The sequence below is a fragment of the Artemia franciscana genome, chromosome 1, assembly GCF_032884065.1.
Source record: "Artemia franciscana chromosome 1, ASM3288406v1, whole genome shotgun sequence".
Taxonomy (NCBI): domain Eukaryota; kingdom Metazoa; phylum Arthropoda; class Branchiopoda; order Anostraca; family Artemiidae; genus Artemia; species Artemia franciscana.
The window spans coordinates 41,419,942-41,489,409 of record NC_088863.1 but is presented as its reverse complement, the minus strand read 5'-3'; the positions used below and the strand labels follow the sequence as shown (position 1 = coordinate 41,489,409).

At 35.3% G+C, this 69,468-nt stretch overlaps 1 protein-coding gene across 2 annotated transcripts; it reads right to left on the bottom strand.

Annotated features, from left to right (window-relative positions):
• Positions 1–24,280: 24,280 nt before the first annotated feature.
• Positions 24,281–68,644, bottom strand: LOC136029730 (alpha-taxilin-like). 2 transcript variants are annotated; one of them, XM_065708238.1, is made up of 7 exons: positions 68,493–68,644; positions 61,651–61,797; positions 48,359–48,505; positions 46,783–46,977; positions 37,230–37,358; positions 33,638–33,796; positions 24,281–25,136 (listed from the first exon to the last, which is right to left on the bottom strand). In XM_065708238.1, the coding sequence occupies exons 1-7, from the start codon at positions 68,547–68,549 to the stop codon at positions 24,690–24,692; spliced, it is 1,281 nt and encodes a 426-aa protein (XP_065564310.1). In that variant the 5' UTR covers positions 68,550–68,644; the 3' UTR covers positions 24,281–24,689. The 2 variants fall into 2 exon arrangements, with proteins under 2 accessions (XP_065564310.1, XP_065564316.1); XM_065708244.1 differs by lacking the exon at positions 68,493–68,644 and adding an exon at positions 68,164–68,211 and having other exon boundaries at positions 24,582–25,136.
• Positions 68,645–69,468: the final 824 nt, after the last annotated feature.

Sequence of the window (69,468 nt, the reverse complement as noted above, 5' to 3'; positions counted from 1 at the left end):
ACAGAGACAGAGACAGAGACAGAGAGACAGAGAGAGACAGAGAGAGAGAGAGAGAGAGAGAGAGAGAGAGAGAGAGAGAGAGAGAGAGTAAGGGGGTGAGAGACGGAGAAAGGGAGTGAGAGGGGAAGAGAGAGAGAATGTTCCAATTTATTAATAAAACATTCAGTTAATAATTATTTAACAGTTATCTAATATATTGCGTCATAAACAGGTTAAAGAGGGGTAAAATAAAATATAAACAAGAAAGAGGTCTGCCATCCTGAGGTCACATTTAAAGGCCTATGCTAAAATAGAAAAGTTTCCAGAATGTACGATAAAAAGTCAAATTTTCGTAGTTTAGACCCAAGCATGGGAAACTTTTCGATTCTTGCACATGGCTCTACCCTCTCTTCCCTCTGTTTAGAACGAATGAGAATGAGCAAAAATACAGTCAAATAATCTTCCAAGCGTAAAATTACCACAAATCACTATAAAAAAAAAATGAAACTCAAAACGAACAGAAATTACATTAAATAGAAACTACATTAAACTCAAAAATACTTAAATAGAAATTACATTAAACTCAAAAAGAGCAAAAATTAACTTGGGTAGGGCTGACAATCCCTATGCCTTTTCAAGACAAGAACACAATTTATACTTTACTGAAAAGCAAACAAACAAATGACCATGGATCGTCAGTTAAATTGACATATGCTGACATTTCTTTGTTAAGTTTTTGATAATGTTTCATTTATGAAAGAAATAAAGGTGAAAACATTTCAAATGTATATTTTTTTATTAACTGCAAGTTGTGTTCTGGTTTTGAGAAGGCCTTACTGATGTCAATTTTTGCTCGTTTGGAGTTTGACTCGAATATTTACCGCAATTTCTATTTATTTTGACCTTCATATATTTATCGATAGTGATTTGTGGTAGTTTCACGCTTGGAAGATTATTTGACTTCATTTTTGCTCATTCTTGGCTTAATGGAGCTCTTTACTTTTCTTTGAAAAACTTGTCTTGTGGAAGAAGTTTTTGAAATTAATTTCTGGTTTTTCTTCTATTGACACGGTCTTTTTCATAGAAAAAAAAGTATTGTATATCTTTTTATTTTTCTTCTACAAGAATCCGTGGTATAGGTTGCTATTTTCATGTAGGAGAAACTTTTTCAACAATTTTTAATCCTGACACAAACATTGTTTTTTAATTTAATTTTTTTAGCTTCTGAAGTTGATCTGAAAAATAATGCTTAATATCATTCGCAAAAGATTCTATCTATGCTTTTTGACAACCCGGATACACTTCGGCTCTTTTTATTTATTTAATCTGTAAGAGCAGAAATAGTAATAGTAGTATCCCCAGAAGTTTCAACTTAATACCCCCAGTCGTTCTTGATATATTGTTGAGGTGTCTTATTGGCAACCATTTAATACAATGCCTTTTGATTTATTTTAAAGCAACATTTAATTTGAAGGCATAATGGGCCTAATCCATGCTTGTGGGGGGTTGAGATGCCTAATATCCCTAAAGACGTAGTTGCTGGACTGTTCTACTATGCTGAACAAGATGGCTTACTCAAAATTTTTACTGGATGCGTTTGGAAAATGAATGGGCTTGAGAGAAAGGCTGCTTGCCCTCCAATCTCTTGTTACTCTTAAAAAGGGAAGCCGATACTCATGTTGTAATTGGAGTGCAAGGGAGAAGACTTCCTCCTTCATGTATCTAGTAAAATCAATTAAAAAAAGTAAATAAAAAATGAAAACATTTTAAATCTATTTTGTTTTCAGTAAAGTACAAATTAAGTTCTGGTCTTGATAACGCATGGGAGTTGTCAGCCCTACTTATGGTAATTTTTGCTCGTCTTGACTTTGACTCGGTTATTTAGTTGTTGATTCAAATAAACAAAATAAATGTTTTAACTTTTTTAACTTTGTAAATTAAAAACTATATAACTCTAAGGAATATATATCAGTCTATGTATACTAAACTGACAATCTACAGTCATTTTATTTCAGTAAAGTGCAAATTATGTTCCGGTCTTTAGAAAGGTATGGGAGTTGTGAAAACATAATTTCCAGACCTTTATACTGCACTGAGCAAAATGGTTATCTCAAAATTTTTATTAGATATGTTTTGGAAAATGATGGACGTGGGGGTTTGTTGCCCTCTGTTCATTTTTGACTATTCAAAGGGGCACTAGCCCCTTCAATTTCCGATTGAATGAGCCTTTTGAAGATTCTATGACAACAACCGGCCATCTAAAAATTTCTATCAGATACAATACGGAAAAATACGAGGTTTGGGGAGGGGTTGCTATCCACCCTCCGATCACTCTGAGTCTTAAAAAGGACACTAGGACTTCTGATTACCAATACGACGAGTCCCTCCGAACAATATACGATCACCCTTTCTATATATACCTTATGTGCCCCCAGGGCACAACTTACCTTGCCCTGAGGGCTCTGGGGGTGTCAACCTCAAAGACATAATTTCCGGTCGTTTCAATTACGATGAAAAAATTGGCTATCTCAAAATTTTGATTGTATTTGTTTGGGGAAATGGTGGGCGAGGGAATGGGCTTAGTTATCCACTAATCACTTTCGACTATTAAAAACGGCACAGGTCCTTTCAATTTCCAATCGAATGAGCTGTTGTAGAAGTTTCTAAGACAAAAAATGGCCATAACAAAATTTCTATTAGATGCATTTCGGGGAAATGCTAGTTGTGGGGGGATATTATATATATATACTTAGCTATATATATATATATATATATATATATATATATATATATATATATATATATATATATATATATATATATATATATATATATCTTATATTCCCCCAGGGCGTAACTTACAACTTTTTCCCTGAGGGATGAGGAGGGATTGCCATTCCAAAGGACAAAATTTCCTAGCCTTTCAATTACTTTGAACAAAATGGCTCTTCTCAAAATTTTTATTGGATGCATTTGGGGAAATGGTGGGTATGGGAGAGGGGGGCTAGTTGTCCTCCAATCACTTTGACTATTGAAAACGGCATTGGCCCTTTCAATCAAATGAGCTGTTTTCGAAGTTTCTAAAACAACAAATGGCCTTCTCAAAATAAAAGAATCAGAAGCATTTCGGGAAAATACGAGGCATTGAGGGGGGGGGGTTGTCCACACTCCGATAATTCTGAATCTAAAAAAAAACACTCGAATTTTCGATTAGCAATCCAATGTGACCCTCCGAAGTTTATATGATCACCCTTTCTATACAAACCTTATATGCCCCTAGGGCATTACTTACAACCCTTATCGTGAAGGTTGTAGGGGTTGTCATCCTCAAAGACATTATTTCCAGACCTTTCAATTAAGTTGAGCAAAATGGTTATCCCCAAATTTTTATTGGATTTATTTCGGGAATTTGTGGGCGTCGGAGAGGGTTTAGTTGCACTTCAGTCACTTTTGACTATTAAAAAAGCCACTGGCTCTGTCAATTTCCAATCAGATGAGCTGTTTTCGAAGTTTCTTCGATAACAAATGACTAATGCAAAATTTCTATCAGGTGCAATTGGAAAATAAGAGGTTTGGGAGGGGATATCCCTTGAATCTTAAAAGAGCTCTATAACTTCTGATTAGCAATCCAATGAGCCACCTCCGAAGTTTATATGACAACGTTTTCTATAAAAACCTTACATACCCCCAGGGCATAACTTACAACCCATGCCCTGAGGGCTGGGGGGGATGTGTTATCCTCAAAGACATAATTTCTTGACCTTTCAATTACGTTGAACAATATGGCTATCTAAAAATTTTGATTGGATCGGCTTTGGGAAATGGTGGGCGTTGGATGGGGGTTAGTTGCCCTCCAATCACTTTTGACTATTAAAAAGGGTACTAGCCCTTTTAATTTTTAATCGAGTGAGCTCTTTTAGGATCTTCTACGACAACAAATGACCATCTCAATATTTCTAGCAAATGCATTTCGGGAAAATGTGAGATGTTTGTTTGTGGGGAGGGGGAGAGATCCATCCTCCGGTCACTCTGATTCTCAAAAAGGGCAAGAAAACTTTTTATTATCAATCCAATGAGCCCCTCTCGAAGTTTATACGATCACCCTTTATATAATACCCTTAAATACCTCTGGCTGCGGGGGGGGGGGGGTCATCCTCGAACATGTAATTTCTGGATCTTACAGATGTGTTGAATAAAACAGCTATCTCAAAATGTTGATTGAGTGCGCTAGCCCTTTCAATTTCAAATTGAATGAGCCTTTTTTGAAGTTTTTACGACAACTCCTTCGATACGAAGTGCCCTGGTCTAAACAAAAAACAATACTAATAATAATATATTGCGCCCAAACCGTTTTTTACTTAAACAGTTCTATGAACTGCCTTAGACACCTTATTTGTCCCAGAGTGTAACTTAAAACTGTTGCCCTGAGGGCTTTGTCATCCTCAAATCCGTGATTTCTGGACATTTCAACTTACTTAACTTAAATAGTTAATAGTTAAATAGTTAAATAGTTAAATAGTTAATCTTTACTTAAATAGTTCTATTGCACTGCCTTAGACACCTTATTTGCCCCAGAGTGTAACTTAAAACCGTTGCCCTGAGAGCTGCAAGGGCTTTGTCGTCTTCAAATCCGTGATTTCCGGACCTTTCAACTACGTTGTACAAAATGGCTATCTAAAAAATTTTATTGGATGTTTTTGGGGAAATGGTGGGCGTGGGAGGGGGTTAGTTGCCCTCCAATCCCTTTCGACTATTAAAAATGGCACTAGTCCTTTCAATTTTCAATCGAATGAGCCTTTTTAGAAATTTCTACGACAACAAATGGCTGTTTCAAAATTTTCTTTCAGATTCACTTCAGGAAAATACGAAGTGTGATCACTTTTAATCTTATATAGAGTACTACAACTTCTGAATACCAATCCAATGAGCCACCTCTAAAGTTTTTACGACAACCTTTCTATACAAACTTTTTATGCCCCTAGGGCACAACTCACAACCCTAGCCCTGATTGCTATGGGGGGTCGTCATCCTCAAATACATATTTTTGGCACCTTTTAACTACGCTGAACAAAATGGCTGTCTCAAAATTTTTATTGGATGTGTTTGGTTTCAAAAATGGTGGGCATAAGAGGGGGTTGTTTGCCCTCTAATCACTTTCGACTATTAACCCCTTCGGTTTTCAATCTAATAAGCCCTCTTAGAAGTTTCTACAACACCAAATGGCAATCTTAAAATTTCTATCACATACATTTTGGAAAAATACGAGGTTTAGGGGGGGATATCCACCATATGATCATTCTGAATCTTAAATAGGGCACTAGAAATCTTGATTACCAGTCTAATCAAACCCCTTCAAGGTTTATACGATCACCCTTTCTCTATGAACCTTAAATGCCACCCAGGGTATAATTTACAACCCCTCCCTGAGGGCTGGGGGGGAGGGGTCGTCATCCTCAAAGAAATAATGTCTGGGTCTTTTAACTTTGTTGAACAAAATGGCTATATCAAATAAATATCCTCTCCTTCTTTGTGTAAATCACCTTTTTTCTCTTCTTTTTTAAACCATTTAATTACCATAAAAGTTCAGTCTGACAGTTCCTAAGAGTGAGTCACTCACTCCTAGATCTTATAAGTTATTTTGGTTGAAATAGGGAGCGCGCCTTCTGGTTAAGCCAGCTGAATTAAGTGACCAAATAAGTGGTCATGCAAACGTCAAGACACCAATCACAGATTGTCGAGCAGTTAAGAAACTTTTTGATTGACTGCCCTTCTTTTAAACCCACCTCTTCTTGAGCCTAAAACAGAGGCTCTGTTTATATCAATTTTGGGGCAGTTTATATTATTTACTTTTTTCACTAGTTCTGTATATACATGGCAAAAATAATAAAAATCAAAGAATTCGTGGGGATAGATCGCACAGTTCATGGTAATAAACTGTAAGTAAGGAGGGGCTCGACCCAATAGTAACCAACTTTCAAAAACATAATTTTGATAACAATAGATACATCAAAAGATTTGGTTTTTGTTGCTTATTCCAAATATATAAAATTAATTAAGTTAAACTTTACCCGTCAAAAGCTACAAGCTGAAGAAAAATTGCCTGATTTCCGAAAAAGGAGGAACTTCCTTCAAAAAGTGAAGCGACCTTAATGAGAATCGCAACGTCAACTTATAGTTGAGTTTTAGTTATAGTTGTAGTTGTCCTATAGTTGAGTTATAGTTGTCCTATCCACAAAAATACGGATTTTTTTCCAGAAGAAAGATCACGGTTGTATGTTTATTTGCTATGGGTGTTTTCCCCAGGGGTAATGGTATCGAGCCAATGGTCCTAAAAGACCGTGATAAGGCGAATTTTAACAAAAATCAAAAGAACTTGTCCCTTTTTTAAAGTTAAAAACAGATTAGAGGACAACCAGCCCCTCTTCCCCACCCCTTTTTCCCCAAACACATCCGAAATTTTTTTTTAGATAGGCATTTGGGTCAACATAGCTGAAAGGCCCAATAACTATGCCTTTGGGGATGACATGACCCCATTCCACCCTTAGTCCCTAGAATAAGGGCTGAAATTTGCACACTTTGCCTTGAATTGGAATGAGAAGTGTTTTTAATGGACTTTAAGACTTCAGCGTAAAGAGCAAGGGTTGAGGAAAAGACAGCCCCCCTCAGGTATGGAACAAGTTCTGTTTGTTTTAAATTCTGATGTTACTCCTTGCTTCCAGATGGAAAACTGTTTTATTTACTTTTAAGCAAAGAGCAATCCCTGTCAATAGGGACCACAAATCCAAGAAACAGTTTTAATTACAACACCTTGAGGAATAAAACTTATTATTTAGGCTGATTTTATATATAGTAAACGCATTAGTTTTAATGTTATCCATCATTGCTATTAGTAAAGTACAATTTTTATAGTTTTAAAACAGGAATTAAATTCCCCCAAAAAGGTATGCAATCTTGATGGGCATTATGCAATGAAACTACCGGAGGGATGTGCTGCATTCGAGTATTTTGACCCAAAAAGGGTCAACGGATCAATAAGGAAAAATTTTGAGAACAATTGAAACGGTATTTGTATAGTGTATCAATTCCATAGGCCATATTGGCATGTAAAATACCATTCGTTTGTTTCGAAACATACACAATTTTGTCCTCAATTACTAGTGCTAAAAAGGCCTGCCCTCTGTCATCACTCTTCTGGCTCTACCTCTACCCCAGGTTCTTCAAACGGGTCTGGAAGTCTGTCAATATCTTCCTAACTCCATAATCACTTTGCAATTCAACCTATTTTGGCTCATATAAGTCAAAAAGTTTTCTCTCTTGCATTGGTGAGGTCCGTGAGCGTATTTCAAATAAAACTCTTTAGACAGACCACGAGTTAGATAACAATATTAGCGATAGGCAGCACTGATACTGCCAAAAATGCTTAGCACTTGACCATCTAAATGCCCAATATCAGGAGTGAGTTGAGCTTCTCGGCCAAGGGTACAATATTAAGCATACGTCGTTTTATGTCATAAAAACCTTCGATATAATCTGGTATAAGAACAAGTTTAAAAAGATTAAAAGTGAATAAAATTTGCGGTCGTCTGCGTAAGGTCCTTGGGATGGGTGTCATCCAAATAATAAAATTCAAAAGCTTGGAAAATCAAACACTTACCTCTTGGATATACCTGCACAATTAATTAAAGCCTTCTGAGACAAAATCTCTGAAGGTTTAGCAAATTTTTCAACCAAATTAAAAGATTTGGTAAATCCCCAAGTTGCTGGAAGCATAGTTTTATAATAACTGTTGCAAAGGTCCTCCTAATCTCAGTTTTATCAAAGTGCGCCCGATTACACATACTCCAGCTTTTTTAGACTTTATGAAGGTCTCATTTGCAACTGACTCAAGGTTAAAACTAGACCTACGTTGCCTGAGCAACGTGAAGTGTTGTGGCAACCTTTGTCCGGCTTCGCCGAATAAAGTGTTGCGAGAGCAACACTTTGGTTTTGTTTCTTTGCTATCGGTTAAACGCTGAAGTTGTCAGCCTTTCGAAGCTTTTAAAACGTTATGTTAAAAGCCGAACACGATCAGTAATCACATGATCAAAGGCTATTCCTCAGCGTTGAAAAAAACAACAATAACAAAAGAATATCGAAAGAAGGGACTAAATTGACTTTGCAGCCAGTTGAACTTTATCCTTTTCAATCGTAGACATCGTGACGGATCAAGACTCGGAACAATATCTTATATAATCTAGTTGGTATTATAAAGCTATCCGTAACTTTTCAGGATCAAAATACCATAGATGGACACTCTATTAATTATTACGAAACTGCCTCGTTGTTTTACGTTATCGTTTGTACCCATTGTGTAAACACTTAATTTTAGGTTACAGTGAGTATGGGTAGGCTACACCAACAAGCAAAAGTTACAAACCTTTCTTCACTAAAGGTGATTGTAGCCTAACAGACGATTATGACTTACAAGTCCCCTACATGTCTTACCACTGGAACCAACTCGGTCTTATCATCAAATACACGTGAAACAAATAATAGGTACACAAAATAGCATAATTTGCAAACGCCTCACTACCGAAAATGATTATGAGCTAACAGCCGACCTTTCCTTACAAGTCCCCTACATGTCTCACAATTGGTATCGGCTTATTTTTTGTTTCGGTGTGTACCCTACTGCTGAAGTTGTCAACCCCTTTAAGCTTTCAAACTAGTATATCCCATAAAGGAATTTTTGTATCGAAAAATGGATGACATATACTTTGATCAGCTCATCAAGAGCTATCGATTGTCGTCGAAAAGAAAATTCTATCTGTCTTAGTTTAAAAAATGATTTTTTTTTTTGCCGTAGGCCAACTTTCTGACGTCACCACTTAGAAAGGAGCAAAGGATAAGCTCCAATTTCTTTAGCAATGACAGAACTTTTAAAGTCTAAGAGTTACATCTGATAATATTTCTCTACCTCAATCCCAAGTCCGAAAAAACAAATGATAAACCCAGCCAAAATCACGGCAGCAATTTCGAACCCGTCGGAAAAATTCCGCTTTTTTGCTTCTGTAAATTTTTCTATTTATCACTCAAAGAAGATATATTGGCTGTGGGGCCGGGTAACTGCCGCATATATTTAACAATTATAGATTTGAATCCATCTTCAATTTGAAAGTGGTGCCTGCCTGCTTGCCTGCTAGAACGGAGCTTTCCACTCAAAAGCAGAGACATGGTTTGATGAAACGAAAGCTTGGCTGCATAACTTCAGATACTCCTCTCTGACATAGGCTACATAACTCCACTTTACTTCGCACACCATAGGCTCTGGCTCGTGGACAAGCAAAAACCACCCTTTTTGGCCCCAGGCAAGAGTTCTGCGGAGCTTTCCAAAATATAATGCCATATTCATCAATCCGGCCTGAGGTCCACACTTTCCGTAAAAACCGCACAGGTTAGACCCTTACCAATTTCTAGGAATAAACATCGGCGGCATAGGAAAAAAAACGGGACAAAACCAAAGTGTTGCTCTTGCAACACAATTATTCCACGCTTTGACGTCCGACAATTTGGCGATTTAAGGAAACTTCCACCACCCATTATCCAGTGCACTTGGCACAGATTACCAAAAATTATATAAAAAAAACTAAACGTTTGGCTAAACCTTGTCTTAGTCAACCTCCGACAAGTTTTTGAATCATTTACCACAATATGCTGATCCACTTATAAGTGGATAACTTTGGAATTCACCGTCTCTTAGTAAATACTGTAATATCGTTCATATCGTTCAAGTGGTAAAATACAAAATTATATTCTCTGATCCTCTCCCTATCTGGTAAAGTTCCCTCAAAGATGAAAATACGTGGATTACTAGTCGATCCTTGAAGTATGCGTTAGGAACATTAAGTGACTCCCTGGAAGAGTGAAATCCCAAATTACTAACTCCTTAAAGCTGCACGCTTTACCACCCTAAAAGAAAGAAGGGATAGTATTTTCTTGCGTTTTGCTAAGTTGGTCATTTCCAATTCCCACACAAAAACTTCTTGCTTGGTTTTCACAACCCCGCCTTCCCCGCTTAGTCCCAGCTTATTCACCTATCAAGGCTGTTACCGAGAGGCTTCGAAAGGGTTTCATCCCTTTTATCACGGAGCACCTTAACAATTCTTGACATCTGTCCTGAACTAAATAGGGATCCTTGGTCTCTTCTTTTTTTACTTGTTCGGGTATTATCATCATCATTACTGCCTTTTTGTATTACCGTATTTTTTATCCTTTTTTTTTCCTTTTACGATGCAGTCTGACCCCCATTTATTTTTCCATTTCAAGTTCGTGTTATACTTCTTATTTTCTGACGCAAGCTTTTTTTTATCAATTGTCTCTTTACTGATTTTTGGCTTGCTTTATGCTTATAATTTGCTTTGATCCTTCTGAAAAAATATTATCATCTAAAATCTTTGAAATAAAACTTTCTGATAGCACTTGCCCCCCCTCCCCCGAAGAAACTTATTAGCGAGGCTCATGATGCCCCGCCTCACCTCTTCCACCTTTGGGCTTCTAGATTTGAAGATACTTTATTCTATATAGAAAAAGATTCTCATGATGGCAGGGGCACTATTACATCCCCCCTAAGCACCAATAATAAAGGTGCAGACCGTAAATACTCCCAGGGAATCAGCCGATATAATACACACACGTTTTAGTCGTTCACTTGCCTGCAAGTCATAATAGATATGGTCGGTCATAAATTTACGAATAATTTGTTGGTCTCCAAATGTCTCCAAATGGCTCACAGAAGTAATAGATTATCTGAATTACCCTTACTGTATGACTATCCGCCTTAGTTCCACCCTAGGATGCTAGACTATCATCAAGAAGTGAAAATTATAATTTTGATGCAACTCTGAAAAAGTTATGCCAGCTTTTTCTCTCACAGAGACTATCTGTCTTGGTTTTACACTAAATAGGCTCGCTAGTCTTTCATAATTTTGACAAAGATCAACTCTATCAATAAATAGATATGCTTCGGCAATAAGAAGAGAGGTATCACGCCGCAGCGCCCTTACTTAGACTTAGTCTAAATTAGAGGTTCCCAAACTTTTTTTTCTCATAGACCAATGTCAAAATTTTACTGGTTCTGGATGACGCCTGCAGCTAAATTGATTGGTTAATTCATAAATTAATTGTTGCGTGAGAGGATGTAAAAAAAGTAAAGCTGCTCAGTCAAAAAAGGAATCCCATCCAATTTTACTTTTTTGACATCTACTCATAGCACAAGAAATCAATCAATTCTCACTGAATTTACTTAGAAAACTCCCGCTTGAAGAGGTAAAAATAAACTGAAAATAGCATAATTTCTTGTGTCGTATTTATTCAAATTCTAAATTATCACACTATTTGTTATTATTATTATTATTTTCATATAACATTGTAATAAGATGACAGTCGTAATATTGAAATTAAAATTAAAGTAAAATTGAAGTTAAACATCAATAAAGGAACGTAACTTTTACAATAATAATAAAAAATAGTCATAATTTTAATGGAAGGGGTCTGCTTGATGGATTGATACCAAATTATCAATATTTGGCTTCGGTTTTGTTAGGAATAACCAAAAATCTCCCCATTCTATGATATTCAATCTGCGTCTTTTTTGTTAAATTAATTAAAAAAAACTTCCGAAAAAGAAGTTTTTGAAAGAAAAAAATAAAGGCCATATTAAACTTAAGATCGGAAGAAAAAGAAACCTGCAATTTCTCAAACTCAAAGCGACCAGATAATACTATTAAAGAATAAATGAACTCAAAACGAACAGAAATTATATAAACAATCATAGTAAAAACACATACAACAGTAATAATACAAATGAATAAATATATCTTAAAACAAGTAAAGCTTAAATTTAATATGCAACTGAAGCCTAAAACCAACAAAACTATTTTGCTATTGAAGTATAAATGAAACCCAAAAGGAACAGAAATTAAATGAACAATCATAGCAAACAAATATACAATAGGTACTAATATAAAATAGTAAATAAATCTTAAATTGAATATGCAAATCCAGCTTGAAAAAAACAAATTCCCTACAAACAAGAGTTTAGGCTTTGCATCCTTCTCTCCCTGTAAAAGTTAAAGCCTACTGCGTCATTGGCACTTTACTGATAACTATATGTGTTTTGAACACTCTTGGAAAGTACAAATAAAGTCAAACTGAATGCTTTATATACAATGCTATTAATTGTTGAAGGATCATCAGTTCAAGATTTTATTTCAGTGTAATTTTTTTTTCAATTTCAATGATGCAATAACTGGAAAAAGAAAACATTTGTAATATATGATAAATTAGATAAGCTAAGATATTTAATTTCAAAAAATGTCTATCACAAGACCCGAAGAACCGAGTTCGAATTTTGGAGTCATAAAACCATTACAATAAAAAAATAAAAATCATAAAAATAGCACAACAACTAAAAATTGGCTAAACAATGCCAAAGAGAACAAAATCAGAACGGCAAAGCTATTCATTAGCCAAAAAAGCAGAAAAAAAAATCAAGCGGCAAAATGTCAGAAAGTTAAAAAGGTAAAAACTAAAACAAGCTAAAAAGAGTGAGATAAAATTAGCGTTGACAAGGTTTAAAAGAGAACATATAAACAAAGGGGAGGGAACATAAGAATCAAACAAACATAAAACTTGGGTATCATCAGTGCCAAAGAAAAAAAAAAGAAAACTAGCGGTTTATTTTATCAGTAAGGAAGAGATAAAGGTTTCTTAATACCTGGAGGTTAACCTACGGATGGGGGACAAGATAGGAACGGTTTCAGAAACTGTACTTGGCAGGCGGTGTCTGGACAGGAGTGTCTTTTGGGGAATATGTTTTACCGTGCTCTTGTACTCAAGCTCTTACTTGCTCTTACAAGCTCTTACTCTTGCACTTGCGCTCTTGTTCCTCTCTTGTACTCAAGAGTTTCCAGCTTGGCCTTTTCTTGGAAGGAGCGAGTATGGTACCTTAGCTTCTCTAAGATAATTTGGTTTCAGTGAAGTACCAATGACCAGTAGGTTTTAGAATTTTACAGTTAAGGAAGGGGGAGGCATCCAAACTCTTGTTTATAATGAAGTTATATTTGTCTTGAACAGTCTTGGGCAGAACTAACAAAATAAAAATGAATATTTCATAGAAAGAAATATTAATTGGTAAAAGCTCATCAGTTCGAAATTTAACTTTACTGCAATTTTTATGATTTTTTCAATATTGCAATTATTACAAAAGAAAGTGAGTGAAGGAGGCAAAACCCAAACTCTTGCTTGCAGAGATTTTTGCTTGCAGAGATTTTTGCATATTCAATTTAAGCTGTGCTCATTTTAAGATTTATTTATTCATTCATATTAGTACCAGTTCTATGTTTTTCTTATGATTGTTTATATAATATCTGTTCGTTTTGGGTTTCATTTATTCTTTAATAGTAATATCTGGTCGTTTTGAGTTTGAGTTATTGTAGGTTTCTATTTCTTCCGATCTTAGGTTTAATATAGTCTTTGCTTTCCTTTAAAAAACTTCTTTTTCGGAAAGTTTTATTTTTTAATTTATTTATGTTCGTTTTCATTGCTAAAAATTAAAGTTTTCAAAATATATAATGATATTAATTTCTGAAAGCTCACCAGCTCAAGATTTTGTTTCACTCAGAGCCAGATTTAAAGCTTTGACAATTCTTGGCCCAAGTGTTTTGCCGCTCCGTTTTTGTAAGATTTTCAGGGAATTCCCAAAGCTTCAGGAATAGTGAAAGTCGCAGGGCCTAGTGGGTGTATTGGTAAATCCTGGTCTGGTTTCACTGCAATTTTGATTGTATTTTCGGTGTTGTAATAAGTACAAAATAAAACAGTTGTAATAATTCGTTTCAGTAAAGCGCCAAATACGCAGTAGGCCTTATGCTTTAATCGTTAGGGAAACGGGTAGTAGCCAAACTCTTGTTTGTGGTGAAAAATATAGGTGCCTTGAACAGTTTTGAAAAGGAATTAAACTGAATTCCAATGATGTTTTGAAAAAAATATCGTCAAAAAGTTTTTTTTTGTTCAAGCCCTGGAGGGAGGGCAAGGGGTCAGCTCTAATGATTTTTGGAATAAAATAAACGTCGATTAGTTTTTCGCAGGGGGAGGGTTCAGACCATGTAGGGAGGGCCAGGGGCTCCCATGATTTATCATTTATAATTTTTTTCGGAGAAGGGAGGAGAATTAGGCCATGGAGGACCAGGAGTCAGCTCCCATAAGTTTTGAAATAGAATATTATTAATAAGTTGTTGTTTTGTTTTTTTTTCTTGGAGGGGTTGGGCCATGGAGGGCCAGGGGTGAGTTGCCGTAGTTTTTAGAATAAAATGTTGTTAACAAGGGAAGTCGCGGCATGATGAGGAGGCAAGGGGTCAGCTCCCGTAAGTCTTGGAATTATATATTGTTAATAAGTTTTTGAGTGGGGGAGGGGCTTAGGCTATCTGATCTTGAAACTAATTTTCAAAACCATGATACTAACTATATAACATGATATCAAAACTATAACCTTCAATTTCTAGTCATTTGAGTCCCCTTCGAAGCTTACCTTTCCCATAGATACTTTATATACCCCTGGGCATAAGTTAAAACCCACCCGAGGGCTCTGGGGGGGGGAATGTTGACCCCGAAGGATTTTCTATCTGATCGTTGAATTATTTTGAGTAAAATGGCTATCTCAGAATTTTGATTGAATACATTCGGGGGAAAAAAGGTGTGTGTGTGGAGAGTGGGTTGGTGGATACCCTCCTATCACCTTTAACTCTTAAAAAAGTAACACGACCTTTCAAGTTCCAATCAAGTAAGCCATTTCTAAAGTTTGTACGAATATCCCTTACATAAAAACCTTACATGCCCCGGTGCATAACTTACAACAGTTGACTCCGGACTCTGGGGGTTGTGTCAAACCCCCCCCAGCTTTGTTATTTTATCTATAATCTATTTTTAACAAAATGACTATTTTGAAATTTTGATCGGATGTATTTCGGAAAAAGGGCTCTGAGGGGGGGGGGCTATTTGCCCTCTGATCACTTCTGACTCTCAAAAAGAGTAACAGAATTTGAAATTTACAATCGAAGAGACCCTCCGAAGTTTATACTAACATCCCTTCCATAGCCTGGGGCATAATTTATAACATTTGCCCTTGGTTATTGAGGGCTGTGTTCTCCCTCGAAATTGGTTATATGATTTTTGGTCTATTTTGGACAAAATGGCTATATAAAAAATTTGATCGGGTACATCTGGGAAAAAAAAGTTGGCGGGGGAGCAGGGGCTAGTTGCCATCGAATCACCACTGACTCTTAAAAAGGAAACTAGAACTTTGAATATCTTGTCATTTGAGTTCCTTCCAAAGTTTATACGACCACCTTTTCCACAAAAACCTTATATGCCCTCAGAGTACAACTTAAGACCCTTAGATCCCTGGGCTCTAGGGGAGTGAGTAAGTTGAGCCCGAAGTTTTTGTTATATGATCTTTGGGTTATTTCAAAGAAAATGGCTATCTCAAAAACATCGGGCGGATTTAAGGATCAGAGAATGTGGGGAGCGGGGGGGTATATGCCCTCCGTTCATTTTTGACTCTTAAAAATGTAACTGGAACTTCCGATTTCCAGTCAAATGAGCTACTTCTGAAGTTCGTACGACCACCCCTTGAGAAGAACCTTATATGCCCCCCGATGCATAACTAAAAACACTTGCCACTGTGCTCTCGGAGGTTGTTTCGACCCCGGAGTTTTGTTATCAGATGTTTGAACTATTTCCAATAAAATGACCATATCAAAATTTTGTATTGGATGGGTTTGGGGGAAAAGGGCATGGGAGGAGGGGGCTGGTTGACCTCCGATCTCTTTCGACTCTTCAAAGAGAGCTAGAATTTTCAATTTCCAATCAAATGAATCCCCTCTGAAGTTTATACGACCGTCCTGAAGCTTGTAAGAACCATATATGCCCGGGCATAACTTACAACACCTGCCCCTGGGCCCTTAGGGGTTTTGTCGACCAAAAGAGACTTTGTTATCTGATTTCTGGGCTATTTTAATATTGTTGTCAGAGACATTTGGGGGAAAAGGCACGGGGGGCTATTTGCCCTCCGATTATTCTTGACTTTCGAAAAGGGCACTATAACTTCCGAGTTCCTACAAAGCTTAAACGACCATCCCTCCCATACAAAATGCCTCTTGGAAAATAAAATAAGAAATTCGAGTGTTATGGACTTAGGGTTGGTGGGGGGAGGCTAGTTGCCATCGTATCATTTATGACTCTTAAAAAGGGAACTGAAACTTTCAATTTATAATCATTTGAGCCACCTCCGACGTTTTTACTACTAACTCTTCCATAAAAACCTTATATGTTCCCGGGGCATATATTAAAACCCTTCCCCTGGGTTTCGGGGGGGGGGGGGTGTGGACCCTGAAGTTTCTGTCATCTGATCGTTGGAATATTTCATACAAAATTGCAACTCAAAATTTTGATCGGGTGCATTTGGGGAAAAAAGGGTGTGTGGGGGGGAGGGAGTACATTCCTGCCGGTCACTTTTGATGACTCTTAAAAAGGTAATTAGAACTTTCAATTTCCAATCAAACGAGCCAACTCTGATGTTTATACGACAAGGGGGATCTATATCAAAATCTTGGAGGGGGCAATCTGACAAGGGCGCCAGTGAGAAAAATCTTGGGGGCAAATATGACAAAGATGCCAATAACTAACCAAGCTGACAAATTTATTCTGAAAAAAAAGTGAAAAAAGAGAAAAAAACAGGGAAAGAGGGCACCAGAAAAAAAATTTGTGGAACCCCATTCCCCTTGATCTGCCAGTGCATAAAAGCTTATCTGCCCTCAGGATATCACTTACTATACTTCCCCCGGCCTCTGGGGATGTGTTGACCCACGAGTTCTTGTTATTTGATCTTTAAACTATTTTGAACAAAAGGGCTATCACAAAATTTGATTGGATGCATTTGGGGAAAAGGGCCTTGGGGGGGGGTGCTATCTTCCCACCAATCTCTTTTTACTCTTAAAAAGAACACTAGAAATTCTGATTTACGGAAAAATAAGCAAGAAAAAACGGGTTTTAGTTTCAACAAAGCAGTGAACAAGTCTGAGAGGACGCGGGTTCGAATCCCAGTGTACCCAATTCTTCAGTTTGGGACGGGGGTCAGTGGCGTGACTCTGTAAGCTTAGCCAGAGTCGACCCAGCTCTAAATGGGTACCTGGAGAAATCTGGGGAAGGTAAACAGGAAGGGTGTGCGAAAGCACAGGATGGCTGGCCCCCAACCCCCCATTGCACTTCCTGGCTGAAGGGCCAAGAAACGGAGATCAGCACCGCCGGTACGGACTGTAAAGTCTAACGCCGTATCCTTTACACTTTAATTAAAAAATATTTCGGCCCTAAGTCCGGGAGCCTTTCTCAACTGAAAAAAAACGAAAAGAACAAAAACAGAACAAAGAGAATGTTAAAAAAGAAAAGAAGAAACACACACTCAAAAACACAACAACTAAACACACAAAGCAGAAAAAATAAAAAATAAATAAGAACATCCCATATTATAAACAGACTTCCAGCATTCATGTAAAAACATAAGAAAAAAAACCGAAGCGAATGTCTATAGTGAAAGCATGGATCTATCTTCTCTCAAAATTCAGTGTTTAAATGGGAATCTATTAAAACTGAAGATTATATTTACTTGAACAAACAAAAAAGGTCACCAAACGCTAGGTCCATCACCCTTAACTAAATCTCACAGTTTAATCAACAAATTCATGAATTATAAATTAAATGGATTTTTCTGTTCGCTAGTTTAGCTCCAGCCCATTGACTTTTCCCAGCTTTGACCTCATTCTGACTTCTGTTTGCATGGTTATCACTTTTTCCAGGACAATTATGTAAATCGCTATTGGATGAAGATTTTACCTGCTCCTTCATTAAACTATTATAAATTTAGTTTATCCTAAAATCTCCTTCATCTCTATTAGTAATAATACCCCATAGATAATCTTTTTCAATTTCTATAATTTTGCTGAAACTTTGCAAAAATCCTACAGACGTATCTACAATTTCTGTCTGATCAAATAAAATATAGCGATGAGGAAAATTAAATACGTGTTCTGCTACAGCTGATTCAAACGTTTCCGGTTTTCGATTATGTTTTAGCGAGCAATCTATGGCATTCTTGGGTTGCTGTAGCCTATTTTCTAAATTCTGCTGTGTTCTTCCTACATAAAATTTACCACAAGAGCATGGAATTTTATATTCTCGCTTTTATATGTTTCTTGGAAACTTGTCAATTCCATTATTTCGCAAAGAGCTTATAGATTGTCCTGATTTAAATGCTGTTTTTATATTATGTTTTTTTTTTTAATTCCCTTCTTAATTTCTGTGACAAAATTGGGATAAAAGGCAAAGTTATGTAATTTTTTTTTGAGTTGACCCATCTTCTTCTAACAATACAAGTTATCCTTTAGAATTGTTTCTATTTTGCTATCACAGTTATCTTTTTCTAGGATTACTACCGTATTGTTTTGATCAGCTTTCGTTATTATTAGAGAATCATCTTTTTTTTAAATCTTTCAAAATTTTAATATCTGTGTTCTTAAGGTCTTCTTGAAAATCATCAAAATTTTCCAAAATATTCACGACCCCCGGTCTTAAATCATCTACATTATTAACGTCTTTTGAAAAATTATGAATCCCTGTCTCAATCTTCGAAATTATTTCTTCTATCGGCAAATTTTTAGGATTTAGCCCGAATTTTATACCTTTTTCATCGATTTCCTTTTGTTCTTTAGTTACATCCCTTTTGCTTAAATTAATCACGCCAGGGCCTGGGAAGTGTTTTTCGGTTTATACATTGATATTTTTTGTTGCAAGTTTATGTAGCAATGGGAGGGCCGGACTAACAACAACCGTTACTCGTCTATCGCATCAAATCACCCAATCCAAGTAAAAAGGGATGAAATTATTTCTTTAGTTGATAGAGTATTAATATTAACATCACCAGAATACATGAGTAGTGAACTATTTTTTATTAAGGATATTCTAGTAGCTAATTGATATCCCAAAAATATGATTTCTCAAATAACTGAAAAAAGGAAAAAAAAATAATGGAACCTGTAATATTAGAAGAAAATGGGTCAACTAAAAAAAAAAAAAAAAAAATTACATAACTTCGCCTTATATCTCAACGTTGTCACAGAAATTAAGAAGAGAATTAAAAAACATAATATAAAAACAGCATTCAAATCAGGACAAACTAAAAGCTCTTTGCTAAATAATGGAAAAGACGAGGTTGAAAGAAAGACACAAAAGGGAGTAATCCATGCTCTTGTGGTAAATTTTATGTAGGATGAACACGGCAGAATTTAGAAAATAGGCTACAGCAATACATCATTAAGGAGCAGGTAAAATCTTCAACCAGTAGTGATTTACATAATTGTCATCGAACAAGTGATAACCTTGCGAACAAAAATCAGAATGAGGTCAAAGCTGGGAAATGTCAACGGACTGCCGCTAAACTAGCAAACAAAATCCATTTAATTTATAATTCATGAATTTGTTGATTAACCTGTGTTTAGTTAGGGGTGACGGACCTAGGCTTTGGTGGCCTTTTTTTGTTCAAGTTAATATAGTCTTCACTTTAAATAGATTCCCATTTACACAGTGTTGAGAGGAGAGTGACCCATGGTTTCACTATAAACATTCGCTTTGTTTTTTTTTCTTATGTTATAACATCAGTGCTGGAAGTTTTTTTATAATGTGAGTTGTTCTTATTTATTTTTTTTTCTTTTTCGTGTGTTTAGTTGTCGAGTATTTTTTGTGTGTGTTATTTTTTAAAAACATTTTTTTTTCTCGTTGAGAAAGGCTCCAGGACATGGGGCCGAAATATTTTTTAATTAAAGTGTTATTTTGTTTTTGTTTCTTGTTCACTGCTTTGTTGAAACTAAAAGCCGTTTTTTCTTGCTTAATTTTTCGTAGATGGAAAAGCAGTGTAGAAAGAAATTGATTCTGATTTACAATTGTATGAGCCCCCTCCGAAGTTTACACGATCATCCCTTCCATCTAAAAATTTATATACCCCTGGGACATAATTTTCAACATTTGTCCCCAGGTTCTGGGAAGCTGTGTTGTCCCTAGAATTTTTGTTATATGATCTATGGTCTATTTTGAACAAAATGTCAATATAAAATTTTTTATCGAGCATATTTGGCGAATAGAGGGTTAAGGGGGGGGGGGCTAGTTGCCATCAGAAAGCTTTTGACTGTTAAAAAGGGATTTAAAACTTTCAAGTTCTAATCATTTGAGTCCTCGTCAAGGTTTATGCGACCACTTCTTCCTCCATAAAAACCTTATATTCCCCAAGGCATAAGTTGCAACCCTTCCCCCGGGCTGAGTAAGGGGGGACTCCGAAGTTTCTCTTATCTGATCGTTGGACAATTTCAAACAAACTGGCAATTTAAAAATTTTGATAGAATGCATTTGGGGATAAGATGGTGTTTGTGTGTGTGGAGGGTGGGAGGACGTCTTATCTTTTTGACTCATAAAAAGCAAACTACAATTTTAAATTTTCAATCAAATGAGCCACCTCTGAAGTTTATACGACCACCCCTTACACAAAAGCCTTACAAGCCTCCAGGTCATAAAAAAAGCCCCTGTGTTGATCCCGCATTTTTTTTTATTTGATATTTGCACTATTTTCAACAAAATGACTATCTTAAAATTATTATCGGATGGGTTTGGGGAAAAAAGGCGCGGGGTTAGGGGGCTAGATACCCTCCGATCTTTTTTGACTCTTAAAAAGTGAACTAAAACTTTCAATGTCCAATCAAACGAACCCTCTCTGAAGTTTATACGAGCATCTCTTCTATAAGAACCATATATGCCCCAAGGTCATAACTTACAACGCCTGCCCCCGGGCCCGGGGGGTTGTGTCGACTCCGGAGCTTTGTTATATGATCTTTGAACTATTTTGAACAAAATAACTATCTCAAAAATTTTATCGGGTGCGTTCGGAGAAAAAAGGGAATGGGGGGGGGGGTTGTTGCACTGCGACCAATTTTGAGTCTTAAAAGGGCACTAAAATTTCGATTTCCAATCGAATGAGCTCTGGAGCTTATAGGACCACCCCTTCCATATGAAGTGCCTCTGGAAAAAATAATAATAAAACATCGGAGCCGCTTTGCCTTTACTATAGGCAACGCTATAGCGTTGTATCTGAAAAGGTTTGTAACGAAACCAAAACTTTTTCGACAAGGTATGACGGTGGAAGTGCTACCAAGAGCTTTATCGCAATTCCTTACAGTCAAGAATATTTTTGGGGTATTTTTACCGGCAGCCAAACTTTGATACTCTTTTTTTACATTTCACCTTTAGCTCCTCATTAGTACTAAGCCCGAGTGGCTCCTCTTGCAGTATCAAATTCTCCATTTCTGCTTCATCAAATGAATTTATGGTCCATGGTGGTATTCCACCGACAAAATATCTTTAAATCTGAATTTGAAGTCATCATGCAGGGCAATTAAATGTTGAACGTGTGTCTGAATATCCTCATCAAGACGTTCTTCCTGTGACAAGTTTGAAAATCGAGAAAATTTGCACTGACTAATACTTGTTTCATAAACTCCAAATTTCGGAAAAAACTGGAATCGCACCCTTTGTTGTTTCAATTTTTCAAACTGAGGCTGCCCCCTTGTAAATGCAAGTTAATGTCTATAAATTTTTTGAACAAATTTGTTGAATACTCAATGTCTGCTTGTGAACTGATCAGTTTTTCTTAAAACTTAAATCTTTACTTTCCAGAATCACTAAAACTGATTAGAAAACTGAGCAAAAATTTTAAATATACACCTTACGATAACCAGCGTACTTCAGTATGTAAAGGTAATCCTTGGAAGTTTTCATCATTTTCGTCGCAAAAATAAACACATATTCAAGGTATTGCTTCTTATTTGGCTAACTGCACTAATCATAAATTGAAACAATTGGTACAATTTATCACCCAAATTTTTTGCTAATAGGTTTTGTTGTTGGAAGACACGGTGAAATCACTCAGGTCCTTGATTATCTGCCTATATTGATAGCTGAAGTCAAGCCAACATTTTAGTTCTTCACTATCCAAACCTGATAAAATTTCCATGGGCTTCCGTCAAGTGTCCTTTAGACTCCTGGTGGTCGACCTGGACTACTTTGGGGATCCCTGGTATGAATAAGGGGAGATAGAAATAAATTCCTAACCCTCCTCCCATATCTCTTTCAATGTTCATCTGAATCTTACAGAGAGTTAGACAATTTGGACATTCAAATTCGCTTCTTAAGGCATGTGCCCCCTACCTACACAATGATCCACCGTCTCTACTTCATAGTAACTGATTCACAATTATACCTCACTAAATAAAATTTAATAAAAAATCAAGTGAATCAGCTTAGTAAGTCAAGCGTGAAGATAAATGCCCATATTAACCATTTATCTCAATGGACTACGTCACTTTTCACGAACGAAAGCGCCACCATGGGCATCACTTACTCTGAAACTGGAAAGCTCAATGTACGACTTTTTCATAATTTTGAATTGATACGGTATCTCACATTACTCAGTTTTAAGAATTTTTTGAACTTCAGCAATAAAAATCCTAGGCGACGATAGCGTGATTCTTTGATAACGACCGTGCGAGGGCTGATGATTCGAGTGGCCAACCTTAGTAAGCAAAACAAGGGTGAGGTGAGGAAGGGGGTATTAAAAACCAACAAATTAGAACTTTCCATTTACATACTAGGAAAATAAATGAAAGATGCTATGCACAAAATTAGGATTTTTCGCAAATAAGGAATTTAGCTTGACGGTCAGACATCAGAGCACACTCACACTATAATTGATGATTTTGTAATTTTAGCTTGTCTTGCTCATTTGATTTCACCGTCAGTCTTTGCTGCTTTTCTATAAATTCCTGCTTTTTCCTTTTCATTAATTTTCTGATCAACAACCTTTTGCTATGATTAAAAAAAAATGAGTTTCTCAATTAAACCAGACTATGTTTACCTGGTTGTTACAAATGAAATGTCGCTACATAGAGTATTTTTGTCTTTTCCAGATTTTACTTTTGTGTCCTGTTTCTCAGTGCTCAAAAACCACACAGAAAACTCTAAAATTACCAGAATTTCTGAATTGAATAGAATTACTTCGAGTTTCAAATGTTTTCAGGAAAAAATTATTGCCCAACCGCCTCTTACAATAAAAAAAATTAAGATTACGTCACTAAATATACTTCAAAATATTACAGCTACATATACTGGTAAATATACTGGCAAGTAAGTTTCTGTGTTATTGAAAATTACGTCTTAGCCTAGTCTTTCCCTGTGTGTATTTAAGACATTACTAGCTGAAATGAAAATACTGTTCACAGCCATATCTATACGCAAGGGGGGAGTGGTGTTATTTGAAGCAACAGGGATTTTAAATAGAACTATCTAATGATCCACACATTCAAGATACATTATGATCTTGTTCTGTCAATAATAGAATAACTTTTTGCGTGAACAATACAAAAACTTTTTACTCCAATAATTCAACCATTTCTAAGAGATGGGTGGCTATTGTATTAAGGAGTGAAGTTAACTCTCTTTCTGGATGTTTCTGTGTTTAGTTAAAGGTGAGGAACAGCTTTTATGCTTCGACCTCAAAAGCATAACCAATTTCCCCTTAGATATAATTCGAGCCCTCTGACCTAATTCCTCAGTGTTCAGCTAGGTTTTGAAAGAAAACGGTAAATTTTACGGGGCGAAAATGACTAAGCGACGCAGCTTTATTAATTATATCTGACTGAAAGCGATATTCTTCCAAGTCTTCTAAGAAATTATATTTATCTATAAATAATTTACATACTACGTTTTATTTCAGATACCAATTTGAAGAAAAAAAAATCGCCACCAATGTATTTTTACTAGTGCACACACATGAAGGTTTTATTTATCTGAGTAATAAAATTTACCGGACGGAGAGAGGCTGCCAATGTGTAAATGGACTTTTTTGAGACCTTATCCTTAAAGTCCCATTTCGCTTGAAAACGATACAAAGCTATAAAAAAATAATTATAAGTAGCTGAAGTAGATTGCTCAACAACATTGTCAATACCAACACTTGAGTTCTTTTACGCACAATTTAGGCTTAAAAAGACACTGCAGCTTTAGACAAATAACACGATCAGCTTAGTTAAGTCTATAGAAAGTATTTTCGACGAATATGCCGTATAAGCCCAATAAAAGTGCAAAAGATTTAAATTATCATTTTACAAGAATAAGGTTTTTGATTTAGCTTTTAATAAAAACAATCCGCATTCACAGATAAGGCATATTTGCCTAGAAAACACAAATAGGAAAATCGACAAGCCTATGAATTTAAAAAAGCTGGACTGCAATAGCTCACTTCCAACATGCAACCTGACCAAATAAGGGAGAGAGACTTCGGGTTGAAATAGGGCGAGTCTTATGCTAATCGTAATAACGGGTTAATAAGCCAGGCACAGAGAGGAGGGATATTTGACAGTCGTCACAGACTAAGCATCAAAAAGGCTCCAACTGTCAGGCCTTTACATGTTACAAAATTCTTTTTATTAGATCAAGCGGGTAATTTATTCTATAAGGAGTGCAGACCATAGACTGGTCACAGGTCAAAATTTATCTGCAGCACAAATCATAAGGGCTAACATTCACTATTCAGAACCATTAAGTTGTGCACTACAATTTGTTTCATCTCTGTCATGGTTGACAGTCCCGTTCTCCACAATATTTTCTTCTTCCTTAATGTCGGATTGTGTACCACTAGGATTATTATCTTTAAAATTGTTAGGCGTTTGAGCAGGTTTAATATCAGGATTGTTAACTGATTCATCCAAATTAGTATGTTGAATACCATTTGATAATTTATCAAGCTCAGTAGGAGCTGAAGCTAATTTCAGACGATTGAGCAAATCCGTTCTTTCTGTTTGTAGCACACGACATAATTTTTCGAGTTGCACTGTTTTCTTAAGTGTGTTAGCGAGTTCGGCTTCTCTGCTTTCTTTTTCAGCAGCAAGCTTAACAAGTGCTTGATTACTTGCTTCCCATTTCTTCCTCCACTCAAACGTTTCTTTCTCTAGAGATTTTAGCTTCTTCGTCATCTAAAAAATAAATTTGGCAATTATAAGAAAAAGTTATAAATAATCACTGCATTCTGCTTTTCGGGGTTTTGTTTTTGCATTGACTCTCACCAAAGCGTTTTCTAATCCGTGAAAGCCATCCGAAAAATCCTCCCCTACGAAAGTCTTAAATAAATCTATGAAGTTACCAGGATGATGCAAAATGGATGCTTAAATAAAAGGGGACTCCTGTGACAATACTAGCAAAAGAGACACAAAAATGACTCAAATAGTTTATTCAATGGACAGTAAGAATATAAAAACACTCGAAGGAATCGGTGAAAAAATACTTCATTACTACTCAACAAGCCAACAGACTTAACTATAAATCCGATGTTTAGACCTTCTTTTTTTCAGAGAAAATACACAGCAATAGCTAATACAGTTTGATAGGTGAACAACCAATTTAAAAGTCACAATTAATTCCTATACTGAGGCTGCAACCTAATGGTCGTGCGAACTAGAGTTTAACATAGCTTAACATTGGGGAATGGGAGAGGGGGTATGATATTTTAAATACGAATACTCTATGCAATAAGATATATTTTAGATACATAGAGTAATTTTTGCTGTTTTTATTTTATAAGTTTCCTGTCGCAGTTCCTAAATCTAATTTTTGCTCCTCTATGAAATTACAAAAATTTCAAACAGGTTCAATGGCTCTTCGAACGACTATACACAAATTTAAGAAATTCCAACTTAAGTTGAAGACAGTTTTAAATTTAAGGATGGATTAACACAGAACAGAACTCCCCTCATCTTATCTTTCTATCCTAATAGTCACCTTAAATTCAAATGTTAGTCTATTGCCTTCAGATCTTAATTGAAAATAAAAGAAAATCGCAAAATTTTATTCAGACAAGCAGAACATGGTCTCCTGTTAAACCTGCCCTTTCTTGGTTAATCATTTTCTGTTCAATTCTGTCCATTTCTTTATAGAGAACTGATAATTTGATAAACGAAAATAGAGAGTTACACCCACTTTTAGTTTTGGAAGCCACTCGGATTGAGCATACAACCATTTTCCGAATTCATTTCCACAAATAATCGGGTTATGATCATCATTAATAATTAATTAGGCGACAAAAAAGATTTAATCTGCAAAATTATTAGCCTTCAGCGATTGAGTTAAACCCACAGAAACGGACTTTAAGTTATGTGAAAAAATTGCAATATGTGAAAAGTGAACACTGCAATGTGAACAAATGTAAAAAAAATTCTTTTTTAGAAGAATGGTAACGGATATGCATGCATTTATATATTTTTCTTCCCATGGGTAATCATATCGAAGAGCGGTCGTAGAATATACTACTACTACAGACAAATTATTGCAGCACCAAGCCACCTGAGGCTAACAGCGCTACACATGCCCAAAAACTTAATAGCTTTAATGTTTTTGCTTTGCCAAAATCGCGGCTCCTATGCAGCCCAATTTCATTAGCATTTGCCTTAATTCAGTTGGCTTCCCAAAGGGCCAACTTTTAAAGCAAACTTTCAACTGAGACAGTTCTTCACTACTTCTCGATGTGCCTCAGGTAGTTAATTTCACTAAATTTTTCAGTCTCAACATTTGACACAAATACTTTAGGAACTAGCCTTCGAATGAACACATTTCATTAGAGCAATTCATTTCTTTACTTTGTATTCCTAATTGTTTACTTTGGTACAAGTATCGAAGCTTGTCTCCCATTCGCAAGTATGCAGTGTCCGAATATTCGGTTCATTTTTGGTTAAAATCACACTTTCTAGTAGCTTATCTCTAAATTAAAAAAGTAGACTAGGGAAGAATTTGTTGCTTGAAAGAAGAATTTCAAAGTAGGATAAAGTGAGACATTTATTTCAATTTTTTTTATCACAAGCCCCAAAGGGCCGAATTGTAATTTCGGGGTCATAAAGAACAAAACAAGTGAAAGAAGACAATAAAACTAAAAAATTTGCAAACAATGCCAAAACAAAATAACGGAATGAAAAATCATTTAGTCAAAAAGATTAAAATGCAAAGTACCAGATTAAATTAAAAAGATAAACTGGTAAAACTAAAAAAAGTTACAAACATTTACAAAAACAAGAGCTAAGAGCTCATATGGCACTTATGACGAGGCCAGAAGAGCTAAGAGCCAAGAGCTCATTTGGTATGAGCTCTAACAAAATTCTAAGAATCAATAGATTGATTTAAAAGGAAAATCTGACGCTTAATGCTGGTCAGGATTTATAATAAGAGCTCTGAATCACGATGTCCTTCTAAATATCAAAATTCCCATCACCCACTCGTATGTTATAAATACCTCATTTTTTCTAATTTTTTCTCTTCTTTTAGCCCCCCAGATGGTCAAATCTGGGAAAACGACTTTATCAAGTCAATTTTTGCAGCTCCCTGACATGCCTACCAATTTTCATCGTCCTAGCACGTCCAGAAGCACCAAACTCGCCAAAGCACTGAACCCCTCCCCCCAACTCCCCCAAAGAAAGCGAATCCAGTACGGTTACATAAATCACGTATCCATGACATTCGCTTATCCTATCCACCAAGCTTCATCCCGATTCCTCCACTCTAAGCGTTTTCCGAGATTTCCAATTTCCCCCTCCAACTCCCCCAATGTCAACATATCTGGTCGGGCTTTGAAATAAAAGCTCTGAGACATGAATTCCTTCTAAATATCAAATTTCATTAAGATCCGGTCACCCGTTCTTTAGTTAAAAATACCTCAATTTTTCTAATTTTTCCACATTAACAACCCTCAGCTCCTCCAAAGAGAACGGATCCATTCCAATTATGTCTATTACGTATCTAGAACTTGTGTTTATTCTTCCCATCAAGTTTCATCCCGATCTCTCCACTCTAAGCGTTTTCCAAGATTTCTGTTTCCCTCCTCAAACCCCCTATGTCCCCGGATCGAGTCAAAAATGGAGCATCTGAGACATAAGATTCTTCTATACATCAAGTTTCATTAAGATCCGATCACCTGTTTGTAAGATAAAAATACCTCAATTTTCACGTTTTCCAAGAATTCCGGTATCCCCCTCCTACTCCCCCTAATATCACAGGATCTGGTCGGAATTTAAAATAAGAGCTTTAAAGCACAAGATCCTTCTAAATATCAAATTTCATCAAAATCTGATCACACGTTCGTAAGTTACAAGTACATCATTTTTCCGAATTATCCCCCCCACTCCGCCAAAGAGAGCAGATCCGGTCCGGTTACGTCAGTCAAATATCTTAGACTTGTTTTTATTCTTACCATCCAGTTTCATCCTGATCTCTCCACTTTAAGTAATTTATAAGATCCCCCCCCCCAATGACGCTGGATCCGGTTGAGATTTCAAATAAGAGATTTAAGTTACGAGGTCCTTCTAAATATAAAGTTTCATGAAGGTCCGATCACGTCATTTTTTATAATTTTTCAAAATTAACCCCCCCCCCAATTCCTCAAAATAGAGCGGACCCGTTCCAATTATGTCAATCACGTATCTAAGACTTCTGCTTATTTTTCCCACCAAGTTTCATCCCGATCCCTCCACTCTAAGGGTTTTCCATGATTTTAAGTCCCCCCAAACTCCCCCCAATGTCACCAGATCCGGTCAGGATTCAAAATAAAAGCTTTGAGACACGATATCCGTCTAAATATCAAATTTCATTGAGATCCGGTCACTCCTTCGTAAGTTAAAAATACCTCATTTTTTCTAATTTTTCAGAATTAACCCCCCCCCCCCCAACTACCCTAAACAGAGCGGATCCGTTCCGATTATGCAAATCATGTATCTAGGACTTGTGCTTATTTTTCCCACCAAGTTTCATCCCGATCCCTCCACTCTAAGTGTTTTCCAAGATTTTAGGTTCCCCCTCCCAACTTCCCCCAACGTCACCAGATCCGGTCGGAATGTAAAACAAGAGCTGCATAAACAAAATAGGGGAGAGGTAGAAGAAAAAGAAATATAAGACTTGAGCAACGCCAGTATCAAATAATAAAAGAGGAAAACTAGCGGGACATTTTGTTTATTTTTCCTGCAATGAAGAGGACAAAGGCTTTCTTTTTTCATATCTGAGGAAAAGCAAGGAATGGGTCAAGATAAGAACAGATTCAGAGACAATACCAGGCGGGCGAAATCTGAGTGGGGAGTGCCTTATAGGGAAAAGGTTTTCCGTGCGAGGGTTTGTTATTGCATTTTTTGCAAAACAGAGGCATAAAGTAACTCTCCTGCGCTCGAGTGCTTTCAGTGTGGCAATTAGTAGAACAGAGTATGGAACCTTAGCTTCTTTGAAAATTATTTACAGGGATATTTTTTAGATGAGTTAGCGAATCCAGTTAGCGAAAGAAAGCGAATCCAGTACGGTTACATAAATCACGTATCCATGACATTCGCTTATCCTATCCACCAAGCTTCATCCCGATTCCTCCACTCTAAGCGTTTTCCGAGATTTCCAATTTCCCCCTCCAACTCCCCCAATGTCAACATATCTGGTCGGGCTTTGAAATAAAAGCTCTGAGACATGAATTCCTTCTAAATATCAAATTTCATTAAGATCCGGTCACCCGTTCTTTAGTTAAAAATACCTCAATTTTTCTAATTTTTCCACATTAACAACCCTCAGCTCCTCCAAAGAGAACGGATCCATTCCAATTATGTCTATTACGTATCTAGAACTTGTGTTTATTCTTCCCATAAAGTTTCATCCCGATCTCTCCACTCTAAGCGTTTTCCAAGATTTCTGTTTCCCTCCTCAAACCCCCTATGTCCCCGGATCGAGTCGAAAATGGAGCATCTGAGACATAAGATCCTTCTATACATCAAGTTTCATTAAGATCCGATCACCTGTTTGTAAGATAAAAATACCCCAATTTTCACGTTTTCCAAGAATTCCGGTTTCCCCCTCCTACTCCCCCTAATGTCACAGGATCTGGTCGGAATTTAAAATAAGAGCTTTAAAGCACAAGATCCTTCTAAATATCAAATTTCATCAAAATCTGATCACACGTTCGTAAGTTACAAGTACATCATTTTTCCGAATTATCCCCCCCCCCACTCCGCCAAAGAGAGCAGATCCGGTCCGGTTATGTCAGTCAAATATCTTAGACTTGTTTTTATTCTTCCCATCCAGTTTCATCCTGATCTCTCCACTTTAAGTAATTTATAAGATTCCCCCCCCCCCCAATGACGCTGGATCCGGTTGAGATTTCAAATAAGAGATTTAAGTTACGAGGTCCTTCTAAATATAAAGTTTCATGAAGGTCCGATCACGTCATTTTTTATAATTTTTCAAAATTAACCCCCCCCCCCCAATTCCTCAAAATAGAGCGGACCCGTTCCAATTATGTCAATCACGTATCTAAGACTTCTGCTTATTTTTCCCACCAAGTTTCATCCCGATCCCTCCACTCTAAGGGTTTTCCATGATTTTAAGTCCCCCCAAACTCCCCCCAATGTCACCAGATCCGGTCAGGATTCAAAATTAAAGCTTTGAGACACGATATCCGTCTAAATATCAAATTTCATTGAGATCCGGTCACTCCTTCGTAAGTTAAAAATACCTCATTTTTTCTAATTTTTCAGAATTAACCCCCCCCCCCCCAACTACCCTAAACAGAGCGGATCCGTTCCGATTATGCAAATCATGTATCTAGGACTTGTGCTTATTTTTCCCACCAAGTTTCATCCCGATCCCTCCACTCTAAGTGTTTTCCAAGATTTTAGGTTCCCCCTCCCAACTTCCCCCAACGTCACCAGATCCGGTCGGAATGTAAAACAAGAGCTGCATAAACAAAATAGGGGAGAGGTAGAAGAAAAAGAAATATAAGACTTGAGCAACGCCAGTATCAAATAATAAAAGAGGAAAACTAGCGGGACATTTTGTTTATTTTTTCTGCAATGAAGTGGACAAAGGCTTTCTTTTTTCATATCTGAGGAAAAGCAAGGAATGAGTCAAGATAGGAACGGATTCAGAGACAATACCAGGCGGGCGAAATCTGAGTGGGGAGTGCCTTATAGGGAAAAGGTTTTCCGTGCGAGGGTTTGTTATTGCATTTTTTGCAAAACAGAGGCATAAAGTAACTCTCCTGCGCTCGAGTGCTTTCAGTGTGGCAATTAGTAGAACAGAGTATGGAACCTTAGCTTCTTTGAAAATTATTTACAGGGATATTTTTTAGATGAGTTACATTTTTTTTCCGACTCTTCGCGGGAGATGCCAGGATGCCAAACCAGACAAGTATATCCAAGATGAGGGTGGACAAGGGAAGCATAAATCCTTACAGAAAGAGAGCGAGGGGACATTAATTTATTTAGGAGCTAAAGGAGGGAAATAAATGTATTATCTCTATGGATAATATCTTTAACATGAATATCCCACTTTAGATTAGAATAAATTGTGACACCAAGTATTTTCAAAAAGAACACAAAAAATTCTGGGGCGATAGGGTTAACAAAAGAAGGTGTAGTTTTAAGGAAACATATTTGTATTATCATTGGTTTAGAGGAGTTTACTCTGATTTAGAGTCCGGCGCATTGACTGCAATGTGAATGAGGATGCTCACAGGGTTGCTTATTAAATTTTGTAAGACCTTTTCTGACATCAAAAATATTTGTGAACGACTCACTTAATGAGCTAGATTTCCCATAGGTATTCAAATAGGAGGACATAAATTTTATCATGTCTCTTGATCAAACTCAAAAGTCGTTTGGCCCTTGTTCTAAGTTGATTTTAACGTTACACATGCAAAGGGCTGATAGAAGTGGGTAAAAAGACTGAGGGGTTGGGGAATGTAGCCAGGTCAATTTTATTTAGTTTTATTATTTATGTTAGCTAGACCATTTTGACAGCGTTTTCTCGGCAGCCAGATGAAGGGGGAGAGGGACTCCACCTAGAACTACCCTTCTACACTCACTTATTGCAGAGCATTTTCCATTAGTACATTTTACCTCTGCTTCACCTCATATCACCGTTACACCTTTTAACAACTTAAGCATACACACGTAGAAACTGCCCCTATGTTTACTCCTTAAAAAACAAAATCATTTATATCTTCGTTCTGATTAGTCATTCGACATTATTCCATGTGAGAGTTCAACTTGGTTCATTTGGCAACGTTACTCGTGCCGCAGACGAGCGTAAAACTTATTTCATTGAAAGTCGTAAATATAGATACCATGTGTATCCACTAAGCAAGAACACCGTAAGACATGCGGCATTCCTGATTTTATCTTTGTACGGATGGACTTATCAAAAATTAAAATATTTCGAATAACTGAACTCAGTGTGAATTGAAGTTTTAGTTTTGTAGGGTACATCTTGCATGTACAGTTAATGATAATATGTGTTTGCATTTATTCTGGTATTTCTAACTTTTTCAAAACTGGGCAGAACGACTTTGCCTGCCATCAACTTGCGACATGTTACATGTTTGTATTTTGGCTTGGTTTTTTCAAGAATGGGCAGAAATACCTTGACTGCCATTTGCCAGCGACAGTATCATTCTACAGCCTCCTTCCTTTGCGTAAATTAAAGATTTGCCCTCATTATTAACAAATGGATCTTGTTTTCTCTATACAAAAATGCCCAGTTATACTCGAAGATAAAAGGACCTCGTAAACCTTTTGCTCAATTTATAAACATTGTCGACAGTGGTTCAGAAGTTTCTAACTTAATATTTCACATAGATACCATCCTTGACTGAGTGAACTATTTGAACTAAATGAGTGAACGTAAAGATCCTCCGTATTCCGGGGACCTTTCAAATGACCAGTTTCACTGACTAAGGCAATATCCCAAACATAGTCCTGAAATGCTAATACGATGAACTAACTAAGCCATTGTCCTCCTTTCTCCTACTGTTCCTTTGCTATGAATCTTTTTCTAGTATGAAAATCTTCTTGAGTTGTCGTTGCCCTCAAATCAGGTATAATATCATTGGCTGTAGTACCAACTGCTGCTATATCTAAAAACAAGGTTGGCTTTAACACCAATGACGACCGCTCACCACCTTTCGAGAACTTTTCTGACCTTTTGTCGCTATTTTTCCAATTTTTCTTTGTGAATTTTCTACTAACATTTGTGGCAAAAATAAGAGTTTTTCTGCAAGGACTTGATGGTGACCTTAGTGTCGTTGTGTACCTTATGGGAGTCAAATTTTGAATTAGCATCAATTGAGCTGTTTGCTTTAACTGTTGCATCAGTTGAAAGATTGGAGAATTTCCAGAGCTACACAAAACATTTTTTGACCGTTGTAAACCTATTTAGAACTTTGACCTGTCGAGACCTATATTATAAAAAAGGAAGAAAAACATTAGCCCTTTTGGATCGTTTCTTTCCTTTCCGTTTTTAATTTTTATGATTGTCGCAGTTTATTAGTGCTGACAAACAGTAAGACTATAGGCTACTTTTATTAAGTTGGGCAGAGTAGCAACCAGATTTATTATTATTGCCTTAAAAATTAATCAAGGTGGTAGACAAAGTGAGAGACACAAATGAAATGGGAAAAGACTAAGGTTACCTTGTCCATCTGTTCTTTAAAGCCATTAAATGTCTTGTTGCTCGACGATAAAGTCTGTTGAAATTCTTCATACTTCTCAGTATAGAGTGACAGTTGACTTCGGACACCAATCAATTCTTGCTGTAAAAGCTGACATTTTCTATTTGACTCGGTTAATTCCTGCAAAGAAAAAAAAATCCTCAAAAAAGGTAAAAAAAAGGCTAGCCTACTTGAGAACTGGATCACACAAGAGTAACGGGTCATACGACTTTTTCAACCATGAACTACCAAGGACATCAAAATGAAAACATTTTGTGCCCTTTAGCTCCATCTTAGTACCTGAAAACCGGGAATTTCTACTATTTTTATTTTGGTTATTACAACATTACAAAGAATTTTTGGCATGCGTAAAACTTCACCATTGTTGCCCCACGGAAACGCAAAAAAAAAAAAAAAAAAAAAAAAAAAAAAAAAAAAAAAAAAAAAAAAAAAAAAAACAGAAACTAATTTGGTAAATTCGATAATACTTTTCGTTCGTAAAAATTCAAAAACCTTTAAATAATCATTTAAGGAGGATATGTCTTAAGAAAAAATCCTAAGTTCTTGCTCAGACAACATTTTCTATGCATGCAATATATGCTAGTCTAAGTGCTAATCATATATCAATGGGACGAGCAAAAGAGGGCGGTCTAGACAGCTGGGTCAGGTTTTAATAATCTAAGTGGTTTTAAGACATTCCATGCCTGTTTTTTTTTTCTCGGGGTCTGCAGCAAGAAAACTGACTCTCATATTTGTACTTTACACGATACAAATTATGTGATATAAGAAACATTTTTGGAATCAGAAGAAAGTAAGGATTCTATTGATGTTTGTTGAAATATGACAAAATAGGATAATTGGTGTTTCCAAAAAAGAAATTCTTGAATGCACGTCAATTAAATAACAATCTGAAGTGTTTGATCTTGAATAATATGAAAAATAGACATGTTAACGCGCAGCTTAAATTTTTGGCTAATCAATTATATATACATTTCTTTTCAATCCCTATTTTGTAACAAAAATGTAAAGGCTACTCGTATATTCTTACATAACTTTACTCATTCAACCACTGTGGCTTTTTATGCCCACTTTACTACCAATGAATACCAGTGTTTGTGCTTTGCCAGACACTTTCTGGAGCTCCATGATAATACATATTTTTCGCCTATTTTCTGCTGATTTGTCACAGATGTTCCTTATTTTCGAACTTGGCACCCGCCAAGTGTTGAAATTGCATAACCGCAAATGGAGATCTTTTCATTAAAAGTTGAATTCTTGGGTTTTCCTAACTTTTGGAAAGAATTGGAAAGAATCCTATTTCATTTTTAGTGCCCTTGGTATTTAAAGACATATATTATAGGTGGATGCACTAAACTATCAACATACTACACACTACAAACGACAGCTTGCGAAAATAGCAGGGGATAGAATTGACTTTACTGCATGAATTTAAAAAAGCAGCCAATCTTTGTTTTTGAGACTTTGAAAAACACCTTAGTTTTGTAATACGAATGTGGATACCTCGATAATGTGGTAAGCTACATAGATTGTCGAAATGTGCACAACCTTCTAAACGTAAAAACGAAAAGAGAGACATGATTAAGGTTCTCATTCGTATGAAAATGAATGGATAAATCAAAATAGTCAAAACAAGTTTTTCCTGATAGCTGTTATTATAATAATTCCCTTATTGAATGATCTCACAAAATTGAACAAAAAAACTTTTTTTGGCTGGCTTCATTGTTCCCCCCCCCCCTACACGGATTTTACTCAAAAATGGATATTTCTTCAGAAATGCAAAGGATAGACAAAAAACGTAAGTATAAAAAGAGAAAAGCTCATTTGCATTATGTCCTAGTTTTGGATGAACAATCACACAATGTAACAGCAGAAATATATACTAAATGGTTTATGGTGGTGCGTATAATTCTCACCTATGTCAGTATTAGATGGCAACACAGCACCAGATATATGCCAATAACCTCCTTAATATACCCAGGTAATCTATTTCTGTTTCGGTTTTTACTTTCGGCAGAAGCAAACGACTAAGGTAGAAATAGGTGGTTTGTTTTTGGTTAATAGTTTTTTTTTATTATTATTAGTATACAAATAAAAACATAGATTCTAGACGCTGGACGAACTCACCACATTTTGACGTTATTTAACAAAACCTAAAAAAAAAAATATTCTTTATTTTTCGCAAATCTCAGTAATTTAGGAGGAAAATTACTTAGATTAAAAGGTAAACTAAATAAATAAATAAATAAAAGAACAAAAGCTTCATATATTGAAAACCAACATGAATAATAGATTTCGATATTAAAATTAGATAAAAACTTTGTTCCTGATAAATTGTCTCTTTCTCAAATATATAAAGAACTTAATACAATATATATAATCACAAGACTTGAATCAAACAAAAAAGGAAAAAAGGAAGAATATATGAATTATATTGAGTACATGTGAAAATTGTCAGCTAAATGATTTTAAGAGGGGCTTTAGGCCCAAAGGCCTCCTGAATACAAACCCACTTGTTTACATAAGAGAGAGTCCAATGTAATTTTGAAATATTTTACAATACTTAACGAATACACAATTTTTTTGACGAAAAAAGGAGAATATTGATGAATATTTTTAAGTGCCAGGATTCGGAGGCCCTTTAGTTTCAAATCATGGCCTATGAGAAGTTATATGGTAGTTTACCCCTTTGCTACTTGGCAGCAAACCTAAGTCTATCAATCGATTTTTTTTATAAAACTCAAATCAAAAATAAATTATCTTTGCCAAAAAAAGATCCCGGAAAGATGTAAACATTTAATTAGGAACTTTTGATTTAGAAATCTCTTATAATGCGTAAGTTACCACACTGTTGACTTGACAGTCTTGAGTGATTTCTGGCTTGCCTGTCAGAAATCGAGCCCAAATCCTATCTTTGGCTTGCAGGCCTGCCAAAAGCTACTACAGTCGACAAAAACTATCATCTATTGCAAGATTTAGTTACACTAAGCGCTATCCTTGGAACTCTTATACTAGTTAATGGACTTTTTGTAAACTCCTGTGGCAATTTCAAGTAGTATTTTAGTCATATTTGAATGTCATTAGAAACTTTAAAGAAGTAGATGGTTGCACACCACTGTAGCTGCGGCTCAGGCTCCAAACCGACTTACTTATACTTCTTTTCGTTGCAGCTCCGGCCTTTGGTTTCACAACGTAGCCTCACTTAGCTCAGTCGGCACTGTGGGTTTTCGTCCCTCACACAGTTGTTATCATAACATCCAACTTACTTTCGTCTGTTTATTTAATTTTTAAAATTTCAAAGAGTTCATTCGGTTATAAGATTGTTTGCGAAAAATTCACAACTCTACTTTGACACTTAAGCTGCAAATTTAGCGGAGAAAAAACCGAACATTCCACAAGTTACTGTTGTCAAGCAGATCGAGCGAGCCTTTGTTTCAAAAAAATAAGCAATTTCAAAGAAAAATTCTTACTATACTAAGTTAATTTGAGAGATACTAGGGGACAAAGTTTCTAGAAATATAGAATTTTATGGATTGATAATATTCAATTCACTTACTAAAAGAAGGGTTTGCTTTTCTCGTAGCATAGTTTCCTTTTCATCTGCAACTTCCATCCTAAGTTTGGCCACCCTGGCGGAGCTCAAGTTTCGTTCCAGATCATACTCCTTTGCCAATTTTTCAACTTGCTTAATAAAACATATAAACATGTCAGTATATAATGCAGGATTTGCTTACAATTTTGGTTAAAAAGCCAACGTTTAAAAGCCTGGAAGTTTGCAAAAGATCTAACCAATCCGAATAAGAGCATATTAAAAATTGCCCGCCTTTACTTTGAATGATAGAAATTTATAAGCAGTTCTAGGCCAGGCAACTCAGATTTTAGCTAGTATCACATGCAAAGGCTAGTTATAGACATTAAATAACAACAAATAAGAAAAAACCTTAATTTTCGGAAGTTCAATTAGGCTATAAGGAAATAATTATCCAGTTTAGAACCGTCTGTAACCTCGGTAATGTTTAACAACCAAATATTCACATAGTTTCAATTGATTAGTCGAGGGAAGAAAAAAGTAATTAGCCCAGTGACATAAAATTTACTGCCATCACCAAAACCTAAATATCCATAAAAAAAAAATAAACATGTAAAAGCAATCTCAAAAATTCAATATTGAGCAAGAATAATTTAAAAGCAGAAAGTACACCGTCACAACTCTCCTCGAACAGGAAAGTGGACACTAAATAGCTAGTCGGGAAAAAAACTACCGATATATTCAAAGTTTTTGAGAATAAGAAAATAAGGTGAAACTCCCAAAATATGTTTTGCAAGATCACTCTATATAGAAGTTTCCTTAAACAAGGAAATTATCCTTGGCATAATTTTCATATTTTACAATACTCCTATAATTTTCTTCTTCATATTGAAGGGAAACTCAGTTTCATTTATAATAGACTTTGCGAAAATGTATTGACGAATAATCAGTCATACTAACTTTCAATAGTCAAGCAAATAAAAATAATAGCCTAAGTATTTCAAAAGAAGTTATGTGATTTTTTTAAGAAAAAGTTAGACTTACAGCACTCCTCATTTAGCTTCAATTGGACCAACCGTTAGAAACTAAAAAAAGTTTCTATTGAATGGTTCAATTTGTTTTCTCCTAACATTTTTTTTCTCTATACAGTTAGAAGTTTTTTTTATTGTAATTTCAAACCCTGTCCTTTTTTCTCATAAAGAGAAATCGTATGGGCATGAATATTTTTAAATGACAAAAATGTTTTTGCTTTTTTGGGTCACTAAAAACACTTCTTATATCAAACAACTTATTAAAACATATAAAAAACTCCTTAATAAAAGTAAAAAAAGAGAATATATTTTTTTCAGTTGTCTGTTCTTTAAAGTTCACCCTGTGTGCATCTACTCTTAAGCATTCAAATTAAATATATTTTTATGTCTACTAATATTTCTAGTATTAAACTAATATACATAAAAGAATCAACAATAAAGAATTAGTTAAAGCAGACACAGAAGAATAGACAAAAAAGATAAATTTAATTTAATGGCTTAGCTAGAAAAATTACAAATAAAATGAGAACTTTCACTAAGTTACTTGTAGTATTTTAAATATACTTTGCCACCCTTCGGGGAGAAAAAGGAAGAGAAATGTCCTTCATACTATCTTAATCTAAAAAGTAAAAGCAGTGTGATACTATTCGTTTAAAAAGGGTGCACCTCTTGCTGCGTACTCAGATAAATTCGTGTTGCACTAAAAGCGGAAACAAGGGATATTGAACACAGGAATATAATTAGAAAAAGCGACCGCAACAGCAAAAAGAAAAAGAGAACAAATGAACTAGAGGCTATGAAAAGAGGAAATATATTTATTAAAAATTTAGAGATTGAACAAAAACTGGGAGGTGATGAAGTCTAACGGGGGTTACAACAAGAACATATTTATCGTTAGTTTTTGTGATTTTTTTTTCTGTTTAGTCATGTCTTTTCCTGAAGTGATTTCTTTTGATCTTTGTATGGGAAATTTTCCATATTAAAGTTGAACTGTTATATATATATATATATATATATATATATATATATATATATATATATATATATATATATATATATATATATACATTTTGGGGGAAAATTGCCATCCTGGGATTTACTGGCCAGAAAAAACAATCTACATAGATCATAAGTTTAGGAAAATTCACAAAGAGCCTTAATTAAAAAAAAAAATTAACATGAGTAACGTCATATTTATATACATCAGTACTGTAATGTACGTCACGTACTAGTTTGAAAATCCTTACAAATGTCACAGCCATAAATGAAGTCATATAAATTATCAATTTATTTGGAGGTTGCTGCTTGCATGGTCGAATGGCATTGTAAATTTCACAATTTCCGAATGAATTGGTTTGTTATTTTTAAAGACGTAACTTGAGCTCTAAAGGGTTCCACAAGTGAACCCAAAACTTGCAGTCATGTTTCACTCTAGCTTCACAATTTAACAGAAGCGATGATAGAACCATCAATAGTCGTAAAGGTTTTAGATTTAAAGTAGCTGGACAAATTTATCACAAAATCAATGTAGTGGCACATCGATCACAAACCAGTGAAGGTAAATTTGAACCACCTTCACATGGCTAAACGTACTTTTTAGACCTCGACGAAGCTGTAGAAGAATGCCTTTTACATCCTTTAAATTACGGGATCTCTCATACCCTACGGATCTCTTGTAAAAAATATTGCGAAACACAAACAATTTTGTAAAAGGTCACATGAAAGTGCGATAAGTGAAGGATGATGTAAATTAACGAGTTTCTTCACTTGAACAACATCCTCTAAACGTGCAGCTCATTTTCACTGTACTAGATGGTATCGATTATAGACGGTTCAACAATCCTGCGTGTAAGAAAATAGGACCAAAATGAGATAGCTGAGAAATAAATATAGCATTTGATTCAGAATTTATTCCTCTGTCTTATTAACAAAACAATCATTTCTTACAGAAATTTAGAAACTTCTGGAATTCCCAGATTCTAGAATATGAAAAACCTAGTTCTGGTTTAGTTTTCAGCTGGCTTGGGATTCGGGGTCAAGGTGGCCCACCCAAAACCCAGAGGCCAGCCCTGAATCCCTTCGTCTCCCCGAAGACCTTGATTTATAGAATCCAGAGGAAATACAGAATCCCGCAAGTGATGAATTTTCTAAATTTTAGAAAGAAATTTCTGCAATAAATGACTGTCTTTGGATGCAGTATTGAATTCTGAACAAAATAGTATGCTTAGTTTTTCGCTATCTTATTATAGAACAAAATAATATTCCAAATTAAACAAATAAATACACAGATGAATATGTTGAGAATGCTGGCAATCAATCAAATGCCCATAACACATCAACTCCAGCAGGCTTTCTACCAAGATATATAATCTTCAGTATCTTGAGATACAAATAGACTACACATCCTAACTGTGTTTTATGGCCTACCCTTCGCAGAGAGGTAGGCTGATACAGTCAGAAACACAACATTTTTTCCATCTTCAAAAAGATGCCAGAATCTCCTTTAATATGGCGGTAATTCAAAATGAATTATCACTAAGTCAAGTGAGATTATGATTTTCATTTCTATCCTTTAAAAGATGCCAGAGTTTCATTTAGTATGGTAGTAATTGAAAATTGAATCATCACTTACTCAAGTGAAATTGAAATCATAATCTTGCTTGACTTATTCAATTTTGAATTACCACCCTATCATTTTTTTGCATCTAGTCTTGACGTTCTTGTCCAGCCTCGTTACTTCTAGAGGTTTTTTTTTTCATTCTTGTCACTGGGACAACAGGACAAGGAAACTGACGGCCAAACTACACTGACTATCAAGTCACAGAATAGACAGTCTTGTCAGAAAAGAACGATACTAATTTCAGCGGACAAGATGAAAAAAAAAACAAGCCACAGTTAGTATGACAAGACTGACGAAGAAAACATTAATAAGATGAAGGGAGTGTGATAAGAGCGAGGACAAGACTGAAAAAAACTAGGCTTAAGTGACACTCTGGCATCTTTTAGAAGATAGAGAACAGAATAATTGTCTCACTTGATTAGTGACAATTCATTTTGAATTACCGCCATATTAAAGGAGACTGAAGATAGAAAAAATCTTGTGTTCCTGACTTGGCCGATAGGACTACAGCAAGTTAGTGTAACTTGAAATGAATGCACTCTAACATACAAAAACCAATTTTCCTATATAATAATAACATGGTCTGTAACATTTTAATCCAAATTCCAATGTACACACCTAAAAAGGCTTTTGCTAAATTCAGCACATTCCAGAACACATGTTACAATACATTTCAAATTTCCGAATCAAGACATAAACTGCCAACTAACAACTTACTTCACACCATGAAAAAAAATGACAGGGGCAGTAGCGAACCTATCAAATGGCAACGAAATACTGCAAACCAAAAAGATAATGTCTATGGTAATGTGTTGGCTAGCTGACACAGTGAAAATTAGGAATTTAGGGACTTTTTTAAAGACCGCTGTGACTTTAGGGACCATTAAGGTATTAGGGACCAATGTGCGACCCCTGGAATTTCTAAATTCTAGGGAGTCAGCTGTTACTGGAGGTAGTGTGTGTCAGCCTCTATAAGGAAAACAGCTTCAAATTCTAGATAATATTCTACAGGCTGTCAATGATCCTAATTATGTTGTGAAAAAAATGCTTTTTCGTTGATGGGTAACGCGGTGCCGGTAAAACCTTCGTTTATAAGACCTTGTATCATATTTTGTGTTGTGAAGTAAAATGTGTGGATTGTACAGAGATAGCATCGACTTTTTTGCCATTTGGACTACCAACATACAAGACCTCTGACTTGGAAGTTCCACTTTCCTCAGGTCAATTCCCAGCATAAGACCTGGATATTGTACAAATTCTTCCAGCTTACCCATGTCATATTCCCCCACCCACAGCACCAGACCAGGATATCTTTGCAGTACAACCTGTTGATGTTGAGGCGAAAATACGTAAGCTAAATAGAACTTCAATATGCCCCCTTCAAATTCCAATTGATTTAGTAAAAGCATTTCCTGATAAGTTATCAAAACCTCTATCACATATTTTTTGTACAATAACTAGAAGTGGTTCATTTCCTAAATGCTAGAAAAAAGGATAAATTACACCCATACAGAAGAAAGGTGTTGGATTAGATTTTTATGGAGTTCAGCCATTTACCTTAACACCAGTATTCTCTAAACTGTATGAGAGTTTCGCAGCAGATTGGCTTAAAAACACGATCCTTGTACTTATTGATGAACAACAATTCGGAAACATGAACGGTTTATCAACAACACATTACCTGGTCAGTCTCCTTTTAATTGACCTCCAAAAGGCTTTTGATCTAGTTAGTCATAATGTTTTAGTTGGAAAATTGTTGAATGAATTTAATATCCCCCATTTTCTAGTCAATATTATTGCATCTCTTCTGTCAAATAGGAGTCAAGTTGTTAAGTATAAAAATGTTTATTCTGATTCACTCCGTATTTCTTGCGGAGTTCCACAGGGTACGCTTTTAGGTCCTTTACTATTTTTGGTAATGAAAACAATCTTGCTAATGAACAAGCCAATCGATGGAAGTTTGTGGATGACATATCATTGCTCGAAAAGTGCAGAAGAAATATTAAGAGCAGTGTGATGGAAATTCTCAAAGAAGTTGCAAGTGAAGCAGCCCAGTCAAAAATTAAAGTGAACTCCCATAAATCTCATATTATGAACTTTAGTTTTCTTAAATCAAAGCCATCATTTATAGCCCCAATACCTAATGAAATAATTATAGCAAAAACTAAACTCTTAGGGGTCACACTGACTAGCGTATTTGAAGTGAGATGCCCACATTTGTTCTATTTTTAAACAGGCTAGTACGTCTCTGTTTCTCCTTAAGCTATTTGCTAAATTTTCGTGCCCAAAAGCACATATCCTCCGCCTTTATACATTTTTTATCCGTCCACAGCTTGAGTATGCTTGCCCGGTGTGGCATTTTGGTCTTACGGTGGATCAGGCCAATAGACTAGAAATTATCCAGAAGAGAACCTTGAGAACTATTTACAGTCAGGGCAAAGTGCCTTAAATTCTTCCCGTCCAGGAATTTTACCTCCCTACCTTGGTAGCCCGACGTGTTACTCTTTGTACCAGTTTCGGAAATAATCTGCGTTGTAATCCACGCTTCCAACTTATACTCCCAGCCCATTATTACCTCGATCAAAAGCACAGAAAAATCCCAGTTCTAATCCTATTAATGCAACAAGAACTAAAAGCTCATATGGCACTTGTGACGAAGTCGGAAGAGCCAAGAGCTAAGAGCTCATATGGTATGAGCTCTAGCAAAATTCTAAGAATCAATAGATTGCTTTAAAAGGAAAATCAGAGGCTTAATGTCGGTCGGGATTTAAAATAAGAGCTCTGAGTCACGAGGTCAAGCTAAATATCAAAATTCATTAAGATCCGATCACCCACTCGCAAGTTAAAAATACCTCAATCTTTCTAATTTTTCCTCTCCCTTCAGCCCCCCAGATGTTCGAATCGGGGAAAACGACTTTATCAAGTCAATTTGTACAGCTCCCTGACAAGACTACCAATTTCCATCGTCTTAGCACGTCCAGAAGCACCAAATTCACCAAAGCACTGAACCCCACCACCTAACTACGCCAAAGATAGCGGATCCGGTCCGTTTATGTCAGTCACCTATCTTGGACTTGTGCTTATTCTGTCTACCAAGTTTCATCCTGATCTCTCCGCTATAAGCGTTTTCGATGATTTTCGCCCCCCCCCCCTAATGACACTGGATCTGTTTGGGATAAAAAATAAGAGATCTGAGTTTGGAGGTCCTTCTAAATATGATTTTTCATTAAGATATGATCACTCTTTCGCAAGTTAAAAATACCTAATTTTTTCTAATTTTTGAATTAACCCTCCCCCCCCAGCTCCCCCAAAGACAGCAGATCCGTTCCGGTTATGTCAATCCCGTATCTAAGACTTGTGCTTATTTTTCCCGCCAAGTTTCATCCCGATCCCTCCACTGTAAGCATTTTCCAAGATTTTAGGTTCCACCTCCCCCCCCCAACTTCCCCTTCACCAGATAAGGTCGATATTTAATTTAAGAACTCTGAGACATGATATCCTTCCAAACATCAAATTTCATCAAGATCCGATCACTCCTTCGTAAGTTAAAAATACCTCATTTTTCTAATTTTTCAGAATTAACCCTCCCCCCACTCCCCCAAAGAGAGCGAATCCGTTCCGGCTATGTCAATCACGTATCTAGGACTTGTGCTTATTTTTCCCACCAAGTTTCATCCTGATCCCTCAGCTCTAAGCGTTTTCCAAGATTTTAGGTCCCCCTCTCAATCCCCCCCAAAGTCACAGGATCCAGTCGGGATTTAAAATAAGAGCGCTGAGACACAATATCCTTCCAAACTTCAAATTTCATAAAGATCCTATCACTCCTTCGTAAGTTAAAAATACCTCATTTTTTCTAATTTTTCAGAATTCCCCCCCCCCCCCAACAGAGCAAATCTGTTCCGGTTATGTCAATAACGTATCTAGGTATTCTGCTTATTTTTCCCACCAAGTTTCATCCTGATCCCTTCACTCTAAGCGTTTTCCCAGATTTTAGGTCCCCCCCCCCTCCAGCCCCCCCAATGTCATCGGATCTGGTCATGATTTAGAATAAGAGCTCTGAGACACCATATCCTTCCAAACATCAAATTTCATTAGGATCCAACCACTCCTTCGTAAGTTAAAAATACTTCATTTTTTTCTATTTTTTCTATCTGGGGGGGAGTGGCCCCCCACTCCCCCCAGATGGTCAAATCGGGAAAATGACTATTTCTAATTTAATCTGGTCCGGTCCCTGATATGCTTGCCAAATTTCATCGTCCTAGCTTACCTGGAAGTGCCTAAAGTAGCAAAACCGGGACCGACAGACAGACAGACCGACAGAATTTGCGATTGCTATATGTCACTTGGTTAATACCAAGTGCCATAAAAACTGAGCGCTACATAAAGAGCTTTGTGCCAGCGTTTGTTGAAATCATAAATAAATGAAATTTGTAACGCATCACGTTAACGTGTCATTTATATTGTTAATGTGTCAGTTTTGTTGTTTCATTTTTATCTTACAGGCAAGTTGGATTCATCTATGTATGTTTCTTTATGATGTACTTATGTTTTTACTTATATCCCCATTTTTTTTCATTTTATTCATTGTACTCGCTGTATTTTACAGGCCGTTTGGAGGCCATCGTTGTAGGCAATGTTTAAATATCTCACTTATATACTTATGTAGGCTAGCTGACTGAAGGCAACAAGTTCGCAGTTTTATGTTGTGAGAGTTTGCTTGATAATAAAGTACTTCTATTCTATTCAAACAGAGCTTAGAATTAGCTCAAGTGGAAGTTTTCCTACTTGACAAAGCACTGATATTACCCAAGTATGACTGACAAAATATGGAGCTGTTGTTGCTATCCATTGCAAATCCAAACTTGCCATTTGGAGGACAAATTTTATTTGCTGGAGGGGATTTCGACAATGTTTTCCAGTTCAACTCCAAAGCAACCGAAGTGAAACACTTGAAATGTCAATTAAAATTCATCTTTGGAAGTATTCCAAACATTTTTCCTTAGAAAAAAATACAGGTCGATCCTGAACATTTGCTAAATACATCCTGGACCTGTGAAATGGAGATCTTCCCAAAAATGACTTCCATGAAATCGAACTACCAAAAGATACAATTTCTACGTGGTATTTGATTGAGGAATTACTTGGAGAATGTCTGGCAAGTCAAAATTTCAATTTAATGAAGGATCACGTTACTCTAGCTTCGTTCAACAAAGAAGATAGTAAAATAAATGTGAAAATTGTCAATCAGCCCCTAGGAACAATACAAATCTTATAAAAGTCATGGTTCTGTAAAAGACAAAGAGGAAGGAGGAATTGAATTCACTCCAGAACTCCTGAATTAAATTGATACTGCATAATTACCAACCCATGACTTAAAATAAGGAAAAATACTACAGCTATACTTTTGTGTAACTTAGATATTTCATAAGGAATGTACAATAGAACTCGTCTTATTGTTACTAATTTATGTAACAACCTAATTGTGGCGAATACACTTAGGGGGGGGGGGAATTAGGAAACGAAGTTCACGCTTCTCGAGCACTGTTCAGTGACATTAATTTCTATTTCAATCTGCATTTGCAAAGACAGTACACAAATCGCAAGGCCTAACTTCCGAATTTGTTGGCGTCGACCTCCCTACTCCAATTTTTAATCATGGTACGTTGTACGTGGCATTTCCTTGTGTTAAAAGACAACGTAGCTTAAATGTTCTATTTCCACTTGAAAATGAACGACGAACAAATAATGCTCTGTGGAAAGATGTATTGACAACTGCTAATAAAATATCTTATTCTTAGAGTTATATGCCTTTTTTTTAAATTAATTAAACGAGCAATAATTGTGTATAAGCGAATCAATATATTATATACACATTAAAGCTACACATTAATCTAGGAGAGAATTCAAATAGTCTTAAAAATTTTCAAACCTGTTCACGAACAGCATACTGATCACAGAGAAGTTTCAGCTTGGCAGCCATGTCAGAATTCTCTTCGCGTAGCTTTGTATTTCTTTCATTGTTTTGCTGGAGCATTGCAGTGACTTCATTCAAAGTGCTCTGGAACTTATTCGACACTTCCTTGCGACGCTCCTCTTCTTCACGAGCTCGAGATAAACTCTCCTCCTATCCACATGAGAGTACAACATTAAATTGACTAAATTTATGAAACAGTATTTGCTATTTTTACACGCTTCAAGCATAGTATTGTTTAGAACACGAAAGTGTCAAGGGCCATAGTTTACAAAATATGCATACAAATCAATATTGGTGAAAAAAAATTTCAGACAAGAAACAAAAGTGAAAATCATCATAACCATTTCAAAAGTAAATGAAAGAAAAAAAATGCAGCAACACAAGAAAAATCAGTTTACCGGCAAGTTAGGAACTGCCAGCAGTGTCAAACCCTGAAACAAACGCACTTGCCAACCATAATTTCAATATCAGAAACATTCTACGTGATTTTTATCATCCAGTCCCATTCATCTATATTTAAACAAAACAATTTCTGCTTTAATTTCCAATAGCCAAATGACCAAAAATACCCCATATAGAAATTTACCACACATCAGGCAAAAAAAGACCATCCTGTCAGCTCAGCTTCCCCATATAATTCTATCATACCCTAAGTGGCATGAAATCCCTCAGAGATAAGGAACTTTATTGGTATTTATACTTACTGCATATACAGTCGTTACTACGACTTTATTCTTTGCGACCTACAAAACTGGCTTTACTCAGGCTTAATCAATAGTTTGTCCTAAATGTAGAAATTCATGTAGAAATGTAGAAATTCCCCCATCGCTACTAAGTGGTGCCCCTGAGAAGAGTATTTCGAACACTGTATTTTATGATTGTGAAAACATCGTTAATGAAAAACAGAAAATTACAATTCTAACCAAGATTACAGGGGAAAAAAGCTTCTCGGGGTAATTTCATTTGTGACTTTCAATTGAATCTTGGTGTTCTAAAATATCAAACTTTTTTCAAAACTTTTCCTCCTGATTATTTAATTCACAATTATATAAAATTAACCCCTAAATAAGACTTTTGAAAAGAATAATGATGAATTATTGAAGCAATCTGTTTAGTTAGTTGAAGCAGTATTTAGACATTTTTAATATTAAAATGTAATTGCTCGTAGCTTGTCCATACAATTGAAAGGAATGTGTTTAAAACGAAAAAAATCTGGATAGTTACCCGTCCCGGCTCCTTAAAAAATATAAAACTGCAATTTACAGTAATTTCCAATAGTTTATACACAAAATACCTTATATCAGCTACTTCATCAAATACACGTCCCACCAACCCCCCCCCCCCCAACTAAAATAGCCGTACGTGCATCTTGTTTCACCTTTTTCTTATTGCCATGTAATTATTTCTAAAAAAAAACATCTTTCAATGTTAAGGAAAGCAAATTGGCATCTTTTTAAAATTATTCATTAGCTTGTTACCATTGCAAGTTACAGAACAAACAAACCGATTCAAAAATGAAAATGTCCCTTGCCTTAACAGCCTTGTTTTGTCTCTGTAATTCTCTGCAGAGTGACTCCATTCTACTCCTCGACAAGACTGCTTTGCTGTGCTCTGCTTGTAGATTTTCTTTGTCTCTTAATAGTGTTTGCTGACTTTTTTCCAGTGTCTTAACTTTGATCTAGAACAAGAAAGGACAATTTTGAGCTATACTAAACGTTACAATGATGCTTTCTTTCATGTACGCTTTTCCTGAAAGTTAGAACCAGAAGGATCACCTCGTATTTCTTGTAAACTCTGGCAGTTTTTCCGGATATTCTTTCATATGCATTATTAATTGTCTACTTGAATGAGCAGGTAAACGGGAAGGCTGAGAACCCACCCCCCGGAAAGACCCCTGGTCAATTTAAAATAAAAAGGAAAGAGGGTGGCAGAGAGGCCCCTCCTCCAAAGAAGGAAAACACACCCGAGGACTTGTCTACTTTCGAATAAGAATTCACTTCAAGTAGATTTACTTGTATCTGAAGCAAAATAATTATTTTTTATTTTTATTTTTACTAATGGGTGACTTAAGTATTGGGTTCATGAAACTTCAATGTACAGAACCTTTCAGAACTGATAGGAATGTTCTAGAGTTTTAAGAATGCGATACATTAAGGAATGTTCTAGAGTTTTAAGAATGCGATACATTACACGGTTCAGACACTGCATGTTTTGTGCCGACTAAAATAGTTGACAGGCCAGTTTCGCTAATATTCAATTGGTTATTCAGCTTTTAGCTCTGTCACTACGACTGTTACTCCCGATGATTCATCTGACCATCCAGTAATTATGTCAGATTTTACGATTGGTTTCCGAATAGGGGTAAAAACTAAACATGGTATTGAGACTTTCCCATAAAAATCTAAGAATTTCAAAAGAGGAGTATGAAGATACTGGGAGTACTGTAGTTATTGAGAATAAAAGATAAAGGTCCTCCGGAGTCATTGCTGGCACATAGGGCGGCGTCGAATCGACGTTCCAGTTGTTGGGTCTTTCTACAGAGACAAGGAGTAAGCTTGCTCCGGCGTAAATCGAGCCCTGAGCTATGTATTGCCAAGCTGAGCATCAATCCACTGTGCTACAATAGGATAGTGAGAATGGTTTATACCTATTATTACAAATTTGATTAAGCTGTAAATGAAAACACGATGGATTGGTTTCGTCAGGTTAAGTAATGGAATAAGTAAGAAGCTAATTCCAAGAAAATCCTGGATAAATACCGCACTATTAAGATGTATTACCGAAAAAAAAATTGTTTATACAAAGTTAGAACTAAATGTCCCATCCAACATATCTACAAAATTATAAGATTTATTTAATGGGCCTTCCTAGAGAGATATTTTAGAAGAAGATTTTATTATGAAAAATTCAATATTCATATTCTCCGTCAAAGTATTGACAGGATTGGAATAAAAATAAAAGCATGTCACATCCTGAGGTACTATTCCTTTGAGATACTGAAGTTAGAGGGCGACAAGCTATTACTACCATGTTCAGTGATTACTTTTAAAGTATTGGAGTGTCTGTTGTCTAAAAAAAAAAATTTACCATACGAGTATACTGGTCTTATAACATACGAGCATATTTCTGACATGGTTACTTTTCGAGAAAATCTAAAGGTTATTAATTATTTTTAAAATGGTAATTCATTAGAACATGATGAAATTTCTAATACTGTGCTAAAAAAAAAAAAAAATATTGCAAGCATAATTCTGTAACTATTTCTTCGCATAAGTAACTCATGTATTTGATCAGGAAGAGTTCCTAGCAGATGGCACATTTTATCTGTAATACTGTTGCATAAGAATCAGATAAATCTTACATAGATAACCATCGTCCAACTACAATTATGTCACCCGTGTCTAAAGTTACGAGAAAAATTTTTAAAGTAAGAGTTTCTTCTTATTTAGATAAAATAAATTTCTTTACGAAACTTCAGTTTGTATTTAGAGCGGGCGATTCGACAGATCAAGCCGTCACAGCTCTTTTATTAGGATTAAATAAAAAAACAAGTTTTTTCAACTGAAAGTAAGGAGCGACATTAAAACTTAAAACGAACAGAAATTACTTCGTATATGAAAGGGGCTGCTTCCTCATCAACGTCTCGCTCTTTACGCTAAAGTTTTTTACTGTTTTAAAAAGAAGAGTTGAGAGAAAGAGTCAAACTTTAGCGTAAAGAGCGGGGCGTTGATGAGGAAGCAGCCCCTCTCATATACGAAGTAATTTCTGTTCGTTTTAAGTTTTAATGTCGCTCCTTACTTTCAGTTGAAAAAACTAGTTTTTTTTATGTAATTCCTGAACGTTTTTGAATTATAGCATGTTTGATTTTGGCTCTCCACACATAAATTATTAAAATGAAATTTGCATATTAATTCCTTTTTTGGCTAAATGGCTTTCTCTTAGTTTTGATCACGATTTTGAGAAATAAGGGATGGGGAAGGAGGCCTAGTTGCCATGCAATTTTTCGGTTACATAAAAAGGCAACCATAAATTTTAATTTTAAACGAATTTTTTTATTAGTAAAAAATATACGTAACTTAAGAAGTAACTTACGTAACAAACTTTTATATTCTTTAATTTGTATTATGTATATGAGGGGGTTTGTACCCTCGTTCTTTAACTAAATCGTAAGTTTTCGCCCAATTCTTTAAGAATGACCCCTGAATCAGAAAGGCCGTAGAATAAATAGTTGAAATTACTAAAAATACTATAGCATAAAGAGCGAGGTATTTATCTCCTCCTAAATACCTCGCTCTTTATGCTAAAGTATTTTTAGAACCCCTCATATGCGTAATAATCTCTGTTCGTTTTAAGTTTCAATGCTACTTCTTCCTTTCATTTGAAAAAACATTTCCATGTTTATTTTTCATTGTTTTCTTATAGTAATGCTAGAGAATCCTGCGCCCTTTTCATTAAATTTTTCTTCCCCCATGACAGATTCCTCCAAGGAAAGATCCTCCAACATAGGCCCCTCTCCTCAGCCCCACCCCCAAACAAAATAAAATTCCCCTGAAAACGTCTGTACACTTCCCAATAACCATTACTATATGTAAACACTGTTCAAAGTTTGTAACTTGCAGGCCCTTCCCCAGGGATTGTGGGGGAGTAAGTCATCCCCAAAGACATAGTTATTATGGTTTTCAACTATGCTGAACAAAACGGCTATCTCAAAATTTTTATCCGTTGACTTTGGGAAAAAAAAATGAGCGTGGGAGGGGGCCTAGATGCCCTCCATTTTTTTGGTCACTTAAAAAGGGCACTAGAACTTTTCATTTCCGTTGGAATGAGCCCTCTTGCGACATTCTAGGACCACTTGGTCGATACGATGACCCCTGGAAAAAAAAAACAAAAAAACAAATAAACACGCACCCGTGATTGTTCTTCTGGCAAAAAATACAAAATTCCACATTTTTGTAGATAGGAGCTTGAAACTTCTACAGTAGGGTTCTCTGATATGCTGAATCTGATGGTGTGATTTTCGTGAAGATTGTATGACTTATAAGGGGTGTTTATCCCTATTTTCTAATATGAGGCAAATTTTCTCAGGCTCGTAACTTTTGATGCGTATGACTAAACTTGATGAAACTTATATATTTAAAATCAGCATTAAAACGCGATTCTTTTGATGTAGCTATTGATATCAAAATTCAATTTTTTAGAGCTTTGGTTACTATTGAGCCGGGTCGCTCCTTACTACAATTCGTTACCACGAACTGTTTGATTATACGATTGCTTAGATAATAATTACCTTGTATCAGCCATATTAAAAAGGATTTGACACTCCAAACCACGACATGCTTTCCAATAAAATGGAAATTGCAGGATTACGAGGAAGAAGACCAGACCTAATAACATAATATCTTTATGGTTGATAGATTATTGTGGACGTTGTTAACCACTTGTCAGGCATGTTTAACCTTGATTATATACGTGTCCCACGGGGTTTTGTACCAGGTCTGGTATCATTTTTACATATATTAATTATCTTCCCTGATACATACAGAAGAAAACGTTATCTTGCGATATTATTCGCAAATGACATAACTATGTCCGCTAACGCGAGTCTCCCTCGGAAGGAGTCTACCTTAATTGAAAATTTGATACATCAAACATTAAACTTAAATATTCATCATAAATAATACTTTTTTTCTTGAATATTTTAGACTTGAATCGTAAAATAGATGCAAACATTGCAATGTGGTATTTGAACATAAAAAAGCCAAGTAACTAGTTCCACATGAAGTCTAAGTTGATCTAGGATACTTCTTTGGTTCTTATACGTTCTAAAGCCTGTTGAATTTCCTCTCATCACTGAAAAATTTAGGTTTTCAATTAAATTGCAGGTACTGGAAATCTCAAGCAAATATAATAATAATAATTTATTTTAGCCGCTCATACAAGAAAAAGAAGAAAAACGGAGTAATACAAAAGAAGAAAAAGAAAAACAAAAAACACTTGAACGCAAAAGAAGAAATTAAACAATAACTAAGCACTCTTAAATAACAATTATGCGCTCATAGATCAGATGTACAGGCACAAACTCAAACAATGTTTGAAAAGCCTTTTTTCTACCCTTTTTCAGTAGATGGCACAAGGACTATTGGGTTAACTCTGATTTGAGATCTTAAAACGAATGTGTTTCTTTCGTAGAGCGGGTAAAGAAGCAAAAACTTGAAGTATTTGCGTTATACAAAGCCGACTTTTAATCTATCAGTCTGGGCGAACTGGTCCCATAGCGACGATACATAAAGCAGATGAGGGAAAGCAAACATTGAAAAAAGCTTTGCAAGGATCTGCTAATTCAAGCAAAATTTCAGAGAGACAGGTTTGCCGTAATCAAAGCAAATGCTGTTGGTAAATTTCTCTAACATTAGTAAACGAGACCTTTTGATGTCATAACCACACCGTATTCCCAAGGACCTCATGGATTTTCTGGGGGCAATTCTCGTTCGTTCAAAAGTCACATATGTAACATCAGTTTTGCTGCTTGCTTGCCGAGGGATAAAATTCCTAGAACTCCGTCATTAAGAACTCCGTCATGCACTCTCAGACAGATAGTTCCGTATCCAGTTTTCTGGCGGTCCTAATTCTCTTGTAGAGAGGCAAAGTTATAGCTTAATATCAGCAGGTAGTCACATAAAAAGCAGAGCGAAGTCGCATAGATAGATACTGAATCCTCCAGTAATATTTTTTGTTATTTCGGATGTTAGGGTATTAAACAGGATAGGGAAAGGCCAAAGGCCTCGAATAAATCTAATTGGTCTGATCAGGTGATCGGTCTAACTTTTTTTCAGTCTAACTATCACAAAACTGGTCGAATACCACGAAACAAAAGTCCTAGGATATGAGTACTTACACCATACTCAATTAATTTCAGGAATACCTGATACTCCTGAAGTTCTGTGACAATAGCTTTCTTTATAAGTCTATGTACAAGCGCACCACTTGGGTTTCGGAGGAATCCGGACAGAAGGTAAACCAATCTATACAGCCCCAAAAATATCTGGGAGAAGTAGCTTGAGAACTTCTAAGAACGCTAAAAACGGCAACTGGTCTATATCCTGTGTCTATATCCTGGACTATATCCTCTATATCCTGATTTTGATTTTTCCCTTTTTGGGGGATATTTGACAGAACACCAGCACAAAACAATCCGAAGACAATAGTGCAATCGATACACATCTGGAACATAACGGAGATATGTACAAACAGGACGTCAGTGCCATACCGTAGGTTATCTGGACAAATGCTATCGAGACCAATATATATATATATATATATATATATATATATATATATATATATATATATATATATATATATATATATATATATATATATATATATATATATATATATATATATATATACATTTATATATATATATATATATATATATATATATATATATATATATATATATATATATATATATATATATATATATATATATATATATATATATATATATATATATATATAAATGTATATATATATATATATATATATATATATATATATATATATATATATATATATATATAAATATATATTAGCTTTGATAATGCTACTTGTCCAGCATTACCTTTTTTCTAGTTTTGTGGATTTGTCTTTACTTATTCATTACTTTTTTTGTTACGCTGAAGTGTGAAATCCTTATATTTCTTATATTACCAACCACTTTTTTGTTATGTTGGTGAGTGAAATTCTTAATCCATCATGTTATTTACTACTTTTTTTCGTTTCGATGAGTGAAATTCTTAAGCTTGTTATTTTCCAACAGTTATAACTTCAGCTCTCTAATGAAGGTGTACTATTTTGCTTTTGTGTTGTACTGACTGACTTATACTGAGCTGAATCAGGGAAACTTCAAGGAATAATAATGATCATATTTTATTCACTTTGCTAATAAAAGCTTTAGCAACCAAGTCAAACAAGCAAAATGGTAAGAAATAGAGAGGTCTATAAACAGCCAAGTGCCTTTTTAATAATACAACTGTTTCGTAAATACATTAATACAGTTGGTAATTAAATATAAAAAAAATAAACATTAAGCTTTTCCAAGAAAAGTAAAGTTCAAAATTTAAACTTAAAAAAGGCAGAAGTTAACTCACACAAGAAGTCAAACTAAAAAAAAAACCAAAAAAAAAAAAAAATAAAATAAAAAAAAAAAAAAAAAACAGAAGTTACCGCAAATAAGAGGCTGGGGCTTCCCCAAGCCTCTTGAAGGCTTTATTGCCAGTTGCACTCTGTCAAAAAATACTGAACAGCGTTTTTTTTATGATAACAAGTGTTTTAAGTACCAAGGACACCAAAATGAAAAAATTGTTTTGCCCCTTTATTCCATCTTACACTACTCATGCCTGAAAACTACGATTTCCAAGTCCCTCGGGTACTACCAAATTTTTATCAGTGATGCTACGTTGAACCAGAGAAAAATAGATAAACCAAAATTCAAAATATTTACCTGTACTTGAAGAAAGACCAGGCGTAATTTCACCTCATCTGGCATCTACAGCTTAGAAGTTATATAGGAGTTTATTTAACCATAAGCTCCCCAGACCCACAGCGGTTGAGCCTGCAAAGTCATACCACTATCCCCCACCCAAAAGATTTGCGACACAGGGAATCGAACATCCATCCCAAAGACCATAGGACTGCAAGTTAAGCATGCCATCCACTCGGCTAGGGTGGCTCAAAGCGGAACTGATTCGGTAAATTTGACAATAATTTCGTACATAAAAATTCAAACATTCCATAGATTTTCCGTTAAAGCTAAGTATATCAATCACAGAATGAGAACTTACAGTTCTGAAACCGATGCAGAAAGTAAATAGCTGCAGTCAAATAGCTGCAGTGAAACATAAAACCCCTATAACGCATGTTAACTATCGGATAAAACAGATGAACTCATTATTGGTGGTTTTTATGAAAAAGAACTCTCGAAAGTTATTCAATAAAAACTTTCATACTATAAATGGATCCTATAAAGTTGAATAAATTATTAGCGAGTACAGTGAAAAGCAGAAAAATACAAAGAAATATTGTTCAAAACGTGCATTACAGGAAACTGGATTTCGTGACTATGCTGAAAAGTTTGGTGCTCCAATGATTGAAGCAGAAGATAAAAATACAAATATGATTACTGATAAATTACATGAAAATGACACTAATTTAAGAAGACGATTACAACGACTGGATCAATCTTTAAGCAACGCAGCAAGTTTAAAGCAAGCAATCAAGCTCACTAAAGTCAAGCTATTTTACCCCCGAATGAGCCAAATTTCATTGCTAAATCAATTCTGGGATAGATGAAGAACTTTTGAGAGGAATCAATAAGGACTATGATCCAAAGGGATTCTGTTTTGAAATGCCTAGTTTTTATTTAAAAAATATTCAATATTCAAAAGAGGCTATAGATTAATCAGGAAAACTTAATCAAAGATATAGAGGAAAGATGAAAGGTGTGAACTCTAGTGAATTAGAAAAAGTCTCACTTGGTAAAAATCTACAAAAAACGTTAAAAGCTATTAAAGATAACTTTGATGTTGTATACCCTCAACCAAATGATATGATTGAAACTTTATATGGTATGCTTGGTAGCAGAGCTGCTGGAAATATATTTGATGAAGTGAGAAATAAAGCTGTTGACCTCCTCGAATCATTATTCAAAAACAAAATTATTAAACAAAATGACTATAATACTACTTACAACAAATCTCAGAATTTGAATTTTATGAAGAAAATACTTTCTTAATAAATAGTTTTGATTATTATTAATGGTAACAAAGGTCAAATCGAACAGTCCTATACAAACAACCCGATCACGTTAGATCAAAACTCTGATTACGAAATGGATTTAATTCAATGACACAAAGGTATTCATGTTATAACATTAGTGATTAGTTTAAAAACAATAAGTTTTGAATACAGGGAAAACTAGACCTACGTTGCCCGGGCAACGTGAAGTGTTGCGGCAACCTTTGTCCGGCTTCGCCAGCTAAAGTGTTGCGAGAGCAACACTTTGGTATTGTTTCTTCGCTATCGATCAGTAATCACATAATCAAAGGCTATTCCTCAGCGTTGAAAAAACAACAACTACAAAATAATATCGAAAGAAGGGACTAAATTTGCAGCCAGTTGAACTTTATCCTTTTCAATCGTAGACATCGTGACGGATGAAAACTTGGAACAATATCTTATATAATCTAGTTGGTATTATAAAGCTATCCGTAACTTCTCAGGATTAAAATACCATAGGTGACACTAATTATTACGAAACTACCTCATTGTTTTACGTTATCGTTTGTACCCCTGGCGTAAACAATTAATTCTGTCAGATTTAAAGAGATCGGGTACAATGTGCACCAATTTGCACAAATTTCTGGCCCAAAGTGAACAGATTCTTATTTACAAGTCCCTCTCTCGTAATAGACATCAAATTCACCGGAAACAAATAAATGGGTACATCAACTAGCAAAAGTTGCAAACCCATCATCGCTAAAGATGATTGTAGCCCAACAGTCGATTATTACTTACAAGTCCCCTACATGTCTTACCACTGGATGTCATATACTTTGATCAGCTCATCAAGAGCTATCGATTGCCGTGGAAAAAAAAAATTCTATCTGTCTTAGTTCAAAAGTTGATTTTTTTTACCGTAGGCCAAATTTCTAACGTCACCACTTAGAAAGGAGCAACGGATAAGCTCCAATTTGTTTAGCAATGAGAGAACTTTTAAAATTTATTAGGCACATGTGATACCATTTCTCTACCGCAATCCCAAGTCCGAAAAACCGAACAATAAACTCAGTTGAAACCAGGAACAGAAATGGATTGAAAAGATAGATGGCAGCACTTTTGGACCCGTGGGAAAATGCCACATTTTTCTGTAAATTTTTCTATTTATCAATCAAAAACGATATATTGGCTGTGGGACTGGGTAACTGCCGCATATATTTAACACTTATAGTTTTAGTCCATCTTCAATATGAAAGTGTTGCCTGCCTGCTTGCCTGCTAGAACGGAGCTTTCCACTCGAAGGCAGAAACATGCTTTGATGAAACGAAAGCTTGGCTGCACAACTTCAGATGCTCCTCTCTGACATAGGCTATATAACTCCACTTCACTTCGCACACCATAGGCTCTGGCTCGTGGACAAGCAAAAACCACACTTTTTGGGCCCAGGCAAGAGTTCTGAGGAACTTTCCAAAATGTAATGTCATATTCATCAATCCGGCCTGAGGTCCACACTTTCCGTAAAAACCGCAAAGGTTAGACCCTTACCAGTTTCCAGGAACAAGAGTGAATGTTGTTATACCCACTGGGATGTGTGATGAAGACGGTTTAAATTATTTCTTAACTGTTTATTTCGATTCACCTATAGATCGATGCCCAATCATTATATCATCCAATCTATCATTAATGAAAATTTTTTATTATTTTGAAAGGGAATTTTAAATTTCGGTTTAGCAGTGACTTTTGTCTTGTTTTAGGATTGGAAAACGGAGCTGAACAAAGTAGTAAATATAATAAACTGTAAGTAAGGACCGACGTTAAAACTTAAAACGAACAGAAATTACTCCGTATATGAAATGGGTTGTCCCATCTTCAACGCCTCGCTCTTTACGCTAAAGCTTTTAATTGTTTTAAAAAGTAGAATTGTGGCCAAGAGTCAAACTTTAGCGTAAAGAGCGAGACGTTGAAGAGGGGACAACCCATTTCATATACGGAGTAATTTCTGTTCGTTTTAAGTTTTAATGTCGCTCCTTACTTACAGTTGAAAAAACTAGTTTTTTTTTTCATTTAATAGATACTATAGGGTGTAGTATCTAGTCTAGGAATGCACATTAGCAAAAAAGAATTTTAAGAGAAAGTGAGAACTATTGTGAAGAAAGAAAGGCTTTACAGGCTCAAAAACTTTTTTTGAAAGTCCTAAAAGAATATTGTGACGGCAGCAATTATTACACTTGTAAGCAGGTTTGAATTGTCTTTTTATTTGGAAATTTCGGGCGAAGTATTCTACATAACATCAAAACCAGTCACCATATGACGCACGCCTTTCAATTTTTCATAATTTTCAATTTTTTTTAACTAATTTTAGTATTGAATTGAAGCTATATAACTTGCATCATTAACAAATCAGCTTTGTATTTGAATGAATTTTTTTCACTTGGTAGTTTTTTTTTTTAAACCGTTTTTTTCCGCTTGCAAAGGTGTCTAGGAAGGGGAGCATTAGACACCTATTTAAAGGTTTTTAGTAATGAAGATTTCAGTAGTAGAACTATTATGATTTCAAACCTTTACACTCAAGAAATGACACTAGAATCACATATTGGGGCTAAAAAGTATTTAATGATGCTGTTGTCATGAACAAATTATAAAAAGTACATAAATGTAAACATTGGCTTTCAAATGACATTAAACAGCTCTCTACGATATTTTAGTCTTCTATTAGTGCTGGAGAAATAAGATAGAAAAAGGGGGACTTACAGCATTTCCAGCTCTTTTAAAAAATTTCCAGACATTTACTTCTGCAATAAACTTTCCCCATTAAGATGAATTTAAATCATAGCTATCACTCCTGAATCAGAATTAACGGCAAGTTTCTTAAGAAATACTGCCTTTTTGACATGTTTTTAAGATTATGGCTACTATTGCCTGTGGTATTCTCTGAACTAGGGTTCAGCTATTGCTGTATCCATGACCTTCAAGTGTATTCAGGCCCTGCACATGAAAATTTTCGATTATTTTCAAATATATTGATCAGACAAATAAATTGGTGTTTTTTAGAGAAGCAGATGGTTTTACATCGAAGTGGCGTAAAAAAAAAAAAAAAAAAAAAAAAAACAAGAGTATTAACCAATAAAGAACATTTCATAGCTTTTGTCACCTCCGACAAAATGGCCTGAATTACATTTTATAGCTATATTGTTAATTTCAAGAGGGTTGAGCTGAATGCAGTTGATTCTAAGGGAGTCGAGTCAGACAGATTTGGGTTAAAAGGGATTTGAGTTGAACGAGGATTGAGCTAAATGAGGGTTGAATAGCATGGAAGTTAAGTTGAATTTTGGTCGAAACAAATGAGGCTTGAATCTTAAAAGGGTTGAATTGCACATAGACTGAGTTGAATGAGGGTAGACTAAAGGGAGTTGAGTTGCATTGATTTTAAGTTGAGAGAGCGGATTTGCATTGGGGTTCAGTTAAATGGGTGAAGAGTTATGAGAGTTCAGTGAAGCAGGGTTTGAGATGCACAAGGGTTCAGTTTTACAGAATTCAATTGCACATGGTTCAGTTTAACGGCGGTTAAGTTGCATGAGAGTTCAGCTGAATGGGATTCAGTTGCACAAGGGTTCGTTTACATGGGTTCAGTTACATGAGGATTCAATTGCTATGAAACCCTCTTATCTTTGTGGATGATTTTTTCAAAGCTAGAAGTTTTTGTGTTTATCTTATATAAAGAATTTAAAAACTTAAAAGCATTTAATGTTTTGTTTTAGCAAAATCTAGCATTTCTATCACCAAATGTAGCAAAAATATTTTTAAGTAACAGTGTCAGCACTTATAGATGTGGTAGTAATCACAATTGCAGGGGCAATATTAGTAGGACAAGTATTATCAATGGTAGTAGTAGTAACATAGTTTAATTTCATTATTTTTTCACTATCTACCTTTCTATCCACTATCTATGAAGCCTCTGTTTTGAATAGGCTACTTATACAATGTAGTAGCTTTATTTTTGGGGCTGGTTGCTTTTTATAATACCTGATGCATAAATATATATTCTTTTAGATTATTAACAATTCTGGTTGAAAGAGCAACTTTGAAATTTGTTGCTGATACTATTTAGAGCAAAAAGTTATGCTCACAGGAAACAAAATATGGTTGAGTGTTCACCAATGTACTTTGTCAAATAAAAAGCAAACAAGAGCTCAATATTTGCAAAGAAAAAAAACAAGCATTCTCCCAATTATGTACAATCATCCATTTTCCATAATAAGCATAGAATAAAACCAATTTACACAAGAGACATTACTCTTTATTTAATCCATACCAAAACGTAGGACACTCTAAATTCTAAAATAAAACAAGTTTTTGAAAAGTAGTTTCAAAATAATATTATCTATTTTGTTATTGCTAACTTACTTGTCCATACAGCTGACTTTATGTTCTAAGGAACTTTTAAAGCAAATTTCCTAGTATATATTGAAGCTTTAAAGAAGGTGGTCGATGCTAATTTCCATTATTGCAAGGGCATGTCCTGTTGACATTCAAAAATACCACTTGGCAAATCCCCTCACCACAGATCGAACAGAAACATAGATTAAACAGAAGTATTATGAAACTGAGCACAATTGCTTTAATTTCACTGGAGCAAATAGATAAATCTGGAATCTTGGAGGGAATTCAGATAGTCCGCCTGAAGGCAAACCTCCAAAAATTTTCAGTGAGGGTCTTAGAAGAATATTGGTGCAAAAAAATAACTCATCCATGCTTGATGAACCTGATGACATGTCAAAAAGTTAGTTTTTTTTCACTGTTTAATTAAAAGAACAGGAGGGTAAAGTTTTACAATTAGGCGAAAAAACAAGACAGCTTATTAACAAAGTTTTCTGCCAAAATGAGATCCATTAAAGAGTAACTTGGTGGCATACAAGACATCATAGAGCAGGTTAGGCAGAGGGAAAATACTTATTTTTGCTGGGAGATTTCCAAAGAGGTGTGAAGTAATGATTCTATTTTCAGTATTAGAAGTTTAAGAATAGACAAGGAGAAATCACCAACTTGAGTATTTTTACATTCTTCAAGTGACTGTGCTAATTTTGTAGAGAGAACTTCAATTTTCTTCTCTGGTGTGGCAGCACCTAGATCTTTCAGCAGCTGTTCAACACTCTTCATATCCTTTCTTCTAGGTCGGCTCTTTACAACTGTCTAGAATAAAAGCTACATCAAGCAACTATCAAATAATTCAAGGAAATGAATGACAAGTAAACAGCAACACTTTCAATATTTCAATAAATTGCTGCATTGGTAAATTTGATTTGGAGCCACAAAAGAGACCCTTAAAGAGACACCTTGCTCCCAATTACAAAATGGCTACCAGAAATTCTGTAAAATACCTTGAAATAATCATAAATACTTACTTATCTCAATATTAAAACAGTATTGCTTTACTTCACCCCCTGCCTGCCCCCTTTGGATATATAGACAGCCCCTCTTTAAGATCTATATATGCATATAGACTCTTTAAGCTTATTTTAAAGAAACAGTATAATAACAACAGAATGGTATCACTTCATTTCCTATTGGATACTCTTTCCAAAAACATTAGTTACTACTCTGGCAATATACCCCCCTCCTCCAATGCTAATGCTCCCAGATATAGCCCTAAATAATATAGATTCCTATGATTTTTTGGCTAGTTAACATTGTATTTATGTGTTGACAAGTAGCTGTATCCTTGGTCTATTCAAAGCATTATGCTAGCAAAAGAATCGATATCAGTTGGGTAGAAGAATTGCATCTCTATACTGTTACCTAATTTGGAAAGGAATCAAAAAGTATATTTGGGAAGAACACAAGAAGAAGCATCCACCAAGTGAAATAATGTACAAAACTCAATACTAGTCAATGGTGTCACTTTAAGGGCTCAAAATAAGATTTGCAAAATCTCAAAAGACAACAATTTGTATATTTGGAAAGAACATAAAGACACATTCAATGGCTTGTCCATTTGCTACCTAGCTAGGTAACAAAACAACTTAGCATTTACCATACACTTTAGGAATAAAAGAAATAGTTCGAATAAAGGTAAATGAGTCACTTGATTTGTCTTTTTAAGACCATCCAAATACACTGAAAATCAGCATAACTGATGCAGCTTTTCAGATGACTTCAAAGGTCCTGAAACGATGTCCTTTGACATTTTTCAGTTTATGAAAAAGGAAGAAATTACAGGGACTGAGATCAGATGAATAAGGAGTATAAGGAACCAAAGGAATGCCTTTTGAGTTTAAAAATTTTCTTATGGAGATGGCAGTGCAACATGAGCATTGTCAGGAAGGAGCAGCCATTTCTTTACAATGTCTGGTGTCATGCAAATGACTCTTTTTAGGGCCTTTCAAGGATAGCTCTGTAAAAAAAATAAAAAATTTGGGCTGCCTCCCAAAAACCCTTTGTGTCGACAAAAAACTTGAGTTTGGGCTAAAGAGTACTCCACATAGGACTGTTTTAATTTTTCAAACATCACACTTGTTGATTCCTCAAGCTTAGCAAAAAATTCAATGGCACAACCTTGCTCCAAATTTTGATGTTCCATTTTGCATAATGCACAATGAAAACACAACTTCACAAGTTCCAACCTCAAAATCCACTTAGTTAACAGATAGAGTAGACACCCTAACTAAGGTATGGGAGGGTTTTGATACACATGTTCTCTCAAGAATAATGGCCCAGGGTTGCCAGATCGCTTGAAGTATTTCCAATCTAATAACTTTTCTAAAATGCCTTGTATGGGTTTCTAAGGAGGAGATACTGGTACAATTACAGTGGAAACAATCAGTATATTCAGAAAAGGCAAGCAAAGATACATTAAGTGGTGTGTTCAACTAGATAATCTTAACTTCATTCTTCTTTCCAAATATCATGGTAACTTTTTGACAATGCACCTCACCTGATGGTCCCATATAGCACTAATGATATACTTCTGTATTAATTGAATCTTAAAGTATATCAGAAGTTTTTGTTTAAATTGATTTCTGCATTCTAAAACTGATCAAACACAGTTTTGATTTTGATGGCTAGCCTATATGTGGGACCATAAGGGTGTGGAAGTTAGACATATTGTCAGAAAAGTGACCATGATACATGAAAATAGCATAAAATAAGGAATGTAATGGTACTAGTTTTACTTGTTGAGCATGTCTCCTTTAGAAGTTGTTAACCATTAAACTGATATACTATTTCTTCTTATTCCTTATGCTATTTTTCAATATGATAGTGGATTTTGTGATAATGAACTCTCCCTCCTTATGTCCCACAAACAGTTATAAATAATAGCCTTGATTTCTTTTTTGCTTAGTATCCTGTGATGTTTCACATTTTCTTTGTTAAAACGGGTTTAATGCATAGTTGATCCATGAAAACCATCCTGTCCAATTTCTTTTAATAGAATTGTTGGAAAAAATAGGGGCCCATTATTTAAAAATGGTTTGAAATGTGGATAATGATGGAAGCAAACATGATAATCATATAAACAGAAACTTAGTACATATTATAATGGTCTGGGACTAACTTGGAGGATCCTACTATAGCTGTTGCTAAACTTGGAGAAACAAAGCCACTCCATTTCAAGGCATGCTTGGAGCCAACTTCTTGAACTATAGTTACCTTGTGATTTGTTGTATAGCAATATTTTGCTTTTGTTTTGTTTTTCTCTTTGCAGTGCTTCATTGTTTTATTTATTTTTTTTTATAAAGACAGGTTTTCAAAAAATAATAATAATAATTAAATTGCTAAATAGCATAGACTAATCAGTCAATTAGTATTACTTGATATAAGCCTAGAATTGGGGCTATTGAAAGGGGAACATGTTAAGAAAAGAATTCTTACTTCATGTTATCCAGAAAAATTGTGGTTAACAAATTTCAAAAGTAATTACACTATACATCCCCCTCCCCTAACTTGCTAGTATACAGACTATATATTTCCCATGTGTTTTCCTGTTTCTTGATTTTGTCAGGATTGATTCAATTTAAAGGCACATGAAACAATTATATAAGCCTAGAGTTGAGATTGCTGAGAAGAAAACATGATGGAAAACAATTATTTCTTCATTTTGAATTAGTGATCCTTATGAATTCCTAATTTTTTAGAGTTTTGTTGATCATAGGTGGAGTCTAGTGCAAGAGTTTAGTATAAATAGTGCCTACCTTAGCATTTAAATCAGAATTTAGCTGTAATTAATTGAATGACAGTAATTACTGTTATCCATGGCACCAAAAAAAACAAACAAGAAAGCTCAAAAAAGGGAATAAACAAGTTTACTGCTTATGACCTGTGATGTTTGTAAAAAGTGGCTGTGTAAGCCTAGCCATAAATGAACTAGAGTATATCTTCTCACAAAAATGACCAGACATTAGGGCCATGAATGAAAATGCCCAGTTTGCAAAGGTATCACCAGACCTGGTTTTAGTGAAGCAAAGATACAGAAAATTATCAGTAAGTTCAAGAACCACTTCAGCCCATTATTGCTACTGTGCAGCATGGCTATTATCAAACCGCTTTATATGTACACATCATAAATGTAGCTAACTAGTTGACTATTGAAAAACAATCAAGCATATGCAAAAGGGTAAAATGGCAATCTGGCCAGCTAGTGATTTGAATATATGTATAAACAGGAAAGGAAAGTAGAAAACTAAGAGTGTCTGTCAAGGAAACCTAACAATTTTCATTTTAAATGGGAGGGACCAGCAAGTTGGCAAAATTTTGCTTTGGGAAGAAGGATGGACTGATGATAAAGAAAATGTGTTTATATAATCCAAATGTTTAGTTGGTCTGAAGTAGCAACAAATTTAGATCTTATATTCCATATTATTTTTTACGATGATGGAAGGGGGGGGGCTAGATATATCTCTTCCTGCTTTACCCTCTTAAGATGGGAGTTATGTTCTTTGTATAATATCAAAGTGAATTATATATAGACAACCCAAATGTAGCCAACTAGCTGGCTATTTTTAAAAAACAGTAAGTGGATATAAAGGGATAAAATACCTAACTTGCCTGCAAGTGAAATGAATTTACATATACACAGGAAAGGAAAGTAGCAAGCCAGGATAGTATGACAGTGAGGGCTATCAATTCTCTTTTTGAAGGGGGGAGGGTATCCAAGTGTACCTTATGATGGTTTGGATATCTATTTCAAATCCCCCTATAGTTACCTGCAAAGACAATCTTTAGGCTAACCCTATGAAAGCTGGTTGGAAGTGACCTTATGGATGACCAAAGAAATTACAGTCTGACAGCCTGTCAAAGTTCCTGGCAATGGCAACATTAGACCCAGTGAAGAACAAGTGCTTGCACTGGACTGAAGCAGATCAAGGAGGCAGATGTCACTCTATATGTTGAGCACTGTCTGGTAGGAGACCTATGTCAAGTCAAATAAGTCAATGGAAGGCAAGCAAGTTGGCAGAATTTTATTTAGGAAAAGGGCTGGATTGATGTTTACTATAAGGCAAAACAAAAAAGAAGCTCACCAAAATTAGACATATTACTTGGGAAATAAAAAATGATTGAAAAATTGTAATATCTCAAGATTATATATAAGTTCTTTTGATAGCTGACAAAACATATTAACTGTTTTTTCTTTATAATTGAACTACACTAATTATCATTTCTCACCTGGTGGTAGCCAGGAAATGTAGGAAATATACAATTGGGTTATATTTCTGCAAATTAGAATGGTTTGGAGGAGAATATAATGGATGGCTTTCAACATTTGTTAACTAGACATATTATTTTTCAGCATTGCCTATTATGAAGTAGGCTAAGAATTGTTTTTTCATAAGTTTCCTTCTCAATGACCAGAAGAAAAATGATTCAAAGAGGTGAGCCCCATTGTGTCTGTGTTTGACTCCTGGATTAGTAAAGTATGCTAAGCAAAAAGCTTATCTTTGGAAAATTTACAAGAACCATTCCACTCCTGGACAACATCATCATTAAAAAGAGTATTAAAATATATTTAAGTCAGCAACACATAGGGTTAAAACAGATTATTATAATAGAACATTTTCAGAGTGCATGAAAGCTATAAAAAAAAAAACATGGATGATTATTTATTATGCTGTTAAGCCTGGTCATTTACCTTCATCATTATAAACAAAGCTCAAGCTAGATGGAAAGGATATTGATAAAAAAAAAGAAATAAATCAGGGACTTGCATTGTTTTTGCTTCAATTGGCTGTTTGACAGCTAATTCTGTACCTGAGTCAAGATTTTATAGTGATTTTACAACATATTTGGGCCATTCTCATTTGGCAAAAATTTTTCATGAGCATTAATTAAGCTTTTGTCCAAACATTCTACTGAACAGGCTTGTATTGGCCTTCTCAATTTTGTGAATAATGCTTTAGACTTGTAGAAAATTGTAGTGGCAACTTTTTTGAATGAGAGAAAAGGTTTTGATAGTTTATCTCACTTAATTCTTCTTACAAAATCTTCATATTTTGATGTTTGGGAAGAACCATTAGAATTAGAATGGTTGTAATCTTATCTTCATGGCCAGTTTATTTCTTTTGATCCAGGGTCTGATATTAAGGCTCAAGTAGACTTTTGAATTACCAAGGGTCTATTCTTGCTCCTTTGCTTCACATTGTATATGCCAATGACATGTATTGGGCTATGAGAAATGTTCCAAGGTCTATTTGTTATAACATATGTTACCCAGATGAGTTGCAGTATCCTAATTCAATATATATTGAACCAAATATTGATTTATTTGCATTTGCTGATGATAGTATGCTTGTTTGTGCTGAGCAGGATCAAATTAATTTGATAATAAAGCTTTAAATACTGATAAACAGAGCTTATGAGTGGTTTTAAGCAAATTGTCTATTATTCTAAGTTCCAAAGGTATTATTTCTAGATCACAAAATATGTTTTCTAGGTTTCTAGGATTCCTTGTTGATGAGAATCTTTCATTTATATATCATATCAACCTTCCCTGATTATAAGTGTCAAGGAACTTAGGTATGATATGTAAGCTAAGTTATATTTTTCCGGGATGTATTTTAAAGCTTCTTTATAATTCTCATACAGCTGTACATAAATTACTCTTCTATTGTTTGGATGAGTACTTTCTCATCCCTGTTAAAACCACTCTCTCTTCTTCATTAAAAGGCCCATCAGTTGTTTCAGATACAAAACATTATGTCAACAAATTCTCTCCTTAGGTTCTCTTCATAGTATTTCCTATCTTGTGCTTTTTTTTGTTTATAAATATCTTTATGGTCAACTTCACTCTGGTTTTTTGAATTTATTAAAACCCCAAGTTAGTGTAAATCCTCATGGAACTTGTAACTCTGAAGTTTTACTGGTTGTTAGAACTCTAACCATGAGGTCAGATTTTAGTCCTATATATGCATGTAGGGTCTTCAAAAGATTAATGGAGTAATTTGGGTTAGTTTCTTCTTTCTTTCTCTTTTTATATATAAATATAGGCTAATAATATTATATATTTGCCAGTCCAATTGAGTGGAAATAATTAAAAAAAGGGTTTGATATAGGCTAACTATTTACATTTTTCAGTTTTTGTTTCTGTTATTTTTTTCCTCTACATGTTTATTCCCCTTACCTTGTATTATAAATATTGATGGATATGATTGTTATGTTTTTTTCCAGATGTTCACAGGCCATGGAGCCTTTTGTGGGGATGTTAAAAGAGAAACATGTGTGGATTATTTAATATTAATAAAGTTGGAGTTGAATGGCTCTAATTCAAGGCTTATACCTATTGCTCGTTTTGCTTAATAGTAGGCTACTTCCTCAAAAGAGCTGCTCTCATTTAGTGAATTTTTTAAGTTTATGAGGCAATGTAAAGCCTTTTGATTAGCCTAGCCAAAATTTACCTGGGGATCTTCCATAGTTGCTAGAGGATTTACAGCAACAACGTTTGGATCTTCCATAATGAGCTAAACTCTTTTACTTCTTTAAATATTAGACCTATCACCTTCGAAGACAATCTTTCAGTGTTGCCATTCTGTAAACATATTACGTTGTGTTCGACCCCCCAAAGTGTGACTTTTCACAGGAAAATTGCTTTTCGGGGCCAGCTGAACTATATATATATAGCACTGGATTTGAGAAACAAATAAAAATGATTTATAAAAATGACTGGATTTGAGAAACAAAATATCATAAGGAATCTAGTGTCTCTGGACAAATGTTTGAATCTAGACGACACTTTTCTATATCAAGCATTTCAAAGGAAAACAAAGGAAAACATTTTCTCAAAGAATGCTAAATAGTTTAATGAGAAATGAGTCTCCAGAATTAGACTATTGTATGCAACTTTTACATAGTGGCCAGGATGCATTTACTAAATTTATTGATATATTAACTGAAACAAAACAAAATAATATAGTGGATTTGCTTTTGATTGCTACATAGACGGCTTTTTTGGCGAGGTGACAAGAAATAATTAGGAAAATCATGTCTAAACATATTTTGTGACGTCACTTCTCCCCCTAGAAGAATTAAACTTTCCATAGTCAATTTCTTTGGATATGAGACAGTCAACATGGGCTACATTAGAACAGTCAACATGGGCTTCTCCAATTTGATGTAGGAAAGTACTGTGTATTACACCTTGGACCCAATAGCCCAATGGCGAACTACACGATCTACAACCCGACCACCAAAGTAAGAGAGCAACTAAAGAACAGAACAGAAGAAAGAGATCTAGGTGTCATTATTGATGATAAACTTAAAATTCACAGCCATGGCCAGCATGTTGTTTCCCGTGCAAGCTCCAATCTTGGACTATTAAAACGAACCATGAACAGCAGACAGGTATCTATATTTATAAAATTATATAAGGCTCTC

Bases quoted from the DNA above. Each gene is read 5' to 3' on its own strand.
- LOC136029730 (XM_065708238.1), bottom strand. From the start codon at position 68,549: ATGGAAGATCCAAACGTTGTTGCTGTAAATCCTCTAGCAACTATGGAA. The intron at 46,978-48,358 runs GCAAGGGACATT...TCATGTGGATAG, and splicing joins GACAAAACAAGGCTGTTAAG to GAGGAGAGTTTATCTCGAGC. The intron at 33,797-37,229 runs GTAAGTGAATTG...TTTTCTTTGCAG, and splicing joins AAAAGCAAACCCTTCTTTTA to GAATTAACCGAGTCAAATAG.